At 50.8% G+C, this 55,663-nt stretch overlaps 1 protein-coding gene and 1 long non-coding RNA gene across 2 annotated transcripts; both read right to left on the bottom strand.

The window, feature by feature from the left end:
- Nucleotides 1-4,057: 4,057 nt before the first annotated feature.
- On the bottom strand, nt 4,058-14,783 carry Rasd2 (RASD family, member 2). The gene is given in 3 exon segments (NM_133568.2): nt 4,058-6,405; nt 9,126-9,405; nt 13,942-14,783. Coding segments are annotated over 2 exon segments (801 nt in total). The 5' UTR covers nt 9,397-9,405; nt 13,942-14,783; the 3' UTR covers nt 4,058-5,875.
- Nucleotides 14,784-19,465: 4,682 nt separating this feature from the next.
- On the bottom strand, nt 19,466-27,778 carry LOC147998801 (uncharacterized). Its single transcript, XR_015643541.1, has 4 exons — nt 27,426-27,778; nt 23,196-23,340; nt 21,495-21,664; nt 19,466-20,717 (listed from the first exon to the last, which is right to left on the bottom strand). It is a non-coding gene; the product is annotated as an uncharacterized LOC147998801 (long non-coding RNA).
- Nucleotides 27,779-55,663: the final 27,885 nt, after the last annotated feature.

Here is a 55,663-nt window from a genome sequence, read left to right as displayed (position 1 = left end):
AAATTATCAAATAAATCTTATAGACTCTGTCTCATCCTAGGAGCTAGTCAGGGATAGAGAAAAGCTGCCACTTTTTAAAAATGCATTTACATCACATTGATATGTTAACTATCACCTCCCTTAGTCATTTGTGGGAAGGTCCTTTGAGACTTCACAACCCCACCTCCTACCCGCTCATCCCCTATTCCCAGAGTGCCCTTGGATGACAGGATATTCTCGAAGCCCCTGTCCAGCTTGACTGCCCGAACCTTCTCATTAGTTTTGAAGTTAGTCCCTTTGGGAAGAGAGAGGGGGTCAGAAACAGCAACATGGGCACGGACCCCCTAGAAGCAATGCTGGCCAGACACGGGCCCCGTTGGAATCACTGGCACCTAGCTAGGTCGTGTCATAGTCTTGCCACCAGCCCTGAAGTAAGCATTTTACAAGTGTTGACTCTTCCAATCATCATAAACATCCAGTGGTAGGGCAACCTCACCTCCCTACTTCACAGAAGTGGAAACTGAGTCATGAAGATGAGGAGGCAGAGGTAATGGTGAAGCAAGAGTTGCAACTGCACCAGGCAGACTTTAGAGGAAAAGCATTCTTTGGGAACTGAGATATTATAATATTTACGTGCGACTTTTTAAAATCTGTGTAAGGGCTGGGGAGATGGCTGTCAGTAAAACATCTGCCATTTAAGTATGAGGCTCTGAGTTGGATCTCTACAACCCATGTGAAGGTGTGGTTGTACACTTAATTTCTAGCACTGGAGACGTGGAGACAGACAGACTTCCTGGGGCTCACTGGCCAGCCAGCCAAGTCCACAAGGAGATTTTTCGGGCCAGTGAGAGACTTTGTCTTAAAAATAAGGGGGTGGTCCCTGACGTCCTAGGTTGTCCTCTGGCCTCCATACACACCCGCAACCACAACAAAAGGATGGTCCAGCAGGTAAAGGTCCTTGTCACACATGCCTTATGACCTACACTCAATCCCAGAATTCCAAGGTGGAAGACCTACACTCAATCCCAGAATTCCAAGGTGGAAGGCCTACACTCAATCCCACAATTCCAAGGTGGAAGGCCTACACTCAATCCCACAATTCCAAGGTGGAAGGCCTACACTCAATCCCACAATTCCAAGGTGGAAGGCCTACACTCAATCCCACAATTCCAAGGTGGAAGGCCTACACTCAATCCCACAATTCCAAGGTGGAAGGAAAGAACCAATTTGTTGATTTTTTTAAAAACAAGAATCCCAAATGTTCGATTTGCCAATGGAGACTCGGGAGCCAGATATGAGGGTGAAAGCCTGCTTGCTCAGAGAGGCAGAGAAAGCACCCAGCTGACCTTCCAACTCTACAGATGTCCCACAAGGAAAACGCTCCCTCTCCGTGCTGTCTTAACTACCCTTCAACTCAAAGATTCACTTTTCTCTTCCCTGGGTTTTCCCGTGTTCACTCCCTGTCGACTGGTTGCTTCTCCTCCTATTGACCCATCAGTGACTTTACTTAATCCTGATTACAGAAAGCTTTTGAGATTAAAGGTGTGTGCTAGGGCCGAGTCACACCACAAGGTTCTTCCAGTTCATGATCTTGGGGTTCCCAATGTTATCAAATACCAATTACTTCGCCTTAAAAATACCTGTTTGTTTGTTTTAAAAAAGATGTTTTGCCCTCTAACCCCACACACACAGGCTGTGGCACACATTCCCACGTATGTAGCAAGAGTAAAGGTTTTAAGCCACAGGAAACAGGGTCTTCGGTCTGACGGTGGAACTGAGTGGGTCTTGTTGGGACTCAGGCTGTGTACAGTGTCCTGGGTCTGGGTCTGAGTCTATAGCACTGGGCAGTGGGCAGGCTACCTACAGCTCTTTCCTCATCCACAATGAATGTCACCAGAGGTTTAGGACTTTTGACAGAGACCTTTCCGGCCATGCAATGACACAGCGGACACACGTGATGTGCAGGAGTGCGACTCCTCTGCCCTCTTCCCCGGCCCTCCAGTGGAACCTCAATGTGGCATCTGCCTCAGAAATGATGACAAGGTCCTGGACATGGGAGGGTCCTGGAAGTGAAGGAAGCTTGGGCTCTGATTGGCCATATCACCTCCCTCTGCTGATACCTGCCAATCCCCCTCCAGAGAGCAGAACCTCAGCCACCCAGTTACAAAAGCCTGGAGAACAGAATGCTTTGAACCCAGTGTCCCTGGTTCCTTGCTGTGCAACGTCAGGCAAGCAACACTCCCTCTCTGTGCCTGTTCTCAGTCCTTCTGTGACGCTCTGCAGAAAAGATCCAATGAGAACACAGGTCAGAAGCCAGCATATGCTTAGGGAATAGCAGGTCTTCAGCAAAAGGAAGATCCCTTCCCTCCCAACTACTGGGAGCCTTTATTGTTGAGCTGCCCGCAGGCTCACACCAGCCTCCAGCAGGCCATGACGCAGGCTGAAGATTTTCTCCTGAATGACAGGTTCAAGGAGGCAGAACAGACGAGTACTCGATGTTCAGAGTGTGGGCCTCTCAGAAACCCGACTCTCGGGGCTCGTTTGAGAGGCCAGGGGATTGGCACGAGGTTCTCGGGTCAGCCTCAGCCTCTCCAGGAAGGGCAGCCTAACATCTCATTCTACCCTGTCCTAGGTGGAGATGTCTGCAGGGGAAGTCTTCCTGTTAACCTCATTCTCGTGCCAGAACGGTGGGAGCAGGGAGGAGTAGAGAGAGAAGAGGGAGGAGGGAGCATGGAGCAAGGAAGAGGGGAGGGAAGAGGGACATGGCGCTAGCCGGTTCTGGGCTATGCGATGGAAATAGTCGATTTGTGCTCAGCTGGGCCAGCGGGACCTGCCTACCACCTGTGTGTGGATGGTGTCTGTTGGGATGTGATTTACTCAAAGTCCCACATGAAAGCCATGTGATGGTGGCAGTGAGCTAGACTCTAAGAGGACACGCTGGGGAGGACGCTTTCCGGTGTAGCCACGACAGTGACCGTAACAACGGGGAGGAGATCACTTCCATATTTCGTTCTACAAAAGACATGACTGAGAAAGTGCCCAAGAGGCTCGTGCCACACTCAGACCCAGGCCATGTGTGGCCAAGTGCTAGAGAGCAGAAAAGTTGGCAAGGTACTCTCCCCACACCCCAACACAGTCTAGCCTACTTTGCTTGCAAATGACCCTATGAGATTGTAGTCCCCTCGCTGGGCTCCTGGCCCTGTGGGTCCTTTGTCCCAGTCTCTGATCTCCATCTGCAGGCCCTGGCAACCTGCTGTGCTCAAAGCCACCTGCCAGGCTGAAAACCTTCCTCCCAGACACACCTTGGTCCCAGAACCCCATTCACATGTCAGCTATGCCTCTTGGACAAGCAGTTGAGCTCTGTGCCAGCTGAGAACACACGGGTCACAAGGTGTACCATGGAAATGGACGACAAGATGGGTTAGCAGCAGCCATCTGCCTTCCCCTCTGCTCAGGGAGGGGCACCCAGGCACATGAAGTACCACCTGTGGGGTCATTCTGGCTCCAGCATCCAGTGTCCCTGCCTCTGACAACCCTGCCTCCAGGTGCTGTCCCTAACCACATCCCATCCCTTCTCACTTCGATTCTTCCTGCCATTCAGAAAGCCGCCTGCCTATTGTCATACACTGAGGAGTGCTAACCTTGCCCCTAGCTGGCCTTCTAGGCGACAGTGCCCACCATCCCTATGGAGGAGGGTCTGTCCTGTGACTTGAAAGGTGTGGGCAGCATCTCTGCCCCCCCCACCCCCAGCAGAGATCCAGCACAATCCCAATCTCCATTACGTAGAGGCAGCACTCATAGTGCCAGGCTGGTCACTCTATGTGCCTCCTGCCACCGCTGTTAAGTAGCCAGGACAACAGACACATGCCACAATGCCTGGCTCTCCAGTCTTGAGGATCAATGATCAATGCAGACGCTGCTGCTAGTAACCACTCCCGGCACACACACTTAACAGGCCAGGCCCAATCTCCTTATTTGGGTTTCATCCTCCAAAATTTCCACTGTTGTATGCAAGGAGGCCTTGGCCCAGGGAGAGGCCCATCCCAGGGAAATACAGGAAGTAAGCATCAAAGACACTGCTGCTAACAAACCAACTTTAATTGATAGTGTACACAGAGGTCCACGCAATGGAGCCTGACTGGATGGGGCCAGGCCAAACACCTGCCTGGACAAGTACCTGGTATACTCTCGGGGTTGAGGCTGGGGTCACTGCAGGACAGAAGCAGGCGCTGAAGCAGTTGTGCTGGGCGGCAGCTGTTTGAGGTGTGGAGTCAGGGCTGGGCCTGGTGTGCGTTAAGAAGAGCATTGCACAGCATCCACAGATTACCTCAGTGATTGCTCTGGGGGAGGGGTGTGTAACATGATCCAAATCCCTGTCGTCGCAGGGAGCTCCAGCGCAGGGTGTGACCTGGTGTGTGTGGAAGGCCCATGGCTGGCCTCGCCTGCGGTGAGTGACCTGGGCCTTGAGAGAATGCACTGGTAGATTCCTATGGTTTCTGATAACCGCCAGCCTCACCACTCTGTGTGCATGTGCAGAGGTCAAAGGATGGCTAGCAAGTTACTCCTCTCCTTACTTCATGGGACCCTGGAACCGAACTCAGGCTGAAAGCTTGGCAGCACGTGTCTTGGCCCACGGAGCCATCTCAGTGGGCCAGCTGCAGTACTATGGAGACGAAAGCACAAATGTATTAAGAGTTGGTGAACGGGACCTTTGGTTTTCAGGGTCATAGTCGTCCCTCAACCCCACTCCCGTGTACCTAGCATAGCCTGAACGCTAGGAGAAGTCCCACCATAAGTCTTCCTTCCAACCTGTCCTGGACTCGGCTCTGGCTCTCAGCTGTTCCACATCCTCTAACAGCTGTGTGTGCAGAAGGGGCACCATGGACGGGCAGAGGCTGGAGCTGGGGGACACATGAGGCCCCTCGCCTACTGTTGCCTAGCACACAAGTGACCGAGTATCCAGTAGGTACTCAGCAGATGTTTAAGGGACTACAGCGGAAGAAAGCTGCATCCAGTCAGAGCTCTGTCCTGAACTAGTTACCGGAAGGGTTTGGAGTCACATTCTCAAAGCCCCGTCATCCTCTCCTGAGGGCAGGAGGGTCCTGCGGTGGCTGTGGCACTGTGGGCTCTTTGTAAGCTGATGAACACTGGGTAGGACCCAGCTGCACAGCCTGCCTGGGAGCAGGAAGGGAGACCCCAGCTAAAGCAATGGATTTGAGTAGGGAAACCCTGTCAAAGACAAGGCATTGGGCTCTTACAGTACAAGGACTTCATGTCTACTGCAAACAGAACAGGAAACACACTTCAAAACAACGAGAAATGTTATATGGACAGGCCTGGGAATGTAGCCAAGAGGCAGTGGTCTGAGGGACACAGGCACGTGTCTCTCCATCTCTGTCTGTCTCTGTTTCTCTGTTGGCTCAACGTCAGAGTGGCCAGGGGCTAAGTTGGAGGCGAGGGGGTACACAGCTGGGCCAGAGGGCAGGAGCTGAAGACCCAGGAGGGTGGTTTCTCCAGAGGCATAGAGACCAAGCCTGTCTGCACAGAGGGAGCAGAGGCCACCAGGGAATCTGGCTGGGACATCTGGCTAAGATGTTCTCATCCTGTGACTTGTACTGAGCATCTTGCTTCTGACGCAGGATTCCTGGCCTTTCCCCCATCCCTCCCGCTCTAAGGTCACTGGGAGATTGTCTTGGCGTGAGTGCTGACATACCCCCAGACACATCTCTGTCCTCCCACAAAGGAACCGCAATCATAGCTCACAGGTGGTGGCCAGGAATCAAGAGAATGGGCACAGTGTACACACCTAGGGCCCTCTGTGGGATGTGGGCAGTGGGAATCCTCAGCCACCTCCCTTAAGGCACTGCCCAAGCCCCCTCCCCGAAGTCCCTGCCTCTCACTGGATGCTGCACTTGTCCCTCTCTCGGGCCTGGCCCTCCCGTAGGACCTTGGCCTTGATATACTTGAGGTCACTGTTGACACTGGGGCGGCGGGCGAAGGGCGAGACCATGCCATAGGCACCTGCGACCTTGGTGCGACGCATGCAGAAGGGCCGGGGGTGGAAGGCGTCACCGTACTGCACGGAGATCTTGTGGTGCAGTGCAGGGCTCATCTCGTGGGGCAGCTTGGCCATGCTGAACAGCACGTAGAACATCTCGTTTACGTTCGTGTTCTTCTTGGCTGACACCTCGAAGTAGGCGCAGTTTTCATCCCCGGACACCAACAGTTCCGCCTCCATGGCAGGGACCTGGCGGCACAGCTCACTGTGGTCATTCTTGTTCCCACAGATCACCATAGGCAGCTCTGCGGCCTCCTTGGTCTTATTCTTCAGGCAGGACTTGACCTCCAGGATCTGTTTCTGGAGGCGCTTGACCTCGTCGAAGGACTCCCGGCTATCCAGGCTAAACACCAGGATGAAGACGTCTCCTGTGGAGGGGATGAAGTAAGTGAACAAGGGCCAAGACGGCCTGGCGTCCCACTCGACACGGGCTCCCGTCAGCTTCCAGGAAGCCTGCAAGCCTCAACATGAAGGCTCTTCTGGGAATCTGCTATCGCTGTCCCCACTTCCCAAAATAGGGGAGGCAAGGTTCAGCAGGGTTTGTGGGTAGTGAGGCACCCCGTGGTGGACTCATCTGCGGTCAGTCCCTGTCCTGTTTTCTACAGGCCTGTGGAGGACCAAGGCATCCCCGTGGCGATGCACAAGAGCTATGAGAGAATTCCTGTGCACGTGGAGGGGTGGCCATCCTTACTCAGCCACACCCCCACAGCCTTCGCCAGTACCTCGTCCACAGTAGGAATTCAGCGTGTGCTGGTGTCTCTTGGTAAGAGGGGGCTTGGGGTTTGCATCTTACCTCAACTTAGTAACCTTAAGGTCTATGGAATCTCTGAGCTCCTCCATTTCCCCTCCCACGTCATGTCAATTAGGCTGCCTGGCAGGAGGGTGACTGGAGCGAATGCTCACAGTGCGCCATGCACTCAGCCGTGTCAGGCATCAGTAACGCTCACGGGAACAGGCACCTGCCGAGAGCACAGCACTGAGCACACCTGCTGTTTCCCGGGCGCCTCATAATACCCCCGTGGGGAAGGCTTTATTAATCTCCTGCCACTCGTGACCCAGCTAAGGCTCTGAAAGGGCAAGTAACCTGCCCAAGGTCACACGATTCGAATGTGGCTAGGCCGTGAAATCTGATGGTGTCCTCACCCAGCCCATGCCTGGCTTACGGGATTCGCTCTCTGATTCTAGGACAAACCGTGGGGGTAAGTAAGAGACTGCGGCCCACACTGCATCCGCGTGAGTCTGATTATTAGGGTGCGCCCTGGAAGCTCTACAGGTACGTGAACCAGCTTCCAGCCGCAACCCCAAGCCAATTGCCACAGAGAAACGATTTCCTCCTCCGAGACCCTTCCCACCTTTGCCCTCAACTTTACAGCCCAGAGTGTGGGTCTGAGGTCCCTGGTGTGTAGATAAGAGAGCCAGCCATTGGGTCCAGCCAAACATCACAGTTTGGAAGTCCAGAGAAGTCTGGACTCTGCGAGCACATTTTGGTCCCCTACGGTGACACAACACACCCAGCATAAACTAGGAAGAAGGGCCCCAAAGCACAGGGCCCCCCATTCCAGCCTGGCCACCCGTCCCCTGGACCTGGGCCTGGGCCTGGGCACACTGGTCTTCAATGAGGTCTGTGAAGGGCTGGGATGATGAATGCCTGACTCAGGACCTCGACTCTGCCAACTGCTCTAGTTCCTGCTGCCAAGCCTCATTCTGTCGCATTAGACAAACCCTTGCCCCCTGCAGCCTCCAAGTGTTCAAATCTCGGACTGCAAATGCCAGGTATTAGAGCCTGCCTGGCTGTCTGGCAGCTGCAGGAAACGCTGGTAGGAATGCATCTTCTGTGCCCAGAACCAGGCTGGAAAATGAGGCCTGGACTAGGCCACTGGGCAAGTAAAGCCACAGACAGATGTGCTCAGGATGCAGGAAACAGACCCAAGCCCTCGCCTTCATGGGGTACAAAGTGACGTCAGTGCATTGGCTAGCTAGGGATTGGTGGTCACCTGTAAGCCAAAGGCCTGGGGTGGAGAATGTGTCCCTAGTACGCACTGTTTAATCAGAGTTTGCCTTTGATCGCCTTTATAATTGAAGATTAACACTGAAATATGCCTATTTCTACCAGGGGGCATCCAGTCCCCTCCCAAACAGGAAGACCTCTTCAACGTGACATTTATCCTTTGTGGGCTTCTGCCCTACACCCTCATGTCCTCACAGCCACCTGGGGAACGTGGTCACAAAGTCACTGACGATGACATCACTATAGACAGAATCAGGATCTGAACCCAGGCCCACCTTGAGTTCCTTAAGCAGAATATTTCTTCTCAGAATTGGGGGCCCCCACAAGCAGTCTGGAACAGAAAGGATGAAAGGAAAGAAAGGGGGAACTATATGGAGTTCTTGGTGGGAGTGCCTCGATGTGGAAGTTTTATAAATTGTCATCTGTGTGTACGTGTGCGCGTGTTGTATGCATATGCGTGTACTTGTGTGAGTGTGCAGTGTTGGCCAACATTGCCTGTCATTCCTGTGTCACCATCGACCTTGGTTTCTGGGTCTTTCACAGATCTAGAACTTGCTGACCAAGCTAGGCTGGCTGGCCAGTGAGTTCCAGGGATCCACCTCCCAGTGCTGAGGTAACAAGGCGCTCACCAACACACCAGCTGTTGGTGTGGGAGCTGGAGATCCGATGCTGGCCCATGTTCATCAACGCCAAATGCTTTCCTGGCTGAGTTATCTCCCCAGCCCCATGCTCCCTTCTCCTATCTCCATCCAGGGATATAGCCGAGGGCATGGCTGTACCCCACAGTGTTCACACCAGAGACCAGCAACCGACTTAAGAATGGCTTCAAGGAATGACCATGACAGCCAGTGCCATATGGCCAGAAGGCCCCTGGTGACCCACAACCTGTCCCTCTCCGGATGCTGCTCCTAGCAGGGCAGACAGTCCACAGGGTAGAGTCCCTGAACAGCAATCGTGAGCTTCCCCCTGGACGAAGGCACTTAGCCTCTCTGCCTCAGTTTCCTAGACATAACCTCCTAGACACGTCAGATAGAGGAACATGGATGCAAGCCAGCTGTCCCATTCCCTCGGTCGCCTCACCTGTGAGGATAGACAGCCGGCGCATGGCAGGGAACGGATGGTTACCAGAGGTGTCCAGGATGTCCAGCTGGTACATGTCCCCATGGATGTTGTACACCTTGCGATGAAAGTCCTCGATGGTGGGTGTGTACTGATCCTCAAAGCGGCCATTAAGGAAACGGGAGACAATGGAGCTCTTGCCCACCCGGGAGGCACCCAGCACCACCATGCGGTAGGAGTTCTTAGCGGGCACGTTGAGTGTGCAGTTCCCGCTGGACAAGGTCTTCATCATGGCTCTGGGCTGTGGCAGAAGCAAGGAAGCAGGAGTCAGGGGCCTCTGGCCAGGTTTCTGCTTTCTATTGTAAAAGAGAAACCATTGGCTAGGGTCCTTGAGGGAGCTCTAGGTTGGAGCCGCTCCCTTGTTCCTTTCTTTCTTTCATGACCCCTAACCTCCTTATTCTTTTTCTCAACTCGCTCACTTATCCATCCTCACACTCATTATTAGGGGCACGAGACCCCCTCGCTGTTCAGTGGGGCAGAAAGCTACCCTGTTAGCCTCACTTTTCCTACTCCATTCAACTGTAGCTCAGGGCTCCACACCGGTGAAATTCCTAAGGCAGACACGACCACTAGGGGACAGCCTTCTCTTAGAGCACCACTCCTTACTCCTCAGCTCCTAGTGCGTGGCTCAGTTCTTAGCCTACATTTCTTAAACTTCAGGGGTCCTATGGCTCTGCAGCTCTAATGGGAAGGAGGAAAAGGCAGTCCAGGCCACTTCCATACCAACCCCCTCGTGACATCCCAGGATACACCCTGGACCCGAGGTTTGTATCATGGTAGGCTCCTTCTCACATAAGGCCCACCGCTGGCTTCAGTAACTTTTGCCTCTGAGCAATCTGAGCTTGAGTGAGAAAAGGAAGAGTGTCTTGAGTATCAGACTCCAAAGACTGGGGGGTTCTGGGGTTTGGAGGGAAACCCAAAACTTTCTGTGGGAGTTTCTCATGTAAAAGTCTCTAGATCTTCGTGAACTATGAAGGCTTCTGCTCCAACGGGACTATCAAAGGGCCGTCCCCAGTCCCCTTCCTCTGTTGTTTCAGGACCCTAGGATCCCTCAGGCCCAGGTGAGTCTGAGTTATGCCTCCACACCTTTCTTACCATCACCTTCTGCCTAACGCCATTCTCCTCTAGCTGTGAAGCCCACCCCAAATGCTACCCCTCTAAAGATACAGAGGACAGCTTACCAACCCCAGGATTGCACATGGACACAGGCCTGCAGAAAATGGCTGTTCCTTGCTGACTACTACAAGTTGTGGAGGCTGGACATTGCACAAACCACACCTTTAGTAGACAAGTGGGGGCTGCATCCCAGTGCAGAGAGTGTCTCTGAAACATAGGGGCTGCACAAAGGTGCTATAGACTCAGACCACAGCCTTATCTGTATACCCCAGCCATCTTTCTACTGTCATTATCAGATTATCATGGGACTGGGGTCTGAGATGGCCTCTCAGGGTGAGTGACACCCGACTGGATGCGTATGCACTCACTCTGCGCCTGCCTGCCTGCCTGAGGCTCCGTACCTTTCCTTAAAACTCGGCTTGGTATCCTTTGTCAATTTCCACAGTGCAAATGATCCCAGCTCCCAGCCTGAAACACGGCCTCCAAGAATGAACGTCAGAGATAAACACATGGGCCAGCTCAGAATACTGTGGACCCCAGGCCTGGCACCAGAACCATCACTCCTGGGCCAAGCCCAGGAGTGTGCCAAGCGTGGGCTAAGTATAGAACAACAACACTGCTGTCTTTTATTTTGCAGCTAATATCTATCACGGGGCTGTGAATGCCAGGCCTACATCTGCTCCATCCCTCAATGACCCAAGGCCAGATGATGAGGGCACTGAAGCACAGAGTGGCCAAGGTCCTGGGAAGGAGCACGCTGTCTGTCCTGCACTCTAGGGACCACTTCCCACAATACACATGCTTTTCTGCCGGGTCACTGTGGGCTGTGTCAGCTGCCCATGGCGGTTCTTACGGGTGGTGGAGTTCTGGAAGGCCCTGTTATTCCCCTACTGAATGCACACCCGTGAGCCTGTGCTTTGGGGTCGCACTGCTGTGCATACAGAAAGTGCTCAATAAGTGATCCCCGATAGGAGAGAAACTGCAGACGATTCTGCAGGCATCCGGATCGCCCAACCCTCTTATTCCTCTGGCCCCAGTCCCACCCTGGCCATGAGGCTTTCTCCCTCCACCCCAGTCTACGTGCACAGCCCCTGGCTGTGCTGAGAAGGAACCACTGGAGACCTGTGGGTTAGTTTCACCCACTCAGTCCTTCTGTAGGGAGGAGGGCTACTGATGGCCTCTCATCAGATGGAGGGCAAGGAATGAACCAGCAGTCCCAGAGATGCTGCCTCCGTGCCCCAGCATCTAGCCAGGCCTCCAGACATGCAGTGACGGAAAGGAGGGAGTCAGAGAAACAAGGCAAGAGAGTCAGAGTGCAGCAGGGAATGGGGGGGGGGAGTAAGAGACAGGAGTGAAGGAGGAGAGAAAGCAGAGGAAAACAGAACGAGGAGGACTCGTGGAGGGATGGGGCGCAGCGTGGAGTTAGAAATAAGAGCTGGAGGATCAGAGAGGGGAGGAGACAGAGGAGGAGAACCTGAGGCTTTCTCAGCTGACAGAACTAGTCTTTTCACATGGCTTCAGCCACGTGGGGCTGTGTGAGGCACCCAGATACCTGGCAGCCAGGTGACAGGGCGTCTATGGCTCCACCCCCATAGGAGACTGAGGGAAGCCCTAAGGCCCTGTGGGCAGAGCCTCCCCTGCTGCCTGCCCATCTCCCTCCGTTTCCAGTCAGGCTAACCCCGCATTAGGGAAAGACAGAACCTAAATGCCAGAGTGGGGTTGGGAGCAGGGGAGGGAGAGGATTGGGTGAGCCTGAGGCCTGCAAAATCGTCTGCAGTTTCTCTCCTGTCGGGGATCACTTACTGAGCACTTTCTGTATGCACAGCAGTGCGACCCCAAAGCACAGACTCACGGGTGTGCATTCAGTGGGGGAACATCAGGGCCTTCCGAAACTCCACCACCCATAAGAACTGCTATGGGCAGCTGACACAGCCCACAGTGACCCGGGCAGAAAAGCACGTGTATTGTGGGAGGTGGTCCCTAGAGTGCAGGACAGACAGCGTGGGGCAGACCCTCTTTCCCAGTATTCAACCCTGGGGGTCTAGGGAGGTAAGGAATTGAATGTAAGAGGATGTAAGCAGGGTGCTGGGAGGTACCTCAAAGACAGGAGTGGGGCTGTCCCCAGAAAGAGCACTCATCATCCCCAGGAATCTGTCATACAGGGGCTGCCTTATTCCTATGAGAAGCCCTCCAGGGACAGATGGGGACTCTGGTTCTCAAAAAAGTTGAGTCCAAACAGCAGATGCCCGAATGGGAATACAAACATGGTCCTCAGCTGTAAAACCTGACCTCTCACCTATAAAAAACCACCGCCACCCTCCAGCGGCTTGAACTAGTCTTCTCCTAACCGCTCTGACTCAGTGGAGCCCCAGCTGGCACTGGGCAGGGAATGACCCTGTGAGCCATGGAAGAGTCCCTTTTCCTCTCTCCCTCCAGGCAGCTGGGGTGGGCACCCTGCCCGGGATTCTGCACACTCTTGCCAGCAAGCTCGCAGGCAGAGCAACTGTGGGCCATTCACCTTCTTCCCGCGTGTATACCCCAGTGCTTGATGGGAATTGAGCAGGTACAGATGGGTAAGAATGATTTCCTCGGGTGCACCCCAGAGCCAGGTTCGCCACACCACCACCACCACCGGCCACATCCCAAGCCTCTTAGACCAGACACACTGTAGTCCTGACTCCTCCCCAGTACTCTGCGGAGTCCCGGGGGCTTTACAAAGTCACCCTTCCCATCCTGGGGAGGTCAGGATGGCGGAGAGCAGGGGACATCTGCTTCTGAGTGATCTGATCAGCTCTGTGCCAGCCCAGAAACTCTGTGTGATCTGTGTGAAACAGAGTGATCTGGTCTGCGTCCTCAGCCCACCTCTCCGTTAAATATTGAGTAGAAACAAACCCAGTACTAACAGGTACCCAGAAGCCTTTCCAGTACAGGACTCTTTTCTTTGGGCAGTCTCTCTGAGCAGCTGTGGGCCACCAGGCTGCTCCCAGCCCAGTGGAGGACTTGTGAGGACTCCATCTTGTCCCTCTGAGGCTTAGGAGGAACCTAAATCTGAGTCTCCAAAGCGGGTCGTTAACCCTAGCCTAGCTCCCAGGAGGTCCAGGACAATCAATACCCTTCCTCATCCTTCCTAGACTGGTGGCAGGGTGGGTGGACAGGAGAGTGAGGCTCAGAGGTCCCACACACTGGCCATCTGAGTACAGGAAACCCTTGTAGCAAGGAAATTTTGCAGGAAATGCTCCGAAGCTCATTGGACTCCAGGATAGGTTAAAGGACCCCTGATCTTTCTTGATCCAGGAAGGTTCTGCAAAGGAGGTTTTATCTAGGGGAGGTAACTGCTTCTTCCTCTTTGAGCCTCAGTTTCGTCCGTTTCAAGTGGATTGGCTCTTGGTCTAAAAGAAAGCTCCCAGGGGCAAACGGAGCACACAAGAGCTCAATCAATCCACTTTCCTATGCTATGTAAGGGGCTAGCAACCACCAGATGTAGGCGAGCTGTCTAGTGAGCTTAATTCTTCTCTACGTGGGTAAAGAAAGCGTCTCAGCACGTAGAGGGTACAGTTTAAGTTTCCCTTCTCATAAAATGCCAGCGTCACCGAGCCTGCGTTCCTCTGCTGACCCACTCCACCTAGCCAGCTCCCCCGTTCCATTGGGATGTCTCCCTTACCTGGGAACAGCGGGACGGACCCCGAGCACGGCTTGGAGGGCTCCCTGGAAGCTCCTGGAGGTGTGGGGAACCGCCTGCGGCTCCCGCCGCCGAGTCTCCCGGCGTCTGCGGGGGCTCCAGGGTCACTGCGTACAGATCCTCCTGCGCGCGGCGCCCGGAGCTGGGCTGAGCGCGACAGGGCGAAGAGGCCCGCAGAGCAGGGGATGACCCATGGGTGGGCTCCGAGGGCTCGGTAGAGCCGGGGCGCTGGGCTGGCTCCGGCTCACCGCCGGCGGCCTTGCCCTGCCCTGACACGGGGGACTCCGGTTGAGCCAGGTGCACGGAGGTTTGGGAACGTTCAATTCGGGGTGTCCCCGCCTGGGGCTCCGCGCTGAGGGGGGAGGGGGCACGACTCCGGGGATGTAGAAGCGAACCCTGGAGACTCAGGGGGACCTTTGGGGGTGACGATCGGTGTGTGTCTCCAGCCTACGAACCCGCCTGGCCGCTTACGTTACCTCCTTCTCCCGCCGTGGCCGCGTGCAGGGTAGAGGGACTTGCGCGCCGGGCCGCGGCCTTCCTGGCTGCCCGAAGTCGGGCTGCTGACCCTCGCGGAAAGGACCACCGCTTGCTCCTCGCCCGACGCCGCTAGCTGCGCTCAGCGCGCGTGTGGGAAGGAGCCTTGAACGCCGCCCCGAGGCTCAGCAGCTCCAACTTCGTCCGAAGCCGCCGTCGCTCAGCACTGTGCCTCCTCTCCCCAAAGGGGGGAGAAGTTTCTTAGGGTGGGCTCCTCCCTCGTCCTCTCCCGCCAGCGAACGTGGAGTCCACCCGGGATGGCCCAAGCTCGAGCTCCGGATGCTGCACCCTACGCCTACCTCCGGCCCTAGCGCGAGCGGCGTCCTGAGCCCACCTGCCCAGCGTCGGCGCCAGGGCTCTGCCGCCTGCACCCCGCCCCCGCCACGAGCGGCCAATCAGCGGCGGGTCCCGCGGACAGGCCCCGCCCCCGCCCCACCCCGGTTTCGGAGTCGCGGCAATCCGCGGCTACGCGTGCCCGGGCGCGTGGGGCTAGGGCAGCGGAGGAGGAGGGATGTCCCGAGGCTTCGGCCACGCGCACCGTGACCGGAAGGCCGTGTAGCACGGGCCTGGGAGGCTGACACTGCGCACGCACTCGCCCGCACTCCCGCCCAGGCCGTGGGAACCGGCTCCTGACCTCTCAACATACCCGCTAGCGAACCCCCACCCCGCTCCGATGCCCACCTATGTTCGCCCAGAGCCCGGGACAGGCCGTCGCTTCCATTGTGAATGCTTGGCCTGCGGAGCACATGGGCGGCGCACGTGAAGCCACGCGGGGCCCTGAATCACCTTGGGCAGTGGATGCAGCTCAGAGTGCACTCTGTGAGGAGACCTCCCCCAGCCTCCGGTGGGACCCTAGCCTCTCCTGTCCCGGAACAGAGCCAGAGCGTACTATCCTTGGGAGCTCTTTGAACCAAGTCAGACACCAGGCGTTCTTGCTTCCACGGTTCACATATTTCTTAATGTTTTCTTTAATCCAAGACCCGCTACCCCCAACACATTTTTCAGTCTCATTAATGTCTTTGCCTTACATGGGAAGCCTGTGTCCCGGGCCATAAATAGAAGGTTAGTATAAAACAAGCCCGAAAACAAAGCAAGGCCTCTGAACTGCAGCTGGAGCCTGTCTTTATCCAGGGAGATGGGCGGGCGAGGCCTGGAAGGGGTGGAGGTTCTTGAGGCCGAAACGGACTTTTTTTTCTACTGACTTCTTTATGTGGACCAGGAAGGAGTAGGTGCTGTGTACCCTTCAATTCCAGGGCGTGGGCGTGGGGATGTCCCCTTTGTGGGACAGCCTTCTCTGGGAACTATGTGTGTCCAGGGAGGCCTGGATGAGCTCTTTGTTCCAACCCTTTCTCTCAAATGTTCCTCCCTGTACAAGCTGTAGAAGTCTCTGGACCATGCTTGGGTTATTTCTAAATGGGCATCAATACTGCCCAGTCTGTAGATTAACAAAACTATTAACATGGCCTTGGGCTTAAAACATAGGAAATGGCTTGTTCCGTCAAACCTTAAACCATCTTGATGTCCCCCAAGGGATACTGTCAGAGAGAAGAAGCAACAGGATGGGGGAGGGGCCGAGAAAAGACCAATAGTCAGCCCCTTGGGGCTGTGTTTAAAGCTCCAGCCCAGGCTTCAGTGTGGCTAAGGGACATGCCCAAGGTCACCAGTAGCAAGCAAGTGGCAAGATCCTAGCCCTGTGCCCTTTTCCAAACCAGACTTGACTTCTAGGAACTAGCTTTAGCCTGGAGAGTTTGCACCGGGCCTGATGTGCACAGAGCCTGTGAGCTTTGCAGCAGTAAGCAGGTAGAGTGGCTTCTGCTGGAAGGCTGCAGCCAGGAGGACGGGCGACCAAGCCAACTTTCCACCCTTCTCTTGGGAGTGTGGCAGGTGGCCAGCTCTGAGCTGGCACAGGAACCCAAGCCTTAGGCTTTGAGCCAAGTCCTCCACGATGAGTGGGTCACAGCCCAGTGACCAGATCCACATTGTGCTGGCAGTGCACATGTTGTTGGCTAGCCCTGGGGACCCACCTGGCCCCGCTTCAGCCTGGTTTTAAAAGTATATATATTTCAGCTAACAGGCAGGTGCACAGAAGTGTTGCACATCCAGGAACATTTCATGGAGCCATGGAACCCCACCCACATGGACCTGATTTCTTATTCTTCCCTATACTGGGGTATCTCCACTTGCTGAGGCCTCCTCCCTCCATTGACCTCCCTGAGGCTCCCTCTTTTCCCTAAACCATGACCCCTAGAACTTTTTTTAACACATCTACATTTTAAATTTTATTTATTCTTCTCTCATACAATACATTCCAAACACAGCCTCCCCTCCTTCCATATTATTCCTCTCTCCCCAGATCCACTGCTCCTCCATTTCCCTTCAGGAAAGAGCAGACAGGCTTCCCAGTGATAGCAAATGCCACCCTTGCTCGAGGATTTTCAAGAGCTCCCATTACCTGAGATATAAAATCTAAGTCTCTCCACCTGGCCCACAAGACAAATCATATCACTCCCTGTTCCTAAATAGAAGCAGGGTGTCACTATTGCAAGCTTTGTGTGCGTGGGTCCTCACCATCACTACAACACTTTCCCAAGGTGGAACACTATGCATCCGCTAAAGCAGACTTCTGGGGCTGGAGAGATGGCTTAGTGGTTAGAGCACCGTCTGCTCTTCCAGAGGTCCTGAGTTCAAATCCCAGCAACCACATGGTGGCTCACAACCATCTGTAATGAGATCCGATGCCCTTTCTGGTGTGTCTGAGGACAGCTACAGTGTACTCACATACACAAAATAAATAAAATCATTAAAAGAGAGAAAGCAAGCAAAAAAAAAAAAAAGCAGACTTCTGAAGAGTTTCTCCCACACGACTTTTTTCTAGTTTTTCTGATGGTGTGAACCTCCTGGTCCTCTTAACCCCTTCTCCTTCAAGATCTGATTTTTTTTTTACTTGAGCAGAGTTGAAGGAGTCTTTTTGTTTGTTTATTTGTTTGTTGTTTGTTTGTTTGTTTAAAGACAGGGTCTCTCTATGAAGTCCTAGCTGGCCTAGAACTCACAGAGAGCTGCCTGCCTCTGCCTCCTGAATGCTTGAACTAATGGCTGCACCACCACACCTGGTGATACCTGTTTTTTAAACCTCACTTCTTTATCTCTGCTATGGGTGTTAAAATAGTTGAGACTTCATGGGATTAGATTAGAATAAATATAGAATGGACTGCACCAAGCTCCCTTCCTTATAGACTGAGTCTCACCCCTCATTTTGGACACATGCCTCATCTACACACACACACACACACACACACACACACACACAGCGTGCATGTGAGTACTCTGGTGTGACTATGAAGCCTGATTCATTTTTATGTCACATGGTTAAGGGAAGATCTTGCTATCATGTATGGTTTGGTTTGGTTTGGTTCGGTTTGGTTCGGTTCGGTTTTACAAGACTCTGTTTCTTTGTGTAATAGCCTAGCTGTCTGAGAACTCACTTTGTAGACTTATAGGTCTTGAACTCACAGAAATCCACATGCCTCTGCCTCCCAGATGCTGGGATTAAAGGTTTGTGCCACCGTGCCTGAAAACATCATGGGTTTTTAATAGTTGCTGAATTACACTGGATGCACAAGCTCTCCTTGGAAACAAAAGGAACAGGGCACAAAGAGGCAGATCCACTGTCTCTTCCCAACAGCCTCCCAGACAGGAAACTGGAGGAAGCTGTTCTAACCTGGTAGCCAACAAGAGGCTGAGCTGGGAGCCAAGATAAACAAGAGAGAAACAAGTCATTAACCAAATGTACTATGTACACACACGCAGACACAGACACACACACACACACACACACACACACAAACACACACACAGACACACACACTAGCCCCGGTTGTTTTTTCCAGAACAGTGGTTCCTAACCCTAGGAACTTTCAAATGAAGAAGAGCTTGGCTCCACCTCCACACTTAATTTAACTGTCCTGGCGCTGGGCAGATCCTGCAGTGACCGCAGTGCATAGCCAGCACAGCCAGGGTTGCTGGAGCAGCCTTTATAAGATGCAGAAACCTGCAACAGGTGGGACATGCTAGAGAGGAAGGATCCAGCCCCACAGGCCTGCTTGCTGTGAGGGACCTGCCTTCCAGGGGTCTCAGACTGAGAACCTCTGGTCAGGGAGAACCACAGTGCCTTCTTGCTCTGCAAAGCCCTTGTTTGTAGTTTGACCCAGTTCATCACCTGCTGAGAGCTAACCTCAGAGGGCAGGGCTGACACCCAGCACAGTGTTCCTTCCCACTGACTACCCAGTCTTCTTGCCGGACAACCATATGGACAGTCATTCCTCCTGGTTAGGCATATGGGGCAGTTTTAAACTTGGGCAAAGGTAGATAGATTGATGACCACAGCTCTGGGTCAGATGTCAGGACAGAGAGCAACTGGCTGCTGGACTGGCTATGCATGACCTTGTAGGTCCCTCACACATTCCCAGAGAGGAATACAAATGGCAGAGGAGTGCCCTGCACCAGGAAGCAGCCAGAAAACTGTGTGCCCTCCCCTCTATTCCAGTTAACTGTATAGGGAATCTTTCCAGCCCCTGTGAGTCTAGTGGTTCCTACAAACTATAACTCATCAGGATCCCAGCAAGACAATATTGCTGTGTACTCCTTGAGTCAGCTACTTAACCTCTCTGGTCATCACTTCCTAGCATGTATGCTGCCTGTTGCCTGTGCTGCTGATTTGTAGTTCCAGAGCCTTCTGGGCTTCCGCAGCCGGCTTTTGCATGCAGATAGGGACCAGTGTTTCCTCCCCTCTGTGCTGAGAAACTCAGCTTATGACATCCCTTGCTTTGGGGCACACCTTTGATATCAGAGCTCCTCTCACTTGTCCCTGAAACACACAGGGACAGTGTGCATTGTCCTCCTAAGGTTGCTATCAGAATACCTGGTGTTCGGAGTCACTGTCCACACAGATGATGATCTGACACACCTTGTCTTGAGAGCAGAGGACATGCGTTATTTGTAAGCATGCAGGAATAGCTGAGCAGGTGGACACCCAAAGGCTTCCTCCTCTGTCCAGCAGGCATCTAGAGCCCTATTTTGGTCTTCATGAATGAATCCCACTACACACAGTATAGTTGTTTTTCAGCCCCTCTGTAACGTCTGCGCAAGGCAGAAAGTGCACTCATCTTGAACAAAGGCAGCCCCACTTTGAGGCTCACAGCTTTGAGGGGACACCAGCCGAACCCACATTCTGTCATGGGTGCTCCTCCTGTCCACATGGCTCTTGGTGCCACCTAGCCTGTTTCTGACATGGAATCTTTCCCAAATCCCCATAACCAGAAAATGCTGATGACCTAACACCAGCCCAGCCCTGAAAACTCTGCTAGCCAGCTGGGCTGCTGGCCTACCCCTCTTGCCTGCAGACCAGGTACCCGTAAGCCCTCAGTTCCAGAGAGACTACGCTATCTCACTCACTGGGTGCCTTGGTGGCCAGCCCCAGGCTTGCCCCACCTGTAATGTCACCACCTGTAAATAATGGGACAAAGGCTAGCCTTGGGCTTCCCATCAGCATTTCCAGCCCTTTTTTTTTTTTTTCTTTTCTTTTTTCTTTTTTTCGGAGCTGGGGACCGAACCCAGGGCCTTGCGCTTGCTAGGCAAGTGCTCTATCACTGAGCTAAATCCCCAACCCCCAGCCCTTTCTTTTATCTTCCTTTCTCACTAGTCCCAGGTTCCCTGGGCATAGAGCACACACAGGGTTCTCTGCCCCAAGTGCTAGCTGAAGAGTGGGGATCAAGGCCACAGACCTCACATCCACTGACAATAGAACCCAATATTCCTGGGGCTAATGACACAGCCTTGGTGTGGTTTCTTTCCTTTAAGTAATGCCCTGCTGCTGGGGGTTGCATGAAGAGCAGGAAAGTCAGGTGGAGGCAGCGAAGCCCTGTAAAGTCCCATGTCAGGGCAGCACTGGCTGCGCTAAGCTGCCCTGGGGCTGAGCCCCTTGGCTTTGGAGCAATTCACATCTCAGTCCCCACCTCAATTCCCGAAGCCTACCACTTCCTGTGGAAATTCATCTGCAAATATGGCCGCCTACGGTTCCTCTGAAAGCTGGAGCTGACTTCCTCTGCCTGGAGCCCTAGAGGCTGCTGGACTTGGCAGGAGCCATGGGAAAAAACAAGACTGAGGCTGAGAGACCTAGGATCCCTGAATCCAGTCACCATGGGGAAGGCAAGCAGAACCTGTCCCACCTGGGGGAGAAAAGAAAAAAAAAAAGACCATATTGTGAGAAAAGGACTCAGAGAGAAGCCTTCTAGAACCTTCCAGAATCTTCCAGCCAGCAGCTGAACATAGTTACGTGTGTGTTTAACCACCTTGTCTGCCACAGAACAGAGGAAACTCACAAAACATTGGTGTTTGAAGCTGAAAAAGCAAAAGGCTTGTGCTATGGCTAGGACACTGAAGTTCCCCAGAGGCCCAAGTGTCAAAGGCTTGGTTCCCAGGGTGGCACTATCAGAATGTGGTAGAGCTGTGGGAGGTGGGACATTACGGAATGTCCTTAGATTATTGTTGGTGTGGCCCTGAAGGGAACTGTCTTCATGGCTGGAATTGGTTCTCTGTTCCCAGGCTTGTGACGTAGGTGCTTTGCACATTGGGTCACTATACTGGGCCTTTGCTTGAGGATCCAAAGCCACGAGTCTTAAACTATACCCTCCAAAACTCTGAGCTAAATAACCTTTTCCCTTTCATAAGTTCACAGCATCAGCATTCCATTAGAGTGAGACCAATACAGTTCACCCAACCAAGCGATGGAGCTGAGGGCCTCTGTGTTGGGTCCTACAAGGGGTCACTCTTGCTCTGAAGTGCTCACCCAATGCCAACCACAACCACCATTATTCCAGGCACCAAGCTGCTGACATTTTGTGTCAGCTCTTCCTTAGAAGAGCCCTGGGGTATCTTCGACCCTTTGGCTCATCCTTGCTTCCAGTACCCCAAGGATCCCTGTAACCCTCTTTAGCCATACTCACTCAGCATCCTGGCTGGACTTTGGTGAAGTTGCACAAAACCCATGGGTTTCTGCTAATCATCAAGAATATTATTAGCGTGTGTTCTGAGCAGAGACCTGAGGCCTGCCCAAGGCTACAAGAGCCTGGAGTGATTCTTTTGCTGATTCTCACCACCTGGCAAGAGTGCAGTCCTAGAGGGAACATAGGATGGGGGCAACAGGAGACATCCTTTTAGTCACAGGAACGACTGTGAAGGGCATCCCTCGCAAGCTGGTGGCCTCCACCCTGCCCCTTAATGATCCATTGCTGAGGAGACCAGTACATAAATATGTTGCCCACTGGGGTGAGCTGAGTCCATTAGGCCTGCATGCATGAGCCTGTGTAGCCTCACAGGGGCCTTCTCCTAACTCCTGCCCAGTCCCATAGCACCCTCCTGGTATCATAGCACCCGCCTCCAGGAAAGCTTGGTGGGCAAGCATCTGGGTGAATGAACTTGATGAGAAAATGAGAAGACCGAGCAGTTAGTAAGAAGTGGATGAAGGAGACAGTGAGTGGATTTGTGGAAAGGAGTAGCCAGCCACAGCCCACATGGCCCGTGGCCTCAACCTGGGAATGAACCACAGCTTGCTCCTCTAACAAGGATTAGGGCCAGTTTATCTGCGGGAGATATCTTCTGTTTCCACATAATCAGTTATTTAATTACCAAACAACACTGAAGGAGGTCAGGGAGTAGTAGTGACTGGAGGTAGGAGGCCTGGCATCCCACAGGAGAGAGACCCAGTTGTGGTGGTGCCTGCCTCTAATATCAGTGCTGGGAGCCAAGTGGATGAGAACATTTGCAAAGCCATGGATTTGCGAGCTAGGCCTGGTGAGGCACTGCTTGCTTACCCATGGCCACATCTCAAACAGGATAGAGATGAGAGGACAACTCAATATTCACTTATTTATTTATTTCTATAATCTTCCTAAGGTTTCTGAGCCTACCTGGCCCTCGCTGTGTGTCTCAGGCAAGCCTCGAGCTCATTATCCATTAGCCTTAGTCATGAGCCTCCTCCTCCAATCCAGGTTCTAGGAACCTGGGGAAAGTTCTAGAACAACCAAAGACTGGACTTGTAAGACACTGAGTTTAGAAGCTGCAGCTGGGGGAGGGGATGTTAGAGTTCAGTGTCCCGACAGCAGCTGACTCATCAAGGATACTTCAAGAGCTGGGTCAGATGTGGAGACCCACACACACACCCGGTTAGGATGCAGTCCACACCATTCCAGGCCACGTCTATGCATGTGAACACCTGACACTACCAAGTCGCCACAGCTCCCCAGGCCTTGGTTTCCCCATGTACAGGGATGCTTGGGGTAGAGGCCCCTGGAGTCTGGGACTGTGCCACACACTCACGCCAGGCCCTACAGCTCACCACAGAAGGGACTTTCCCCCGCCTTCCCCACTATCATGGACTCCTTCATCAGCCTCTAAAGCTCTGAGAGGCCACCTGGTCCTCTTTATCTTGACACCAGTCCAGAGCCTGCTCTTCTCCCGTGGAACCTACAGTGCCCAGAGGTGCTCCTGGCTTCTCTCATGCTTCCTCCTGTTCACTGGGAGTCCTTCATTTCCCCCGCTGCATCATAAACACACACACACACACACACACACACACACACACACACACACACACAATGTACAAACGTCTGCCTCGTAGGCAAGCTGGAAATCGGGGTTACTCTTACATAAAGACTGGATGAAGCCCACGCCTGCCAGGGGCCATCTGGATGCTTGGGATGCCACCTTCCTCCTTCTGTGCAGGAACCGCCCCGCCGTTACTTCATGATTGAGAATTACAATGGAGCTGCAGTCAGAACAGCCTCGGGAAGCCTAATGCAGATGAAGGGCCCATCAACTTAGTGTGGGTTGCCCTGCACACATGCACGGCTCACCCACCCTCCCCTCAGCCTTGCAAGTGCAGGGTCCTGACAGTGGCACAGTAGCAAGAGTTGCAGAGAAATGGAGTGGCAGAGCTGAGGGCTGCTCTCCCAGGGAGTGGGGACAGACCACCTGGCAGTGGCTCTTGGCCCCACTGCTCCCTGCTATTACAACTCTAAGTATACACAGACATACACGGAACCTCTCTTGGCTGTTTCCTCACCTTCAAAGTGAAAACAACACTGATCGCATTAGTTTGTCGTCCCAATTTGTTGAGATCTTGCCTGCAAAGTGCCTAGCTTAGGACTGGCTCAAAAAGAGGGTAGGGACTTGGGCTCAGTCATTAAAGGGTTTGTCATCCAAGCATCAACCTGAGCTTTGATCCACTGAAACCATGTAGGGAAACTGGTGTGGTGACGAACACTTCGTAATCCAGGGCTAGAGAGGTAGAGACAGGCAGATCCCTGGGGCCTACTGGACAAGCAGTCTAGCTGAATTGGCTAGCTCCAGGTTCAAGTGGAAGACCTGGCCCCAAAAACCAAGGTGCAGAGCAAGGAAGACACCTGATGCTTGCCTGTGCCCTTTATATGTGTGCGGGTGCACCTGTTTACAAAGGTTGTTGTCATCAGAGAAACCAGAGTGGCTGACCTGGGAGGGAGTTGCCACGCAAGCCAAGGGAGCTGATGTGATAAAGAAAGGGCATCAGGGGGGCTGGGGATTTAGCTCAGTGGTAGAGTGCTTACCTAGGAAGCGCAAGGCCCTGGGTTCGGTCCCCAGCTCCGAAAAAAAGAAGAACCAAAAAAAAAAAAAAAAAAAAAGAAAGGGCATCAGGTTCCACTGTGCCAAATGCAGAGTTCCTGGATTACTGGTCAACCTCTAGCCAAATGCTATAAACTGTAAACGAAACAATCATTAGAGTAGCATGTTCGAAGCTGCTCAGGGCAGCCTGGCTGTGCATTCAGACTTACCGCTCAAGGGACCGAAGAAGCCTGTTCTCTTCTAGCCACGGGAGGAACATGAACTGCCTTGCTCAGTCCTCAAGGCAGGAAACCCTCCTCGGGGCCAACTAATGGCCGTGTCCCCACATTTCAGGGTCAGGGTGTCAATGCTGAAAATATGGGTGTGAGCAGCTGAGGAGGTGACACATGTCCTCAGATGCTATCTGTGCTCTTCGGACAAGTTACTTGGAAGATCTGATCCTGATTTAGACTGAGGGGATGCGGTGGTCTTCCCACTGCCACCATATTCTACGGGTGTGCAGATTCAGCAGGAACGGTTCTGTCAAGAGCTTGGCAGCATGGGTCTGTCCTGAGACCACTAGAAGGCTCGCAGAGAGAATGTCTAGGGTAGTCCAGGTGCTGGGATCCAGGGCCACCAGGCCCTCTATTTACTGTCCCCTTTGCAGTAGGCAATGCATGCCGGACCCTGCTGTTCTACCTGGGGCTCAAGACAAGCTCTCCTTCCATCCTTCAAGCAGCTCAAGGAAGGGTAAGATGCTTTCTCTGGATGGCCTTTGCCCCACATCTCACATCCCCAGGTCAGATAAACAGGCAGGAACTCGGCCCTGGCTAAAGGCCAAGGCCAGCACTGGCCCCGGAGTACAGGTGTCTAAGGCCGTTGAATAAATTATGATTGAGTCCAGCCAAGCATCTCCCAGAGGAGCTAGCCTGTCTCCCAGATGCTATCTCCACCCCAGGAAGCCAGGTGGCATGTCTGTGACCCTTCTCCCAGCAGATGGTAAGCAGGGGCAAGCCTTCTAACCGGTCAGGCTTACATTTCCCAAGTGGGAGCCAGCTTCTACAGGTCTAGATGAAGCCCAGCCTATGGATCCCTGACACGGTACCCTCCACTCTCCACTCCAACTGCTGCCCTGCCTCAGGAGGATGGTACTCACTCCCACACCAACCAAGATCTGTCTCTATGGCTCTTGTATAGCCAAGACCTATAATAGGGTGAACTCTGGTCCCAAATGAAAGAAAGAACAAGGACAGGTGGTGTGGCTCAGTTGGTAAGGCCCGCTTAGCATGCCAAGTGCCATGCCCAGTAGCACAGAGCTTAGGCAGGGTGCCACATGCCAGTGATTTCAGAACTTGGGAGGTAGAGGCAGAAGGATCAGCAGATCAAGGATCGCCTCAGCTACATATCAAGTTTGAGGCTACCCTGGCCTACATGAAACCCTGCCTCTAAAAGCAAACACTAATGATCTACAAACCCCTCCCCTTCCTCTCACCTCCACGAAACCCCCCAGCCAGCCCAGAGTCCCGTGATGGCTTTCTTAGACTATCTTGAGAGCAGTCTTGACTGAACCCATAAAGGACAAGTGGCCTGTCACCCAGGCAAGCGGGGATAAGCACCTCCTCTGATGAGCTAACCTGCCAGGTTCTGTGGTGTCGACTCAGCCGTGTCAGGCTGACGTGGCACTGCACTGATCCAGCAACTTCTTTCATGAGATGACCTTTAGGAGGCAACCCACTTCCGAGTGAAAGAATCCGTCTGCATGTAACCTGCCTTGGATGTTAACTCCTCTGTGTTCCGCTGCCAAAAGTAACAAAACCTGGGACAGCCGGATGAGGACAGGGCTGGAGGGCTGGACCATTAGCTTCTCCTCATAGTTGAACTAGGGTTGGGGAAGCCCAATTGACTTTTGGGAGGGGGAGACACGGGGAGAAGACACAGCGAGTGCATGCATGCGTGCGTGAGTGCGTACGTGCGTTTTCTCCCTGCCCCTGTGCTTCCGGCCCAAGCTATGGATTATCAAGAGCAATCCCCACAATCCCACGCCCAAGTCCATTGAGTTTTTACGTCTCACGGGCTTTGCATGCATCCCAGTGGGTCATGAGACCTCTGGGCTGCAAACACATAGGCAGGCCTAGTCTTATCTCCTCTACTCCCAGGTAGCCCACCAGCCCAGGAGTGTCAACCATGGTCATGTCAGGGTGGAAGAGTAGAGAGCGAGCCTAAGGCTCTAGGGTCAATCTGAACTATGTCCCAGCTCTGTACCCTTGAACATGAACTTACCCTCTCTGGGCCAGGTATTGGAGACATGGAGGGAGGAGTAATGGAAGCATTTCCCAAAGACTGTAGATGCTGGCTTGGAAGGTGGCAGAACCAGATTCTGCTGATTAGTGCCGTTTTCAAGAGTGACTTGAGGCACACAGCTGAATCTGGATGAGCCTCAGTTTCCAGTTTTGAATGCGAGTTGGACAACAGCACCTCTCCCAGGATTTGGTGTGAAAAATAGAAAGACTCCAAGTAGCTCAGGGCCGAGGGGACTTCGCACGCCTAATGAGTGTGACTTGTCAGGATTTACGGATTAAATGCTTACTGTTTGCCAGGCTCTGGGCTAGAACTATTGGGCGGCATATGTGGATGTGGTGAATTCTGGACCAGGGAAGCTCTGTTTCACCCCCATTTCGCAGAACAAACCGAGACTGGAGAAGAAAAGGATCACATAGCCATTAGGAGTGAAGCTGAGATTTGAACCTAGATCACTGCCTCCCAAAGGCTGCCCTGTGTCCTCACACTGGCTTTATCATCTCTCAGCAAAGGCCAGACGTGTCAGCAAGCACTTTCATTTGGTTCCCAGACACATGGCATTCTCTAGATCCATCTTCCTACCACCCTCGGAGAGAACGGAAATCTGACTTCATGTGTCTACTCATTTTGTCCCCAGGAATTGTCTCTAATCACCGACCCTGGAGACTTGTCAGAGCCACTCTGCTGCCTGGAGATCAATTAGCTGATCTCCCATGGTCCTCCCAGGCTAATTTTCCTCCCAGACTCCCAGGGGGAGCTGTGCTGATGGGCCATTCATAACTAAGTGTGAATAGCCCCATCATGGAGGGGCATGGCAAGGTCGGTGCACAGCACAGATCTAGAGCCTCAGATTCACTACGGAGATAAGACTGGTCTTAAACTTCTGATCCTCCTGCCTCCAACACCTAAGTGCAGGGATCAAAGTTATGTATCACCATACTGGTCTCAAAGCCCAGCCTCTTATTTTTCTTTATCAGACAGGCAAGACAAAGGGCCCCTACCTTCTTTTGACAGTTCCTGTAGACCCTCTCCGGCTTTGCTATGTCCAAAGAGGACCCCAGTGTGCCTTGTAGGCAAGACTCCAGTGTTTGTCCCCCAAAACAGTTATGGCAGCTGAGGTCCAGAGATGGAAATGACTTGCTTAAAACCACACAGCAAATCCTTGAGGAGCTGGTCTGGAAATCAGTCCCCAGCTCCAGCCTTCCACCCTCAAGAAGACACTTCTCTAGGTCTGAGGAGAAAGGCACAGAGCTTTCCTGAGGGAAAACTGGTCTTCATTTTTCTTGGTACCCTGCCCCATCTGGGATCTGCAAGGGCTGCCCGATGGACACCAGCCCCAGCTTCCCTCAGGACTGACACAGTGGGAACACCTGACATCCTCCCCCCTGGCCAGGAAAAACATACAAGCTAAAAATATCCCTGCCAAGTTAAAATTAGGCTTCCTCCTTCTGCCCCATAAAGAATTCTCAAGTCATCTGGGAAGACTAGGGGGTGCTGGGGTATCGACTATGGGGCTAAGGGCTGCTGTTCACCCTGACCTCATCTCTGCCCCCCCACCCCCCCAGGCAAGTCAAGCACTTTGTGCTGATTTAATACTAAACAGGGAGAGTCTCTCTACCACAAGCCTGGCCACTAATGAGTGTGGAGTGGTTAAGGCTCAGCACGCGGCCAGAAGGCAGCAAGGCCTCCAGTCACGTTGCCTGAGGATCAAGGGCATTATCGGGCACAGCCATAAGAGGAAAGGGCCCTGAGAGGGGCTGAGGGCCAGTCCCAGCCAGCGGACTTTGAGCCCCTTCCCCCTCCCCATCCTTTGCCTCTCATCCATGGATTGCACTCAACTGCCTGCCTGCGTGGGGTCAGGTGATGGGGAGGGAGGAGAAGGAACCCCTTAAGTGGTTGCTATAGAGACACCAGCCAGAGCCAGGAATTGAAAGTCATGATTTCGGGCACCTCTCTGAGAGGTGCAGGGCATGTGATCATTCCCAGTAGGAAGAAGCTGAAGCCAGAGCAGGAACACTGAGCTGGTTCAAGCCTGGCATTCAACCTTTGTAAGGCCCAAGCTTTCCCTAGCTGCCCATAGACCATATTTGCTTTCCTGGATGTGTGAACACCAGGATTCTTCCAGAGATTGCAGCCCCAACCCAGGCCCCACCTTCCCTCGGCAGAAAACTCTGCAACTTCTCGCAGGATCAGGGCCCTCATACGAAATGCCTTCTGCATGCCAGCACCCAGCAGGCGGGAGAGTCCCCCCAACCCCACGCTAATGCAGAAACTTCTCAGAGAATGACAGGGAGAAGGGGATGGCAGTTTCCATAGCAACGTTGGGTTTTTACATTCCCCACACATAAAATGTCAAGCCTGGTTGGAAAGGTATAGCCCTTCTCATTGGATAGGGTTCCCTCCACCCCCACCTTGCTCTAGCCCAGACAAGGACACTGCAGGAGGGGCTAGGGACCCTCAGACCAAACAGGCAGCTACATAGGACTCTGTGTCAGAAGGTCCACAGAGGACTCTGTCACACAGTCTGCCAGTGTCCCTGCCTGCACATGGTTCATGCAGGAGAGGAGAGGGAGAGGGAGATTGAAGTGCATGGAAGGGAGGAGGTGGACAGGACTATCACAGTGTCTCCCCCAAAACCCAAGAGAGACACACCCATAAAGACCAACTGTCAGGCTAGGCATGGTGGGACATGCCTTTAATCCCAGCACTTTGCAAGCAAAGGCAGACAGGTCTCTATGAATTAAAGACCAGCCTAGTTTACATAATGAGTTCAAGGACAGTCAGGACACCTTAGAGAGACTCTGTCTGAAAAAGCCATATGTGCACACATGTATATATACATACATGCATGCATACACACATACCAGCTCCCATGCATGCTCAGGTGCTGACAGGCACTTAAAGATACTGGCTCTCACTGTGTTCAAGGGCAGAGTGTCAGCCCAAACCCTGCCACAAAGTTTGTGCCTCCACACTCAGAGCCTCTGTTTCTCGTAGGAAATGGGAAAAGTGAGAGGCTGCACCTAGGAGGGTGTGGTAGAGGACCAGAGCTGCTGCTGCTGATGCTACTAAAGACTAGCATCATCCCCATCATCAGGACCATAGTCTCCATCATCATTATCATCACCACCACCATATCATCCTCCTCCCAACCATCACTCTCATCCTCACCACCACCATCATCATCCCAACCACCACTCTCATCACCACCACCATCATCCCAACCATCACTCTCATCACTACCACCATCATTATCATCCCAACCATCACTCTCATCACCACCATCAGTCTCATTACCATTACTCCTATCATCAGCATCTAGCTACTTGTGTCTCTGTGAGGAAACAGCCTCCTCTCTGCTCCCTTCCTCCACCCTGATCTCGTGCCTTTCATGAGGATTGTGGTGCGGAAAAAGAAGAGAAGACCATAGGTAGATAAAGAAAATGACCGGCCATGAGCAGGTTGCTGAAGGGACCAGATGTTAAAACTTAATAAGGCTGGTGTCTGTCACACATGTACACAAATACAGATCAAGCCTAGTACAAGCCCTTTTGGCCTTTTGTAATTAAAAAAAAATTAAAACAAAATTGGCCTAGGAGGGCTGGAGAGATCGTTCTGTGGTTATGAGTACGGACTGTTCTTCCAGAGGACCTGAATTAGTTCCCAGTGCCCAGGGTCAGATAACTAAAGTACCATCTGGAACTTTAGCTGCAGGGACTTCGATGCCTCTGGACTCTTCAGGCATACCCACACACAGACACAGGAATGTGTCTGAGTGCACGTGCCTGCATGTGTATGTGTGAGTTTCTGTGTCTGCTGCTCAGGGCTCTAGGACCTTGCACATCTGTGGAAAGGTCACCCATATGTAGCACCTGTGACAGGAGAACTGCGGTCCACCATTTTGTGTATAAGGTTCATCTGCAATTCTGTCCTGAGTCTCCCCAGCTAACTTCTTTGGCTCATTCTAGTTGCACTGGCTTGTAAGCCACACATCTCTAACCTGTAGGGTGCCCAGGCACCCGAGTCTTGCATGCCAAGTCACGTCTTCCGTGACACCTGCGACTGAGTGGAGTCCCATGGGAGCTCCCTGATGGCATTGGCTGGCAAGTTAGGATTCCCATTCTCGTTTGCTGTATTTTTCTAGGCCAGTGTACGCTGGGGACATCAAACCTGGCCTTACCACCTTCTCAACCAGAGAATGCTGGGAGTGGCTAACCCCAAGGCCCAAGCTGGGAACCTAGAATTGCCCTTGACTCTGATCTCATCTTTGCTCTAAACATTTGTCACCAGCAAATCCTATGAAGCTTGCCCATCTGTCACCGCTTGGACACATTGTTTCCAAGTTGTGTGACAGTAGCAGTTCCAAATATTGTCAGTGCCTCCAAAAACCCCTTAACAGGAGTTTCTCTTTGAAAATAGAACCCAGATGGCGTCACACTCCAAATGCTTCCCAGCGCCCTCCATGGAAAGCCCAGCTCCTGCAGCTGTCCTAGTGGGTCTGCCCATGCCTGGGCTCCTGTCTTACCCTCCCAGGCCTTTTCCTCCCTCCATCCTGCTTGCCGGTTGTTATGATGCTGCTCCCCCAGCTGTCCCCTGAGTATATCACCTTCACTTCCGCTCAAGCCATCTCCTGGCTGCCCTTTTCACCTGGAGTGTCCTTCTAGACATAAACCCTACTCGTACCTCACTGTGCTTTTACAGTGGCCACCCTCCCTGAAGTAGCATCGCCCCCTCTGCTCTGATGCCTTGACGCTTATGGTCCTCCTTTTATTTAGTTAGTTTTTTTTTTTTTAATGAAACAGCATCCCCTGTATCAAGGATAGTCTTGAACTCTCTGTTGTGGCTTTGAACTTTAGACAATTGCTGCTGCTTCCAGAGCGCTGGGGTAGCCACCACACCCTGTTTATTTAGTGCTGGGGATCAAATCCAGACCTTTGTACCTTCTAGGCAAGCGCTCTGCCCACAAAGCTACATTCTCAGCCCCCTATTGAACTGCTGACCTGGGGTCATCACAGGCTAGGACGTCAGCTATGCACAGGATGTCAAGGCTGAGACCGAAGCGATTCACTTGGGCAGTCAGTTGTTTCTCAATTTCTCAAATGAATGTGTATCCAGGAAGACATCTTTTTTAAGCGATTGACTGGGAGAGGGGGAGAATTTTAAAATAAGGCACATGCTAGACAGGGGGTTCGGTGGCTAAAAGAGCGTCCTGCTCTTCTTAGAGGACTTACATTTGGTGCCAGCACCTGTATCAGTCACAACAGCCGGTGACTCCAGCTCCAGACCGTCTGGTGCCCTCTTCTGCTTCCACAGACACTGCACGCAGGTACACACACCCACCCCCCAACACACAGACACACAGACACACGGACACATAGACACCCATGTATATACAATATCTAAAGTAAATCTTTAAAAAAAAATAAATCAACATAAAGAAATGAACAAGAGCTCTGTAGTTGCAAAGAAGACAAGTTGTTTGAGACTCTGAGCTTTAACTCAGAAACTCACTGAAAAGTTCCCACCACAGAGGTCCTAATGCAGAGCCCACAGCATCTGCCACTCTGCAGAGCCCAGAGCCCTCCTCACTGCTCAGACAGGCCCAATCCCCAGACCAAGGACGACTCACTGATGCAACCAGGCACCAGATGGACACTTGACGCCGTCTGTCCTGGGCCCTCTATGTCAGTTGCCGAAGGTCTCGTTTCTGAGGAAAGCCCCACCCCAGTGTTAATGAGTTGTTTCCGGTGTGAGGAACAACATAGAGCCAGATAGAGTACGTGGAATTGTTCCGAGCAAGGGAGGGCTTGTTTTACTCCTCTCGACAGTTGCTCTGAATATTTTAAGAACTTGTGGAGAATGTTTAAAGTCAAAATAGTATAAGAACTGACAAACAAGCAGCACACGTTAGCCCTCGGGCAAGTAAAACAAACATTCCCTGCCTCTTCGCTTGTGTGGGTGATGACAGGCAGGCCTGAGTCCGGTGGAGAGATGGCACTTACCTCTAGGGACAAGAGCAGGGGGACAGAGGTGCAGGCCATCCCACCCCGTGTCACTAAGGATCCTAAGCCCCAGGATTACAAGACCCAGCTACATCCAAGGATGATTCAAAGCTATAGGAGGGCCATTTAGCTGTTAGCAGAACCACAGGGCAAGAGAGTTACTCCCGCTTAGTATAAGAGTCTCCTTAGCAGAGAAGACTCACATACCCCAGATTTTGGACCACAGTGTTCTCTCTTGAGACTGTAGCCAGTGAAGTGGAGATCTCCGGGAAAGTGTGCTGTTTACCATCTGCCTGCCCCTCTGGGTCAGTAGGCTTGCTAGCTGCCAGGGGCTAGCCAGAGGAACGGTCTCCACGTGCCTCTTTGGTGTCTTGCTCCCTCCGCAGGTGATGCCAAGCTCCTAGGGAAATTGTGTAATTCTGGGCGGTGAGAGTTTATTTCCTCTAAAAATATACCCTGAAACTGGGGCACGATGAAGGATGGCTGACAAATGGGGAAGAGGAGCTAACAAAGGCTCTGGGACTGTCTCATCTGAGCTGAGTCACCTGCACTCAACTCCAGTTCAGCATGGACCTCTCTACTGGTTCCTGTCACCAATCAAAGTTCAAAAAGTCTCTGGGACTTGTGAGTCACCCCTGCAAGGTGTCCCTGGTGTCCCACAACCTCTCATGTGAGGAAGGAGGAAGTGGATAGCAACAGTGGAGTTGGCTTTGCTCTAGGTGAATGACAGTGGAAGAGTGAATGATAGTGACATCCATAGTTGGTCGTCAGTGGAGGGTCATGGCATCCACATCTGGTCAGCTGTGGAGGGACATGGCATCCACATCTGGTCAGCTGTGGAAGGGTATGGTGTCTTTATGACCATCTTGGCTGATCAACAGTAAGAACTTTTCTGAGCCATCTGAAGAGCAAAGGATCCAGCTCTCTCCACCCTGCCATTCTGTCTTTGCCTCCTGTCACAGAATGGCTGCCACAGTTCTGGATATCAAGTCCCTCACATCCCTCCCCCGCAAGGCTTCATTCTTCGTGAGTATCCTTCTCTTCCATGAAGAAAGAAATGTTTTGTTTCTATTTCAATTAGTGGAATCAGGTCACATACTCACTATTATATCAATCAGTGACACAGGGCAATTAAGTCACCAGCAATGATATGACACAGATAAGCCCCTCCTTACTTCAGTGCCTCTCCTGTAGCACGGAGACAATCCATCCTACACATGGTCACACAATCGCCAAACTAGCTGTGCTAATGTGAGGCACGAGAGGCAAAGCCTATGAAAGAGACTTCTCTGATCATCCGAGAAGTGACTCTCGTGAAGAAGAGTGACTAGTCGATGAAGAGAGACACTTGTGCTCCCACGAGCGTCTTAGGTACACTGATTTCAGGGAATCAGAAAGGAACTCCCAGCAGGGCCCCTGTGCTGAAGAGAGAACAGGAGGAAGGGAGAGGGAGGGAAGGGAGACATGGCTTGACTCACTGGGGACGGGCTGGTGCTGGGGAGTGTGGGGCTGGAAGTAAGGGACTAGGAATGGAGGAAGCTTCTGGAGGGGGAATGGAAAGGTGCCCACTTTAGAACAGCTCTAGGGGACGTGAGAGGAACAGCAACCAGCAAGGCTGCACTACCCTCCTCAAAGGCTCCCTCACCCATGGTCTGGGCAGGTGGCTCCTCTCCAGAGGCCTCTGTTTATGAATGAGAGTCTATGCTTTGAACAAAAATAGACTGTGAGGCATGCTAACTGAAGCAAAACTGAACTCTGTGTGTGTGTGTGTGTGTGTGCGTGTATGTGTGCGTGTGTGTGCATGTACATGTACGTGTGTGCGCGTGCGTGTGTGTGTGTGTGTGCTGGGGTGTGTGTGTGCGCGCGCGTGTGCATGCATGTATGTGTGTATGTGCATGTACGTGTGCGTGCGCATGCATGTATATGTGCGCGCGCGCACGCGCGCGCGCGTGTGTGTGTGTGTGTGTGTGTGTGCTGGTGTGTATAGCTGAACAATGAGCTCATCATTTGGACAGCAAAGCCCAGAGGTCCTCTTGCCTCCAGGGTCCTGTGCTGAGGTTAGAGGTGCACATGGCTGAGTGCTGGGGACCCAGGCTCAGGTCCCCAGGCTTCCACACATGTTCTTCCCCTCTGAGCCATCTGCCCAGCCACAAACGCTCCTTATTGGCCATGTGTTGAAGACTGAACCCCCAGCCTGTGGTGCTAGGCAGAGGACATGGGGCTTTGAAGGGGTAGGGACTGGGGAAAACCTGGGTCATCGAAAGCTTGCCACCAAATGTGCCCTGACCTCTTCTCGTTTTTATTTACAGCCACAAACGGAGCAGGCCCAACACTATCACATGCTCTCACCATAGCGGGCAGACACACCGCAGACTCTGAGCAAGGACGGACCGCTGATCTTTGAAATCATCAGATCCCAAAGCTGCCCACCAGTCTCTCTTTTTTGTGTGTTTATTTTTTACTCTTGCGTTTTATGTTGTTTTGGAGATAGGATCCTGCCATGTAACCCAGCTCAGACTTCTGTGGAACTTTCCATCCTCCTGCCTCAGCCTCCCTCAGCTCTGAGATCACAGGTGTGTACCAGCTCAACCTTTTCTCTTTCTAAATAAGTCACCTGCACCAGGTATTTGTTATTTCTACGGGCTACTACCATTTGCGCACAGCATCTATATGTCTTCATATTAGCATATGCATAGGATCGTCCCTCCTAGAGCGAGGCTGGGGAAGGAAGTGGGAAGGGGATTTCCCTCTGGCTACCCTTTTGTACTTATTAAACCCAGCACCTGTGTTTGGCAGTTTCAATAAACAAGGGAGACAGCAGCTCCTCGGTTGCAGAGGAGAGCAGTGGATGGGCTGAGTGGAGTCAGCAGGGCATGAGTCATCCTCAGGAGAGAGGAGCCTGGACCACAGGGGTGGAGAGGTGAGGGAGTGGAAGGCAGCCAGGATGGAGAGCTGAGCTCGCAGATCCTCGCCTGCCTGAAAGAGGGGCTGAGATGAGCTGTATCCCCCAGAGAGCTGTTGTCCAACACGCCTTTGTGCGTGGTGACAGCACAGACAGAGGCCGGAGCACAAACCGCCATCAATACAGACAGTCTGGCAGCCCTCTCCTTTGTGGCACTTCGCGCGCGCGCGCACACACACACACACACACACACACACACACACACACACACGCCCCCACTGTTTACTCTCCTGAAGGTCTCTGGACACGCTCAGCAGACCTGTCCCACCATAGCTGCAGACAGTATCTGGTGCAGTGAGGTCCCACCTAACCGTCCACCTCACCTGGGCTGAGACAGCACCTCCTACTTGCTGGATACGGGGATCGTTCCCACAGAAACCAAGCCAAAGCCTCCGACCTAAAGCTTACATAATGCCTCTGCCTGAAATGCGAATCCTCAGCAGAAAGGACCCACGAGAAGGTATAACCCATGCTAGAGCTTGGCTCTGAAGTGTCCCGTTTAAGGCTTGATCCTCTACCCTGATGCTCAGGGGCAGTAGTGGGACCTTTAAGGGGTGTGGCCTGGTGGGGAGAAGTTAAGTCCTGGGATATGAGGAGGTTTTTTTGAAATGTTGGACTCTTCTGTTTTCTGTTTTCCAGTCAGCTAACGGTCAACAAACCTCTGCCAAGGTGCTTCTGCCATGACGCACCACCACCAACCCAGAGCTGGCCTGCTTCAGACCGAAGCCTACAACACTGTGAGCTCAGATAAACCCTTTCTCTTTGCAAGCTGACTGTCCTGGGTGTCCATTATAGTGGCAGAGAGTTGACTAGCACGGTCCGCTCGGTGTAAGGGCTGAGCAACCCTGACCTAACCACGAGCCCTGTGACGCAGCCTCACAATATCTGCCTGGGCCAGATGATGGGCATCGGAGCAGAAAAGAACCCAGGAGACTTCTCGACTGTGGTAGCCGCGTGACTATGTGCGATCCTCAAAAGCAATGGATTTGGGAGCTGGGAGATGGTTCAATTGAGTAAAATGTCCACCATGTTGAGAAACCCTGCTAATTAAGGTCTAAGGCTACCATGTTGGGACGGCTTGCCTGAAGTCGGTGCAAAATGGAGGACTCCCTTACCCAGCAGGGCTTGCTCTGCTCTACCTTATCTGGGGAGCCCCAAACCCCACACTTTACCTGAGGAATGCCACATAATCTTTGGCAGAAATTACAGGTTCAACTTTCTGGAACATCTCTCTATGTAAATGAGGTACACCCAGAACCTTAAACCTCAGCCAATGAAACTTCAACCTAAAAAGAACCCCTCCCCATTTTCCTAGGTTTATACAACCCTGGTCATGCCATCCCGAAATAAAGGTATACACAAGCTAGGATTGTCTCAGAGCTTTTCCATTAAGGTCCTTGGAGAAGGACTTCTCCACCCCAGTCCCCACGCTCACTCCCAACCTGACTGGATTCTGCTTCCTCCTTCCAGTCCAGTGCACTTCTGCATCTAGACACCCTGAGAGAGAGAACCACAGCTGGACCCCAATTCGCATACCACACACCACAGAAGCATAAGAACCTGAGTTCAGTCCCCAGCACCCATTCAAGAGCCAGACACAACCACACCTGTTACCCCACCATCCTCACACCGAGGAAGCAGACACTGGAGGGTCCTTGAAGGATAGCCTATGTGAACCACTGAGCTCCAGATTCAGAGAAACCTTGTCTCAGAAAATCAGGTGAGGAACAAAGGAAGACTCCTGACCTCTGGACTTCAACATACATGCTCCCGCAGGTGCACATGCACTCACACACATGTGTGCATTTACACATGTATACACATGAACTGCACTGATTTATATATGCACACGTATAACGTTTGCTCTATGTAAATGGCACTGCAACAAACTGGACTCAGAACCCACTGCTCTGGGCTCTTGGCTCAGTGATCTCAGACTGAGATGGCTGCCACTCATTACCTTCCCCCACCCCGTCCCTCCAGTGGGGTTCACACCCTTCCTGTTCTTTGGCCCCATCTCTGCACTTCAGAGAGATCCCCCCACCCCCAGGGAGGGAGACAGAAAGGTTTGAAAGGAAGAGCCCTTCCCTGCCAAGAGTGTCACAGGGTTGGGGGGCAGTTAGTAAAACTCTGGGCTCCCTTGAGACAAGGCAGCCAGCCCCTCCTCACCCTGCCTATTGGGAACTAGTACAATTCAGCTGAAATACAGTGTAGAAGGTCCTTCCTACTTAAATCCCCTTTGTGGAGCATAGTGACGTAATATAGGCTTGTAATCTCAATACCAGGATGCAGAGGCAGGAGGATTGTGAGTTCTAGTTTCTAGTCCAGCTTGGAATACAGAGTAAGACCTTTTTTTTTTTTTTTTTTTTTTTTTTTTTTTTTTTTTTTTTTTTTTTTTTTGGTTGGTTGATTGGTTGGTTATTTTTCAAGACAGGGTTTCTCTGGGTACCCTTGGCTGTCCTAGAACTTACTCTGTAGACCAGATTGGCCTCAAACTCAGAGATCCACAAGTCTCTGCCTCCCAAGTGCTGGGATTAATGGTGTGCACCAACATGACCTGATTGAGACTTTTTCTAATTCATTAATGAATCCACTTTCAGTTCTGACAGCCACTGGAGCCATGCCAGGCTAAGCAAGACTTGTTAAGTCTGCACCATATCTGTCAAGTTATAATTCTAATACAGTTCTAACACCCAGGAAATCTGGCTCAGAGAGGCGAAGCCCCTTAACTGAGACACACAGCATCCGTGCGTCTGCCTAGACATGGCCAACATTGCAGTGTTCCCAAGACAACATGCTTTATGAAGTACGGAAAGTGCGAAGGGCAGGCAGTGAGGAGATTGGTGGCTTCAGCTGGGATGGACAGTTCTCCAGACCTGAGCCTCTGGGTTGAGCAAGAGGCCCATAGGAACAGGGCCATTGTGGGCAGAACAAGAGAGGGGAACCCTAAAATGCCAGCAGCACATTATGATTGCCAGGGGGCACAGAGGGAAAGGAGCCAGTCTAGAAAAGCCACTCGAAGATGCTTAAATCAGCCTTCTTGGTGGACAGAGCTTGCAGATGCTCCACAGGAGAGGGGGGAGTTTCGAAATAGAGATGGAGGAGAAGGAGGAAGGGGAGGGAAGGAGCACTCCATGCAGTCTGTAATATGCAGGTTCAGACAGGCAGTTTCCAGCCCCCAAAACAGGAAGAGGAGGGAGCAAATGGATGAATTCATGAATTAGCAAGTGTATACCCAGGGTCTGTACCAGATGCCTTCTCTCATAGTCACTTATTTAATTTTCATAATGAGCCCATCAAATACGTGTGATTATTCTCCAGCCCTCGCTCAGCAAGCTGGCAGAGAACTTGTCACGCTCCGGGCCAAAACTGAGCCTTGGAAGTAGAGAGGAATGAAGTCCACAGAACTCAAAGCCAGGGCTTGAATCAAGGCTGCACTGAAAGCAATGGGGTGTGTGTTTTACACCAACCGCACCTTAGTGCCCTCATCTATGAAATGGGCATTGTAGTAGTACCAAGGCCTGGCTGCAGGAGGGTGACCTGAAACCTACTGCTAGGTGATTGATTGAGGGGGTGGTGCCCATCATGTAAGCAGCCAGCCCCACTGGTCAGAAACCTAGGCTAACAAGATTAGCTGAATCCTTTCCTCCTGGAAGGCAGAAGTGCAGGACAAAGAATGCCATTTGCGGGTTGGGGATTTAGCTCAGTGGTAGAGCGCTTGCCTAGGAAGCGCAAGGCCCTGGGTTCGATCCCCAGCTCCGAAAAAAAAAAAAGAACCAAAAAAAAAAAAAAAAAGAATGCCATTTGCTTGCACGTGAACAGAAAGGATGAACACTCCCTTACTTTGGGACACTACCTCTTTCACTATTGAAATTGTAACTTTAAAATACCCAGGGTCCTTCAGTGGCCAGTGTGCTCTCCCACCTCACACTCCGGGGAGGCAACTGAAGGGGGTGGACAGAAGATCTGTCTCCTTAAGCATGGGGAAACTGAGGCTCACAGAGCAGAGTGACTAAGGTGGCAGGAAGGTGACCCATGCCAGCCCGCTGTCTCCACGGCAGGTTTCTAGTCTCAAGAGAACGGGAGGGAGAAAGGCTTGTTCACTTGGCAGTTGAGCAAAAACATGTTTGAAGTTGAAAATATATGATTGTGGGGTTGGGGATTTAGCTCAGTGGTAGAGCGCTTGCCTAGGTTCAGTCCCCAGCTCCGAAAAAAAGAACCAAAAAAAAAAAAAAAAAGAAAATATATGATTGTTACCCTTGAGATATGTTCCAGGTTAGAAATGAATGTTCCATTCCAGCTCTCTCTTAGTAGGTGGTTCCAATAAAGGCCACACACCAAATAGCGGGGGCTCTGTCTTGGTTCCCTTTGCCAACAGAGGGCTGCCAGATCCCAATGAGTAACTCAGAAACTGGGCAGCCTCAGAGCTCTGAAAACCATGAGAGGGTCTTTTTCAGCCTGTTAGCTATTTTAAGATTCCTTTAAAACTCATTTTTTCATTTGTTCTTCCCAAAGTGTATGTCATGGCTTTGGAGATCTTATCTAAACTGCTAAATACGGCCTCAAAATTCTACAAATAAGCACAACTCCTTCAGTCTTACATAAGCCAAGGGCTAGCCTACCCCAGCCAGAAGCATGCTTTCACATATTCGAAATGTATTCGACATTTATTGAGTACCTAGAAAGTGCCAGGTGAACATTTACTGGCTCTCAAAAGTTGCTAGGGTAGCAGATAAATGGCTACTAAGCACCTATGAGTAGCAGAGGGCCAGATGAAAACACCAGCGGGATCCCAGCATGCTAGGAGTCAGTGGCAGTCCCTGTGGTCCCTGTGAAGCACCCTGAGCTGAGGAGTCATGCTTGTTCATAAAAATCCGTAAGCTGCTGTGAGTGGCTGAAAAGTGGGCAGACACTAGATAGGGACTTGGCTTTGTTAAGGGTGAGGCAGATGGAGAAAGATACTCAGAGAATGCCGGACTCCCATGCAACTTAACCATCTTCCTCCTGCTACCCATCACTGCCTGCCATGTGCCTGTCAGTCCCTTCCTGGAACCAGTGTGTTTTTATTTCTTCTCCTTCTTCTTTCTCCTTCCTCCTTCTCCTCCTTCTCCTCCTCCTTCTTCTGCTCCTCCTCCTCCTCTTCCTCCTTCTTCTTCCTCTTCCTTCCTCTTCTTCCTTCCTCCTCCTTCTCCTCTTCCTCTGCCTCCTCCTCCTCCTCTTCCTCTTCTTCCTCCTCCTCCTCCTCTTTGTTCTTTTTCTTTTGGTTTTTCAAGACAGGTTTTGCCTGCGTGGCCCTGACTATTTTTGAACTCATTCTGTTGTAGAATAGGCTGGCCTTGAATGCAAAGATCAGCCTGTACCTGCCTCTGATCCCAAGTGCTGGGATTAAAGGCACGTGCCACCACCGCCTGGCCTTCCTTTTCTTTAGAATTGTTTTTTTGGGGTGTGTGTTTGTTTGTTTGTTTGTTTGCTTGTTTGTTTTTTGCCAGGCAATTGTGGCACACACTTTTAATCCAATTATTCCCAGCATTGAGAGGCAGAGGCAGGCAGATCTCTGAATTCAAGGCCAGCTTGGCCTAGAGAGGGAGTTCCAGGACAGCCAGGGATACACAGGGAAAGCCTGTCTTTTTAAATGTATGTGAGTACACTGTAGCTGTCTTCCGACACACCGGAATAGAGCACCAGATCTCATTACAGATGGTTCTGAGTCATCATGTGCTTGCTGGGATTTGAACTCTGGACCTCTGGAAGAGCAGTCAGTGCTCTTAACCACCGAGCCATCTCTCAAGCCCAGAAAACCCTGTCTTGAAAGAACAAAACAACAACAACAACAACAACAACAAGTTTTTCAAGACATGGTTTCCCTTCTGTAGACCTGGAACTCCCTTTGTAGACCAGGCTGGCCTCGAATTCAGAGATTTGCCAACCACTGCCTCCCGAGTGCCTGGATTAAAGGTGTGGACCACCCTCACCCAGCTCCAATTGTTTTTACTATCATTCGGGGCTGCACAGGGCCATTTTATGCCAGGATATAATGTATTTTGGCCGCATTTCCCCCGTACCTCACCACTCCCCTTCTTACCCTCCCTCAAGTCCTCTCTGTTCCTCAGACAGTTGCATTTCTACTTGCCTGGCATCAATACAGATGGCCTTAGCATAGCTACACTGGCAAGGACCCACAGATTAAGGAAAGCAAGTCATGACTGTCCCTGCAGGACCGACTTGGTTGGCTTAGTACACTTAGTCTCTAGTTGCATCCATTTTCCTACGAAGGCTAGAACTTTGTTTACCTTCGCTCTTTCCTTATGACTAAAAGGATTGCACTGCACATGCACATCACACTTTCCTTGTCCACTCCTCCAACCTTGGATATCCTAGGTTGGTTGTGAAACTCAGCTCTTGTGAATAGGGCTGCAGTGACCTTGATATGCAGGTGTGGCAAGACAAGGCTGATGTTTCTTTTTTTTTTTTTTTTTTTTTTTTATTAACTTGAGTATTTCTTATATACATTTCGAGTGTTATTCCCTTTCCCGGTTTCCGGGCAAACATCCCCCTCCCCCCTCCCCTTCCTTATGGGTGTTCCCCTCCCAACCCTCCCCCCATTGCCGCCCTCCCCCCATAGACTAGTTCACTGGGGGTTCAGTCTTAGCAGGACCCAGGGCTTCCCCTTCCACTGGTGCTCTTACTAGGATATTCATTGCTACCTATGGGGTCAGAGTCCAGGGTCAGTCCATGTATAGTCTTTAGGTAGTGGCTTAGTCCCTGGAAGCTCTGGTTGCTTGGCATTGTTGTACTTTTGGGGTCTCGAGCCCCTTCAAGCTCTTCCAGTTCTTTCTCTGACTCCTTCAATAGGGGACCTATTCTCAGTTCAGTGGTTTGCTGCTGGCATTCGCCTCTATATTTGCTGTATTCTGGCTGTGTCTCTCAGGAGCGATCTACATCCGGCTCCTGTCGGTCTGCACTTCTTTGCTTCATCCATCTTGTCTAATTGGGTGGCTGTATATGTATGGGCCACATGTGGGGCAGGCTCTGAATGGGTGTTCCTTCAGTCTCTGTTTTAATCTTTGCCTCTCCCTTCCCTGCCAAGGGTATTCTTTTTCCTCATTTAAAGAAGGAGTGAAGCATTCACATTTTGATCATCCATCTTGAGTTTCGTTTGTTCTAGGGATCTAGGGTAATTCAAGCATTTGGGCTAATAGACACTTATCAATGAGTGCATACCATGTATGTCTTTCTGTGATTGGGTTAGCTCACTAGGATGATATTTTCCAGTTCCAACCATTTGCCTACGAATTTCATAAACTCGTTGTTTTTGATAGCTGAGTAATATTCCATTGTGTAGATGTACCACATTTTCTGTATCCATTCCTCTGTTGAAGGGCATCTGGGTTCTTTCCATTTTCTGGCTATTATAAATAAGGCTGCGATGAACATAGTGGAGCACGTGTCTCTTTTATATGTTGAGGCATCTTTTGGGTATATGCCCAAGAGAGGTATAGCTGGATCCTCAGGCAGTTCAATGTCCAATTTTCTGAGGAACCTCCAGACTGATTTCCAGAATGGTTTTACCAGTCTGCAATCCCACCAACAATGGAGGAGTGTTCCTCTTTCTCCACATCCTCGCCAGCATCTGCTGTCACCTGAGTTTTTGATCTTAGCCATTCTCACTGGTGTGAGGTGAAATCTCAGGGTTGTTTTGATTTGCATTTCCCTTATGACTAAAGATGTTGAACATTTCTTTAGGTGTTTCTCAGCCATTCGGCATTCCTCAGCTGTGAATTCTTTGTTTAGCTCTGAACCCCATTTTTTAATAGGGTTATTTGTTTCCCTGCGGTCTAACTTCTTGAGTTCTTTGTATATTTTGGATATAAGGCCTCTATGTGTTGTAGGATTGGTAAAGATCTTTTCCCAATCTGTTGGTTGCCGTTTTGTCCTAACCACAGTGTCCTTTGCCTTACAGAAGCTTTGCAGTTTTATGAGATCCCATTTGTCGATTCTTGATCTTAGAGCATAAGCCATTGGTGTTTTGTTCAGGAAATTTTTTCCAGTGCCCATGTGTTCCAGATGCTTCCCTAGTTTTTCTTCTATTAGTTTGAGTGTGTCTGGTTTGATGTGGAGGTCCTTGATCCACTTGGACTTAAGCTTTGTACAGGGTGATAGGCATGGATCGATCTGCATTCTTCTACATGTTGCCCTCCAGTTGAACCAGCACCATTTGCTGAAAATGCTATCTTTTTTCCATTGGATGGTTTTGGCTCCTTTGTCAAAAATCAAGTGACCATAGGTGTGTGGGTTCATTTCTGGGTCTTCAATTCTATTCCATTGGTCTATCTGTCTGTCTCTGTACCAATACCATGCAGTTTTTATCACTATTGCTCTGTAATACTGCTTGAGTTCAGGGATAGTGATTCCCCCTGAAGTCCTTTTATTGTTGAGGATAGCTTTAGCTATCCTGGGTTTTTTGTTATTCCAGATGAATTTGCAAATTGTTCTGTCTAACTCTTTGAAGAATTGGATTGGTATTTTGATGGGGATTGCATTGAATCTGTAGATTGCTTTTGGTAAAATGGCCATTTTTACTATATTAATCCTGCCAATCCATGAGCATGGGAGATCTTTCCATCTTCTGAGGTCTTCTTCAATTTCTTTCCTCAGTGTCTTGAAGTTCTTATTGTACAGATCTTTTACTTGCTTGGTTAAAGTCACACCGAGGTACTTTATATTATTTGGGTCTATTATGAAGGGTGTCGTTTCCCTAATTTCTTTCTCGGCTTGTTTCTCTTTTGTATAGAGGAAGGCAACTGATTTATTTGAGTTAATTTTATACCCAGCCACTTTGCTGAAGTTGTTTATCAGCTTTAGTAGTTCTCTGGTGGAACTTTTAGGATCACTTAAATATACTATCATGTCATCTGCAAATAGTGATATTTTGACCTCTTCTTTTCCGATCTGTATCCCTTTGATCTCCTTTTGTTGTCTGATTGCTCTGGCTAGAACTTCAAGAACTATATTGAATAAGTAGGGAGAGAGTGGGCAGCCTTGTCTAGTCCCTGATTTTAGTGGGATTGCTTCAAGTTTCTCTCCATTTAGTTTAATGTTAGCAACTGGTTTGCTGTATATGGCTTTTACTATGTTTAGGTATGGGCCTTGAATTCCTATTCTTTCCAGGACTTTTATCATGAAGGGGTGTTGAATTTTGTCAAATGCTTTCTCAGCATCTAATGAAATGATCATGTGGTTCTGTTCTTTCAGTTTGTTTATATAATGGATCACGTTGATGGTTTTCCGTATATTAAACCATCCCTGCATGCCTGGGATGAAGCCTACTTGATCATGGTGGATGATTGTTTTGATGTGCTCTTGAATTCGGTTTGCCAGAATTTTATTGAGTATTTTTGCGTCGATATTCATAAGGGAAATTGGTCTGAAGTTCTCTTTCTTTGTTGTGTCTTTGTGTGGTTTAGGTATAAGAGTAATTGTGGCTTCATAGAAGGAATTCGGTAGTGCTCCATCTGTTTCAATTTTGTGGAATAGTTTGGATAATATTGGTATGAGGTCTTCTATGAAGGTTTGCTAGAATTCTGCACTAAACCCGTCTGGACCTGGGCTCCTTTTGGTTGGGAGACCTTTAATGACTGCTTCTATTTCCTTAGGAGTTATGGGGTTGTTTAACTGGTTTATCTGTTCCTGATTTAACTTCGATACCTGGTATCTGTCTAGGAAATTGTCCATTTCCTGAAGATTTTCAAATTTTGTTGAATATAGGTTTTTATAGTAAGATCTGATGATTTTTTGAATTTCCTCCGAATCTGTAGTTATGTCTCCCTTTTCATTTCTGATTTTGTTAATTTGGACACACTCTCTGTGTCCTCTCGTTAGTCTGGCTAAGGGTTTATCTATCTTGTTGATTTTCTCAAAGAACCAACTTTTGGTTCTGTTGATTCTTTCTATGGTCCTTTTTGTTTCTACTTGGTTGATTTCAGCTCTGAGTTTGATTATTTCCTGCCTTCTACTCCTCCTGGGTGTATTTGCTTCTTTTTGTTCTAGAGCTTTTAGGTGTGCTGTCAAGCTGCTGACATATGCTCTTTCCTGTTTCTTTCTGCAGGCACTCAGCGCTATGAGTTTTCCTCTTAGCACAGCTTTCATTGTGTCCCATAAATTTGAGTATGTTGTATCTTCATTTTCATTAAATTCTAAAAAGTTTTTAATTTCTTTCTTTATTTCTTCCTTGACCAGGTTATCATTGAGTAGAGCATTGTTCAATTTCCACGTATATGTGGGCATTCTTCCCTTATTGTTATTGAAGACCAGTTTTAGGCCGTGGTGGTCCGATAGCACGCATGGGATTATTTCTATCTTTCTGTACCTGTTGAGGCCCGTTTTTTGACCAATTATATGGTCAATTTTGGAGAAAGTACCATGAGGAGCTGAGAAGAAGGTATATCCTTTTGCTTTAGGATAGAATGTTCTATAAATATCTGTTAAGTCCATTTGGCTCATGACTTCTCTTAGTCTGTCTACATCACTGTTTAATTTCTGTTTCCATGATCTGTCCATTGATGAGAGTGGGGTGTTGAAATCTCCCACTATTATTGTGTGAGGTGCAATGTGTGTTTTGAGCTTTAGTAAGGTTTCTTTTACGTATGTAGGTGCCCTTGTATTTGGGGCATAGATATTTAGGATTGAGAGTTCATCTTGGTTGATTTTTCCTTTGATGAATATGAAGTGTCCTTCCTTATCTTTTTTGATGACTTTTAGTTGGAAATTGATTTTATTTGATATTAGAATGGCTACTCCAGCTTGCTTCTTCTGACCATTTGCTTGGAAAGTTGTTTTCCAGCCTTTCACTCTGAGGTAGTGTCTGTCTTTGTCTCTGAGGTGTGTTTCCTGTAGGCAGCAGAATGCAGGGTCCTCGTTGCGTATCCATTTTGTTAATCTATGTCTTTTTATTGGGGAGTTGAGGCCATTGATATTGAGAGATATTAAGGAATAGTGATTATTGCTTCCCGTTATATTCATATTTGGATGTGAGGTTATGTTTGTGTGCTTTCATTTCTTTGTTTTGTTGCCAAGACGATTAGTTTCTTGCTTCTTCTAGGGTATAGCTTGCCTCCTTATGTTGGGCTTTACCCTTTATTATCCTTTGTAGTGCTGGATTTGTAGAAAGATGTTGTGTAAATTTGGTTTTGTCATGGAATATCTTGGTTTCTCCATCAATGTTAATTGAGAGTTTTGCTGGATACAGTAACCTGGGCTGGCATTTGTGTTTTCTTAGGGTCTGTATAACATCAGTCCAGGATCTTCTGGCCTTCATAGTTTCTGGCGAGAAGTCTGGTGTGATTCTGATAGGTCTCCCTTTATATGTTACTTGACCTTTTTCCCTTACTGCTTTTAATATTCTTTCTTTATTTTGTGCGTTTGGTGTTTTGACAATTATGTGACGGGAGGTGTTTCTTTTCTGGTCCAATCTATTTGGAGTTCTGTAGGCTTCTTGTATGTCTATGGGTATCTCTTTTTTTAGGTTAGGGAAGTTTTCTTCTATGATTTTGTTGAAGATATTTACTGGTCCTTTGAGCTGGGAGTCTTCACTCTCTTCTATACCTATTATCCTTAGGTTTGATCTTCTCATTGAGTCCTGGATTTCCTGTATGTTTTGGACCAGTAGCTTTTTCCGCTTTACATTATCTTTGACAGTTGAGTCAATGATTTCTATGGAATCTTCTGCTCCTGAGATTCTCTCTTCCATCTCTTGTATTCTGTTGGTGAAGCTTGTATCTACAGCTCCTTGTCTCTTCTTTTGGTTTTCTATATCCAGGGTTGTTTCCATGTGTTCTTTCTTGATTGCTTCTATTTCCATTTTTAATTCCTTCAACTGTTTGATTGTGTTTTCCTGGAATTCTTTCAGGGATTTTTGTGATTCCTCTCTGTAGGCTTTTACTTGTTTATTAATGTTTTCCTGTGCTTCCCTAAGTGTGTTCATGTCTTTCTTGAAGTCCTCCAGCATCATGATCAAATATGATTTTGAAACTAGATCTTGCTTTTCTGGTGTGTTTGGATATTCCATGTTTGTTTTGGTGGGAGAATTGGGCTCCGATGATGGCATGTAGTCTTGGTTTCTGTTGCTTGGGTTCCTGCGCTTGCCTCTCGCCATCAGATTATCTCTAGTGTTACTTTGTTCTGCTATTTCTGACCGTGGCTAGACTGTCCTATAAGCCTGTGTGTCAGGAGTGCTGTAGACCTGTTTTCCTCTCTTTCAGTCAGTTATGGGGACAGAGTGTTCTGCTTTCGGGTGTGTAGTTTTTCCTCTCTACAGGTCTTCAGCTGTTCCTGTGGGCCTGTGTCTTGAGTTCACCAGGCAGCTTTCTTGCAGCAGAAAATTTGGTCTTACCTGTGGTCCCGAGGCTCAGGTTTGCTCGTGGGGTGCTGCCCAGGGGCTCTCTGCAGCGGCAGCAACCAGGAAGACCTGTGCCGCCCCTTCCGGGAGCTTCAGTGCACCAGGGTTCCAGATGGTCTTTGGCTTTTTCCTCTGGCGTCTGAGATGTGTGTGCAGGGAGCAGTCTCTTCTGGTTTCCCAGTCTTGTCTGCCTCTCTGAAGGTTTAGCTCTCCCTCCCACGGGATTTGGGTGCAGAGAACTGTTTATCCGGTCTGTTTCTTTCAGGTTCCGGCGGTGTCTCTGGCAGGGGTCCTGCCGCTCCTGGGCCCTCCCCTACGGGAACCCAGAGGCCTTATACAGTTTCCTCTTGGGCCAGGGATGTGGGCAGGGGTGAGCAGTGTTGGTGGTCTCTTCCGCTCTGCAGCCTCAGGAGTGCCCACCTGACCAGGCGGTTGGGTCTCTCTCTCACCGGGTCTGGGAGCAGAGAGCTGCTGCGGGCCGGGATCCGCGGGTAAGGCTGATGTTTCTAACACCCACACTGACCGCGCCTTTCTTCTGTGAGTGGCAGGGGCCTCTCTTGAAGTGAAGTTAAAAATCCCTCCACACAATCTTCCAAGCTGAGCACCAGGGGTAGCATTACCAGAAGCTAGCATAGCTAGAGAAAGGGGGAGGGTGGGAATCCTCCCGAGGGAGGTGGGCCCCATCCCACACGTGGCCCGTAGATGGGCTCAGTCTGTGAGCCACCATCTTGGTTGAGACTCGGCACACCATCTCCTCTCACTGCAGCAGCCACAGTGCTCCAAGGCCACCAGTGCACTGTGCTCATATCTAGCCTCTATTTGGAAGCTCCTCAGTCACCTGCTTCCTGGCCTTAACCTCCCTCCAGCTCCTTCTTCTTCTTCATTCTGCAGGAAACAGTCTTGAGTCATAAGGAATCCTTGAAGCTCCCCAACATCACATGGTCTACCACCTCCCTGGAGGTCGAGCCTCTGTCCTTGCTACTGCCTTTGACAGTACTTCTCAGACCTCTTCTGAAAGCCCAGACCATGGCATGTGGTTCTCCTGTGTCCTCGCAGCACCCATGGCCCCTCATTCACCCTGATGTAGCATCATTCACTGAATCCTTGTCAATTTTTCCAGACGGTCTGTGGCATGCATGGGGGCAGGGCCTCAGCCACCAGAGCAGCCACAAGGATTGGTGCCAATCCTGGCTATGCAGTGGTCAGCGAGGGACTCACGAACAGGAGAAGGGAACTGCTGCTCCAGTGGGCATAGGTGGATGCACCATGGAAGATGGGTGACATTGGTAACAAGGCAGATGAATGCTGACTGAAAGGATGCTGGGGCAACAAATAGCATGGCCACCGCTAGCCCATCCCTCCATCTTGTGAATTATTGACCTTGGCCGTTGCTGTTCAATAGCTCTGTGCCTGTTTCTCCGTGGCAGGATGGAGGTGATGGTAAAGTTTCCTCTTGGGACACATGCTTAACCATTGCCTCCATATGAGCCACACTTACTGTTATGGGCCTGTGGCATCCAGGCAAGACTGAACCAGGATAGTAAGCTTCCTTAGAGGAGGGCAGAGCTGCCGAAAACTAGACAGAGTGACCAGCAATGGAGATGGGTGTATTTATCTACAGTTATAAACAGTTATGATTCTCCTGCCATTTACTGGTGCAGCATAAGTGTCCTAGCTGGATTTAGGTGCTGTGGCAGGCAGAGCTGCCTTCAGTCACCACACAGTGTCCCCAAGTGAGATTCTGACCTGTGTCAGGCATCATCATAGCACCGGCTGTCCTTCAGTTCCTAGGCTGTGTCTCCTCCCTTGTTCAGGGATGCTGAGCTGATGAGGACAGGACTCCCTGGGAGGCAAGCAGGAGTATGGGGACAGAGGGGAGATGATGGGCCTCGTGGCTGTGTGGCCAGCCATGGGGAGTGGCCTACTCTTTAGCCAGCAGCTTCCGAGCTGGAAGAGACTTGAGAGAATGGTGCCAGGGTGAGGGAAGCATGGAAACCAGATCTAGACCTTGGCAGAGAGAGGCTACGGCTACATTGTAGATTGGAACTTCTGGGGACGGTGTGATAGATCAACCCACTGATGAGATGTCAGCCGCAGGGCCAGGCCAGCTTCTCCTCATCACATGTGCTGATCAGGAAGCCAAGGAGACAAGTCTGTTTTCAACACCAGACTCCTTGCAGATAGGTTAGCTCCACACATCTCCCTACCCCACCCAGTGAGCACAGTCTTCCAACCTGTCCATGAGCTGATTAAGGATGGGGTTTTCCCCCAGGTTTATGCTCTGCATGAGGAAAAACTAGGGCTCAGAAGAGTTTAGTTATGGGGCTTTGGGGGAGCAGGGAAACGCAAGTCTGCCTATCACTTTACCCTCTTCCAAAAGATACTACAAGTTCCTTAAAGTTGGAGAAGATTCCAGCCCACAATGCCAGCGCCTGTGAGCAAACAGAACCCCCACTGCAGGAAGGACGCACAGCCCTTGTGGGGAGATTCCTAGAATGGAGGAACCTTTGACAGAAACAGAGTCACGCGGCAGTAGAAGGGTCACATGTGCAAAGGCCCAGAGAGCGAGGAACTTCTAAGAAGTGATTCCAGCTGGTAACGCCTGGGGCAGCAGTGACACCTGAGACAGAGCTTACACCTGGGCAGAGGTCACACAGAGCAATGATCAAATCTTCAAGAGAGATCACACGAAGGGCAGGCACCAAACCTAACACAGAGTTCATACCTGGGTAGGAACCACATCGGGGGCAGGGATCACCCTTGAGATGACATTGAGGGAGAACATGCAACCCCTCTATCTGCCTAGGATGCTGGGCTGCAGTCTGGGGTCTGGAAGGTCCAGAGATGGGAGAGGTGCAGACACTAAATCCTTGAAGGGAGACAGAAGAGCTGCCTCTGACCCAAGTGGTTGCCTTCTCTTTCCAGGTTACTTTTCTGGTCAGGGAATGGAATGGTCCAGAGTCATAGTGCCCGAAACTCAGGACCGGGAATGGACTGAACTCCCCCCTCCTGAGTCTGCAGCCTTGTGAGGAACAACTGCTAGTGTGGGATGGCTTAGACAACCTGGACAGCCTGAGACCACAGTCCCTGTGGGAGAGGAGAGAATGGCTACTGGAGGAAGGTAAGGACGATCTCAGATGTGGCTGTCCCAAGCTATCTGCAAGGGTCTAGAAGACAACCCCTAGTCCCAAGAAAGCCTCCCTATTCTTCTAGGGCAATGGTTCTCAATCTTCCCAATGCTGTGACCCTTTCATTACAATTCCTCATGTTGCGGTGAACCCCAACCACAAAATTATTTCATTGCTACTCTATAACCGCAAATCTGCTACTGTTATGAATCATAGTGTACATATCTGATATACAGGATATTGGATATAAGATCTACAAAGTGGCCGTAACCCACAGTTTGAGACCTACCGTTTCAGGGCATGGCTTCACTTCCTCCAGCCTTCTAAGGTCAGCCCTGACAACTGCCCCTCGGCCCTGGTCCTCCTGCTTCTAAGAATGTTCCCTCTGCAATGGGAACAAGGACTCCTTCAAGGATACATCCCCAGAGAAGATGTGATAACTGTGCTGTACATTGCTGTGGCCCAGGGAAGACTTGAAGCTAGCCAGCAGGAGTCCTGCCTGCTGTGGGTGTGACCCTGTGTGCAGGCAGAGGTGACTCACACAGGGAGGCCACGTGGCATGAAGTGCAATGGGGGAAGCAGTGACCGAAATGTTAAGTAGGGCTTGACAGCTGGTGACATCTGAGGCCGCCCTTGGTTCCTGGCAGCCCTCTGAGGCAGCTACTGTACAGAGGGAGAAACTGAGACTCAGTAGAGAAGCACAGCCTCAGGTTGCTCAGGTAACAAGTGAAGGATCTGAGATTCGAGCCCAAGTACAGTTGAGGACAATGGGCCTGAGAGACGAATGTCAACTCAGCCACATCCTGCGGGGACCTGGAGTTGGCCACTCACCACCCTGTGCCTCAATTCCCCGTTCCATAGAGTGGGGAAGAGAGAGAACCTGGTGGGTCGTTGAGAGGATCAGATCGGATGAGGAACGTATCTGGTCAAGAGCCAGGAGTGTGACAAACATCGCCATCCTTGCTTCTGTCTGCTGAGCCCATCTGCCAGGCCCTTACCCCAGGCCCTCCAAGGACCTCGCTGGTAAGAGTCTGGCACGGTTGGTGGCCTGCTCTTCTGTCTCTGTCCCCTCCTTTGGCTGATGAAATATAGATGATGTTGTGAGTCTGCGGAGGCCTCGCTGCCGGCAGTCGGCTGCCCCCAGGGACTGCGATGGGCGAGCCTGATTGCAACTGCAGGAGCGAGAAGCCAGGAGCTGCCTCGCCAGCTACCTCATGCCTCTGAGCTTCTGTGAACTCTGCTTCCTACCTGGACCCCTAGCTCTTGCCCTCCAAAGTGAGGTCCCACCAGAGCTTCCACCCTAAGAGCCAAGGTCCCAGTTGAAGTCTCTGGTGGTTGCTTCAGGGTCTAGCCAGGACAGAACTCACTTTAGTTAGCAATGGCTCTGGGTATTGTACTTCCCAAAAGTGTCTGACCTGTTCCCCAGGAACATGGACCATGCCTATCATGGTGGACCTACAGAGTTTGAGGAGAAGTACAGGCCTGCTAGCTTCAGGAAAGCCACATCAATCTGCTGCTTGGGTTACCTTGTCCTCTAGTCATAAATCCAACCTCCCCCTTGTGGGGACATCTAGACTTTAGTACCAGTGGCTCCAGCTCCATCATTACGGATTCTCATTGACTCGAGGGCACTCACACCCCACCTTACACATTTCTGCACCCCACTTCAATCTCCTCTCTGGGCTGCGTGCATCTGCCCCCAGGACCTTTGCTCAGGCTCCTTCCTTGATTCTGCCCGATTTACATGCTCTCACCCTCAGTGTCCAGGAGACATCACTTCCTCAAGGATGCCTTTCTCCTTAAATCTGAACCTCGTCTCTGCTCTCCCGGAACCCCTAAGACGTACTCCATACCATCCCAAGTAATAGTTGTACATTCGAGTACATTTAATTTTTTATTTTACATTTCTTTTCTCGTGGTGGGTTTATGGGTAGACCCAGTGTAGATCTCCAGAGGGCATGTGGGAATGTCAGAGGACACCTTGCAAGAATACGTACTCTCTCTCCGCCATGTGGGTCTCGGTGAATGAATGCAGGTTGTGAGGTCTAGCGGCAAACCCCTCTTCGCTCTAAGCCATCTTGCCAGCTCTGAACCACCTTATGCATATCCCTGCTTGCATTCTGAGAGTGAAGGTTGAAAGTATGGACTCACGCTGCACTGCCAGGCTCACGAGGTCTTCCTCCTGTTGGCTATGTGGCCTGGGCTACCTATGTCATATATCTGTGCTCCAGGCTCCTGACCTACGGAGCAGGTTCAGGAAAGTACCCATGGGAGGCTTGCTTGGAGGCTTGCTTGTGACCATACAACACACCCATGTGTGGAAGCTCCCAGAATAGCATGTAGCCTTTAGTGGGGGGCCACAGACATCCACCTATCCTGTCCTGTTTCCTGTCAGAGGCCATCCCCAGCAGCCAGGCCCTGGCCAGGTTTTGTGCCATTTTATCCCTAACTCCCATCCTGGTACCTGACAGGAACCTGGAAACAGCACTAGGAAGGAAGGAAAAAAGAAAGGAAGGAAGGAAGGAAGGAAGGAACGAAGGAAGGAAGGGAGGGAGGGAGGGAGGGAAGAAGGAAGGACCTCCAGTTGTTTTAGCTTCAAAACTTTTATCATTTTAAGGGACTTTATAGACCCCGTATAATCTGATTTCTCTAACGCTGACTTCACCGAAATTTTCCCAATGGGAACCGGAGTCAAGTTTTCAGCATTTCAGGAACATTCCTAATTTCATGGTTTTTTAAAGATTTATGTTACTGTTTTTATTTTTGTGTATGTGCGTCAGCCTAAGATGCGAATGCAGGTGCCAACAGAGGCCAGAAGAGGTCGGTCATCTGATGCCCTGGTGATGAAGTTACAGGCTGTTGTGAGCTGCCCAACATGGGTGCTGAGAAACAAATTTGGGGTCCCCTGCAAGGGAAGCAAGTGCTTGTAGCCACTGAGCTGTTAACTACCTAGCTGTTAACTACCTAGCCGTTAACTACCTAGCCGTTAACTACCTAGCTGTTAACTACCTAGCTGTTAACTACCTAGCTGTTAACTACCTAGCTGGACCATCTTGATTTCTCTCCATAGCTTCAACACATACTCACAAAAGAGCCGCCTTGGGGACAGCAGGCTTCCTACTATCTGGTCTACAGATGTGTGTGGATTCAAAAAGCAGCAGGGTCCACATCTGCGCCTGCTGAACTCAAGGAGCCGTACAGGAACCCAGGAGGCATGGGCTGGTGCAGGAAACATGGGACATCTTGGCTTCCAAGCATTGCAGCAGGAAAAGGTAGGAAGGGACCCAACAAGGCAGGGATAGGTGGGGAAGGGTGGAGTAAGGAGGAGCTGCAGTGTCTCTAAAAGTTGGCCTTCTAGAGTCATCCGAAGTGGCACTGAAAGCAGCTGAGTAATGCTTTAGAGCCAGGGGCAAAGTCCCGGATGGCAGGGGGCAGAGATAGACCCTAGAGCTTGAAGCAGGCGCCTCACTAAGAGGCAGAGGGCTGATAGGGTCAGGTCCGTGAGACTAGGAGGACATGGGCTCTCTCTGTATCCTTTTGTACTAGCCTAGAATGAGAGAGAGAGAGAGAGAGAGAGAGAGAGAGAGAGAGAGAGACAGAGAGAGACAGAGACAGAGACAGAGAGAGAGAGAGCAATGCCTACCACTCTAGAAGCAGTGGGAGCCAACCAATGAGGAGGACTAAAGTCCTAAAGTCTGCATAAAGCCAACTTTATTTAGAGCATCAGACAGTTTATACTCTGAGGGTCGAGAGGAGTCACATGAGTAGAGTGTGTAGTCACAAGAGCGAGCTGCACATGGCAATAAGCTGCACACAGCAAAACCATGGTTTTCCATAGAAGCATATTAACCATAGCCAGGTGTGGTGAAGAAAGCTCGCTCTTTTCTGCTATGCCTGGAAGGAACACGGGAGCACAGTCCAAGAACATTTCTGTGCTTTTTGAAGAAAATGAGGTCATAATCCTCTTGTCTTGGTTTCTTAGAGTTTTCTCACAAGCACTCAGAAATCTCCTTATATGACTCTGTTCTTGGATTGTGTTCCAAGAAGGCAGAACCACAAGAAGGCAGGTTGAGCCCACACAGGGAGCCCAGCTGCTTTAGGGATGGTGGGGAAACATGGCTGTCCTTAAGACAGGATAATAGATGAGCGTAACCACATCCATAAATGACCCAGCACTGTGACAGCCACAAAAGGTTCCTCCAGTTCTGCTTTCCTATCTGTTATCTGGGAGCCCAGAGCAGCAGCTTCCTACCTGAAGCCTGGGGTGGTGACAGTTCCTCCAGGCCTCCGTTAAGTCTGGGAATAGGACAGTGGGGATAGACCACCATGTACCAGCACCTCCCACCACACTTCCCTCCCTGTTTATTCCATATTTTCTCCTCCCACCCCTCTCTCATCAGCAGAACAGCTAGGCACATTGGTCACTAGGGGCAGCCTGGAGGGAACTGACCAGAGCCTTCAGGAGGCTAATGTTTGCCCACACATAACCAAATGGGTGGCCATCCTGCAGGGGAGAAACTAAAATATGAGGTAAAAACAACTGGGAAATCTTTCATTATCCAAGCCTAATGCAGATCACAAGGCCCAGGCTGGCTTGTCACCAATGAAGGTAACATCAAATGCTTTGGGAGTCACAAAATGAACTTCATGGTATCCACAAGCCAGGTCTGAGGTAGAACTTGAAAGAAAAGACTTAACGCGAAAGACTAGAATCAAAGTCCTCGGTCACAGAGTCTTCTACTTCCAAGGGATA

This window comes from Rattus norvegicus, chromosome 19 (genome assembly GCF_021556685.1).
Source record: "Rattus norvegicus strain SHRSP/BbbUtx chromosome 19, alternate assembly SHRSP_T2T, whole genome shotgun sequence".
Taxonomy (NCBI): Eukaryota; Metazoa; Chordata; class Mammalia; order Rodentia; family Muridae; genus Rattus; species Rattus norvegicus.
The sequence above is the reverse complement of the archived record's forward strand: the minus strand, read 5'-3'. Positions and strand labels throughout refer to the sequence as shown.